The sequence below is a fragment of the Erythranthe guttata genome, chromosome 11, assembly GCF_056151865.1.
Source record: "Erythranthe guttata isolate IM_541 chromosome 11, IM_541, whole genome shotgun sequence".
Classification (NCBI taxonomy): domain Eukaryota; kingdom Viridiplantae; phylum Streptophyta; class Magnoliopsida; order Lamiales; family Phrymaceae; genus Erythranthe; species Erythranthe guttata.
In genome coordinates, this window is record NC_142543.1 from 8591315 (window position 1) to 8663403 (window position 72089).

General features: G+C 40.3%; 2 protein-coding genes across 2 annotated transcripts; both read left to right on the forward strand.

Moving 5' to 3' along the window:
- Nucleotides 1–24418: 24418 nt before the first annotated feature.
- Nucleotides 24419–28353, forward strand: LOC105965381 (DNA replication licensing factor MCM5). The gene is given in 10 exon segments (XM_088825867.1): nucleotides 24419–24557; nucleotides 26273–26382; nucleotides 26486–26581; nucleotides 26800–26891; nucleotides 26984–27074; nucleotides 27458–27567; nucleotides 27772–27836; nucleotides 27839–27900; nucleotides 27980–28081; nucleotides 28190–28353. Coding segments are annotated over 10 exon segments (951 nt in total). The 3' UTR covers nucleotides 28274–28353.
- A 27002-nt stretch (nucleotides 28354–55355) lies between these two features.
- LOC105965383 (uncharacterized) lies at nucleotides 55356–57397 on the forward strand. Its single transcript, XM_012989926.2, has 3 exons — nucleotides 55356–55701; nucleotides 56498–57165; nucleotides 57242–57397. Exons 1-3 carry the CDS (start codon nucleotides 55677–55679, stop codon nucleotides 57395–57397), a joined length of 849 nt encoding a protein of 282 aa, XP_012845380.1. The 5' UTR covers nucleotides 55356–55676.
- The last annotated feature ends 14692 nt before the right edge of the window (nucleotides 57398–72089 follow it).

The window sequence follows — 72089 nt, forward strand, 5'->3', positions numbered from 1 at the left end:
AAGCATAAGGCGTCCTTTTCATCTCCTCGATTTCACTAGGTGTTTGCGGACACATAGATTTCGAGAGACGAACCCCATGGGCCATTGGCAAGAATCCCTTCTTGGATTCTTCCATGCTAAACCGTTTCATAACGGTGTCTATGTACAGGCTTTGGGATAAGCCAAGCATCTTTCTTGCTCTATCTCTATAGATGCGTATTCCCAATATGTAAGATGCTTCTCCCAAATCCTTCATTGAGAAACGTGTGGACAACCATGCTTTCGTTTGTTGCAGCATTCCTACGTCATTCCCAATGAGTAGAATGTCATCAACGTAAAGCACTAAAAATACCAATGCCCTCCCACTAACCTTCTTGTATACACAAGGTTCGTCCGGATTCTTCTCAAAATCAAACTCTTTGATAGTTGAGTCGAACCTAATGTTCCAACTTCGGGATGCTTGTTTCAATCCATAAATGGATCGCTGGAGCTTGCAAACCTTTTGCTCACTTCCAGAAGATATGAAGCCTTCCGGCTGCGCCATGTAAATTTCTTCCTCAATATCTCCATTAAGGAAGGCGGTCTTCACATCCATTTGCCATATCTCGTAGTCGTACCACGCAGCTATGGCCAGCAAAATCCTAATGGACTTCAGCATCGCGACTGGCGAAAAGGTTTCCTCATAGTCAACGCCTTGGCTTTGAGTGTATCCTTTCGCTACCAATCTAGCTCCAATTTTCTTCTTATAGATCCACTTGCAGCCAATAGGAACAATTCCCTTAGGTGGATCTACCAAGGTCCACACCTTGTTGGAGTACATGGAGTCCATTTCGGATTTCATGGCAGTTAGCCAATGTCCCATGTCCGCATCCGATACGACCTCATTGTATGTTCTTGGATCTTGTCCAAGATCAACATGATCTTCATCATTTTCGAGGAGGAATAACCTATCCGGCATTTTCCGAACTCTTTCGGATCTACGTACCGTAGGTTCATGAGGTATATTAGTGGTTTGTTGTATTGGTTCGATTGCTTGTTCTTGCGTTTGAACTTCATTTTGTGGTTCTTGAACTACTTCAAGTTCTATCATGCTGCCCTTTCTATCGGATAGAAACTCCCTTTCCAAAAAGGTGGCATTTCTCGAAACAAACGTCTTTGCTTCTTTGACATAGTAGAACTCGTATCCCATCGAGTCTTCGGGATACCCCACAAAATAGCACAAGTCGGATTTACTATCCAACTTATCTCCCACTAATCGCTTCACATAAGCGGGACAACCCCATATCCTAATATGTTTGTAGTTGGGTTTCCGGGAATGCCAAAGTTCATAAGGTGTGGATTTAACTGCTTCGATGCTCAAGTATTCTCCACCACGATCGGATCGCAGCTTCTTAATACTTCGTCCGAGTTGCTTTTCCACTTCGTGTCTAAAATCTTTGAACCTTTCAAATGTTTCAGACTTGTACTTCATCAAGTACACATACCCATACCTAGAATAATCGTCGGTAAAGGTAGCAAAGTAGTTATATCCACCCTTCGCACTAACACTTAGTGGACCACACACGTCTGTATGGATCAAATTCAAAAGACCCTCGGCTCGTTCCATTTCCCCTTTGTAGGGTGACTTGGTCATTTTCCCTTTAAGGCAAGATTCACAAATTTGTAGTGATTTCACGTCCTCCAAAGAGAACAGTCCTTCACTAACAAAATCGTTCATCCTTCTTAAAGAGACATGGCCTAATCTAGCGTGCCAAAGTTGTGCGGGGTTTTGACCTATCTCCTTACGTTGTGTTGAATTTCGCCTTAGGGGCCCCCACTACCTTCACCCACTTCGAACTTGCTGTTTGGAAAGGGAACTCTTTCATTTTTCTTCTTTTAGGAAGAACTCTTCTTTCTAGAAGTAACAGCAATGAGAACAGACTTCTCTTTCTTAATGGTGGACTCGAAACTGACCAACATGTTCATTAACTAATCCAAGGGAGGATCTAGTTTGTTCATGTTGAAGTTCACTATGAACAATTCATAGGAACTAGGAAGAGACAACAGGATCAAATCCAACGAGAGCTCGGCCGGGAGGGTGACATCGAGATGCACTAGCTTTTCAAGGAGAGTGATCATTTTGAGACAGTGCTCGTGGACCGAAGTCCCTTCGCGCAGTCTCGCTGTGATCAACTCCTTTGTAGCAATGTACCTCGATGCCCTAATATTCTCACTATACATGCTATCGAGATGAGCCTTTATATCGAAAGCATGCATGTGAGACTCATATTTCCTCGCAAGCGCGGGCTCCATGGCGGCTATCATATAGCACCTAGCATGTGTGTCATCTTTCTTCCAAGCTTCATAAGTTTCCTTTTCAGCACCAGTCGCTGTGGCAGGTATAGTGGCGGGAAGTCTCTCGTTCAAAACATAGAGACGCCCCTCAACGGTTAGCACAAGCTTAAGACTACGCAACCAATCCAGGTAATTAGGGCCATTGAGTTTATTGTCGAGGATTGACATTATGGGATTCTTAGACATGATTATTTGAGAGGTATAGAGAAGAGGATTATTAGAGATTCGCGTTAAATGATTGTTACAATTAAATGTTTGGACTTATGTTATTTAATTGTTCTCCCACTAATTTTATCGAGTTCCACTTCCCTCTAGTAGACAAACGAGAAAACTGATTTTTCTTAATGGGCTTTAGGTCCAATAGACAAATATAACCCGTAGTTAATCTAGCCCGATTATATTTGCCCAAAGGTAGATCACAATCAATCATATCCACAATATGACCCTAAATTAATTTTCCTCACACTTGATAATGACCTAAGTTAATCTCGCGAATATCAAAATCGTCGTGTGTCAAGTCTAACCTACCAATCAAAGATGCTCATAGAACTTGATTATGCCAAACTAATGCAGTCCCTAGTTAATCTAGCCGACCACGTTAATCCAACATAACCCTTTTCTATGGCTACCTTCATCATTATGTCAATTGAATTACAGCTTACTCTACCATAGCACTCCCCGCTAACACGGCTTACTGCACTATAGTAAAGGGCTACACATAATCCAACCGTTGGCAGAAGGAAAGAAATAACTCAACAGATTGGGTTTTTCTTTATAGCTTGAAATGATTCTTAATTGAATTAAGAATGAGGGATTTTATTTAAAAGTTTTATCTCATCAGAAGGTTTTGGATTGGTCTATGTGATTCCTACATCTATGTTCTCTAAAGGTATATGGAAGCGCATATTGTCCTAAGAGGAACATACGACCTAATTTCATAATTAATTACATTAATTAATTATCGAGTTTTCAAAATAATTATAGAACCTCAACTAGCATAAATCATTCAAATAATGTTAAGGTACTACTAATTAAGTTGAATATATAATCAATATTATATATGTGTTCTATTAATTGAAATCAATTTAACAATTTAAATTAATTAATTAATCTAACACCTATTTACTAAAATAGATGATTGTTGATCCAATTATCTAATTGGGATTAATTGAAAATAATTTTCCAAAAATTAAAATCAATTTGTTTTAAGTTTAATTTTAGAAATCTGAAATAATTTTTTTATTTTTTTATTTTTTTTTTTATTTTCAGTGAACCGGTTCGGCCGACCGGTCTGACCGGTTCGGACCGAAGCGGTCCGGTTCTGCCCGGTCCGGTTGACCCAAATCAGTGGGTCGGATTAGTCGGACCGAGAACCGGTCTGACCGACCCGAATCCACGTGGATTCGGTCAACTAGATCGCACACAACCATCGAACCGGTCGGTTCGACCGGTTCGATCCAAACAACAAAAACCGACGTTTTAAAAACAATTTCATATCCGATTTTCCAATTTTAAACAATTTTAAAGATGGAAAAACTCTAAACAATATTTCAAAAATATTTTAAACTTACGAAAACTCCCAATTACATAATACAACAATCGCTACTTTAGTAAATCGAACATGCATAAAATCATAGCATATTAAACGACGCAATTAATTGCGCAACGAGCTCTGATACCACTGTTGGGTTTCGGGCACGCGTACGCAGCGGAAAACAAAAATTTTATGCGAATTAAACGAGTTTTAAATCACATAAGCACATGCCCAATAATAGATAACAATTAATTGCGTACCTTTGCGCTTCCAGCGAATTAAAAACAACATACATGCTTAATTACTTAATCGAAATTAAATCAATTAGCATGCTCGCGTTTAAATCAAATAATCATGCTCGCAATAATAAAACCAATTTCATGTAGTCACATAAAATCATACAAGTTTCTTATCAAAACGAACATGCATATATTAATTTAAACATAACCGAATCGAATGACAATAGATTCGAAACATTACCTCATGAAGCGTGAGGTAGGCGCACTAAGCAAAGCTAGATTGCCACGGAAACCAATCCGTGCAATCCGGGGCAGCAACGGCGATGATCCGAGCTACGGCGGCGCATGTGATTCACGCGCAGAGAAGATGGCTAGCTGCTCTTCCCACTCCTATTGATCCAACCTGTTTGCTGATCTGAAATTACAGCCTTGCTCCGACTTCAGTATCTCCAAGAGTATGTACTGGATGAACAATTCCTTTTGGACAATGGTATATTTATGAGTCGTGAAGCTGCTGTCAAAATTTCACGTCCATCGGATGACCGGTTGATTTATGGCGAATTTTCTCGCTGGGCAGCGCAGAAAATCCGAGAGCAGTTTTTCGGAATTGCCTTCTCGCATCTTCGATTCTTCGATCTTCCTCCTCTTGGATTTCACCTCGTATACTTCGATCTACTAAACACGTGGCACTAGACACGTAATAGTCAGAATAACGGAAGAAAAGAAAGAAGGAAAGGAATACCGAAAGAGATCGGCCAACGGATGGCCGATTCCGGCGATTTTCCGGCGACGATGGCGCGGTGGCCGAGGGGAGATGGCCGAGCGTGAGAGAGGGAGCGGCTAGGGTTTTGGACGTGTTGTGTTCTCTTAGTTGTGTGTGTGCAAGACCTATAAATCAAGTATTTATATGTCTTGCATAAAACCCTAACGGGCTTAAGTTGGACCGGGCCCAACAGCTTAAGTTCGTTAGTTCTTTTACTTGCTCATCTCTCTCAACTCGATGATCGGAAAACTGTAACGATTACATTTTCCGAATCATTATAATGTCCTCGTTATTACGAGTGCCAACTCTCGATTTTCAACTTTCCAAAAGTGGAAACCCTAATTCAGTGCACTTTCTAAATTTGGAAACTTCCCGATTTAGAAAGTTCACTAATACGTTCGCCTATTCTTTTCCTTTTCTTATTCTCATTCATAATTCCAAATTACGAATGTTGGACCCAATCATATTGACTTCCAATCATGCAAAGATAAACCATTTTATCTCTGACCGTTTATTCAAAGATCTCATGTGCACGAGCAGTGTGACCCTCGATGGTTCAGGTGTACGCTAGCCGTGGGCCCACAACCCTTTGTGGTCAAAACTCGTCCCCTTAGAGTTACGATTAAGATGAAACTCGTTTCACCTTAATCACCCAACGAATCAAGATTGGCGTCTAGCAACTACGCGTCATGATTCCCTAGATACAAATGAAGTGCCTGCAAGAACCTTCAGATATAGTTAACGTACAGTACGGTCCCTTCGATACATATGTCCCGATCGAACTAGAGGCATTGGTTCATCGAGACCTCTTTATATGTTCGATGACGGTGCGATCGTTCCAAGTGTTGTAATCGTCACGTGCATGACTTAGAGAATCGAATTCTCTAATCATCACTTAGTCAGCTCTGGCCAGAGACTTAGAATGATTACAAACTTTCAGAACACACAGGACATCCAAGACTATTCTAGCGATCGAATCCCCGACTACAATGCACAGACCTCCCACTAGATTTCGGACTGCACGAACACTGGCCCTTGGGATGGTCCTCGGTGGAACTCAGAGACAGGTCACGATACAGCTGGTCCTCTAGTGAAGTCACGGTGATGTCTAGGTCATAAGGACTAATGGTGTACAACTATACCATAGATATCTCTACTCGATTATTGGGAACCACTTAGAGATTTCTAGAGTGAGGGAGTTCAGTGAACTCGTCAACTTACGAGCACCCACTTATGCATGCCGATATCACAATACCGTTTACTGATGAGATGCAGTACACATACACTAAGTGCTAGTCTTCTAATGGGAAAGGCCGATATCCTCATTGGTGGCGTAACCCTTCGACTAGGAACACGTTTAACAGTTATAATACTTAAGTAAATATCTCACGATCCTAACGATCAATTACTAGTACTTGTAATAACTGTAAGGACTATATCTATGCTTGTGACAAAGGGACAAAGATATAGAATGCCAATGTGTTTTATCATTAATACGAATAAAGGTTCGTTTATTACCATAATAAATACGAAAGACCACAGCCAAAAGTTGGCTTGTTGGTCACCTACTCTAACAACTTCATGTAAAATTACTATATTACCATTACACAATTGGGGTTGTCTAGGGTCCGAGAGGGGTTGTACTTCTCGGACCATAATCAGCCAATAAAAATGCACCACATAAGATTAGTACGTACCCAGGACAAAATAGTACGATACCTACCTTATAAGTAAAATTACATAAAACCCCTTTTAATAAAAATGAAAATTTAATTAGGAAAATAGTAATTTAAAACTTAATTACAAATCAACAAATTTAAAATCATATTACATGGAAAAAAAAGGAATATCACGATCAAATCCAATTAGTTTTCTTAAACTTTAAACCTAATAACATCAGTCTCCATAATTCATAAACTATGGTTCCTCACACACAAAAAAGAAAAAAAACATCATCGATCTTTTCCTTCTTTCTGGCAAACTGCCTGTGATTCTTCTTGCCGTACGGCGTAGAGAAAGGTAAGACAAATCTGTTCATGTGTCCTGTAGGACTGGATGATAGCTGATCCATTTTATTTTCTTGACGGTTTTATCAACTGATGGTAACAGCGGTATTTTCTGTATCACAACTGATGATGCTAATATGTAGCTCACCTAGGGTAGTGTAGAAAATGAGCTGGGAGAGCAAAGCGGATCAGTAGCTTGACAACTTGATGATCCTGAGGTACCTGCGATCATAGAACACATGAACTAAGCCGGGGGTTGATCCGGCGGAAACCCCTCCGACGCTCAAGTCAGACATGCTGATCATAGAAATAGTCCAGAGAATACGTATTTTAGTATTGCTCAGTTAATAGGACGTACCTTATGGAATGAGTTCAAATGTGTATTTATAGCTTAGTTGAGATTTTCGGGCCCAAACCTTGCTTGAAGGTGATTGGGCCTCGGTGATAGTGGTCTTCGATATTGGGCTCGTGGCCCAGTAGGTAAATAATTTCTAGGCCCATTGGGTTGGGCTAATTAGGCATATCATTAATCCCCCACTCTCAGTCGATGTGGGGGCCATGTTGAAATGGGTGACATATCGTGTCGAGAGTAAAAATTGTAGTAGTCGATGGTGTGCGATAACGCGTTGGAGTGTGTGTCGGAGGGGCGTGAATGCGCGTTGGCGCATAGCGCGACCAAGTTGTCGCGATGTAAGATAATTGAGTCGTCGGTTTTGTCCCGCGACGATGTAGTAGCGAATTATCTCCTCGTGGGAGTTGTCTCGTCGCGGGGTAATAGTGTTGATCGAGTTATCTCCTCGTGGGAGTTGTCTCGCGATAATGTAGTAGCACGGATCAAGTAATCTCCTCGTGGGAGTTGTCTCTGGGGTAATAGAGTTGATCGAGTTATGTCCTCGTGGAAGTTGTCTCACGATAATGTAGTAGCACGGAGCTAGTATTCTCCTCGTGGGAGTTGTTATTTTTCTACATTGTCAATGTTTTGACGCGTTGCTTATATGTGTTTACATATAGCCTTGTGCGTGATGTACTTGAGGAGGGGATCAGACTCTCAAGATTTTTTTTTATGGGGGTCGTGCCCCTTGTTAGACCTCGTGGGTCTTAAGTATGTTTGGACCGTGGCCACGTTTTAATGAATGACCCATCGAAAACAAGTAGATAAATTTGAGTAATCAAGCTGGCCAGGCTATATAGATTCTCATAATACTCTAAGTGCTTCTAGGGTTGTAATCGTGCTAACTTGAGCTTGCGATTATATAGTGAATTTCGGGCGAGTTGTCTCCTCATGGGAGTTGTCTCGCGGTGAGTAATATTATCGAGCGAAGTGGTTGCACGTGGGAGTTGTCTTGCAACGAATTTGTAGTGTCGAGCGAGTTGGCTCCTCGTGGGAGTTGTCTCGTTGCGGGTTGTAGTATCGAGCGAGTTGGCTCCTCGTGGGAGTTGTCTCGCTGCGGGTTCGTAGTACCGAGCGAGTTGGCTCCTCGTGGGAGTTATCTCGCTGCGGGTTCGTAGTACCGAGCGAGTTGGCTCCTCATGGGAGTTGTCTCGTTGCGGGTTGTAGTACCGAGTGAGTGGTCTCCTCGTGGGAGTTATCTCGCTGTGGTTTCGTAGACCCGAGGGAGTTGGCTCCTCGTGGGAGTTGTCTTGCAACGAATTTGTAGTGTCGAGCGAGTTGGCTCCTCGTGGGAGTTGTCTCGTTGCGGGTTGTAGTATCGAGCGAGTTGGCTCCTCGTGGGAGTCGTTGTCTCGCTGCAGGTTCGTAGTACCGAGCGAGTTGGCTCCTCGTGGGAGTTATCTCGCTGCGGGTTCGTAGTACCGAGCCAGTTGGCTCCTCGTGGGAGTTGTCTCGCTGCGGGTTCGTAGTACCGAGCGAGTTGGCTCCTCGTGGGAGTTGTCTTGCTTCGGGTTGTAGTACCGAGCGAGTGGTCTCCTCGTGGGAGTTATCTCGAAACGGGTTGTATGGCCGAGCGAGTGGTCTCCTCGTGGGAGTTATCTCGAAACGGGTTGTATGGTCGATCGAGTTGGCTCCTCGTGGGAGTTGTCTCGTTGCGGGTTGTGTTACTGAGCGAGTTGGCTCCTCGTGGGAGTTGTCTCGCAAGGGAGTTGTAGGACGGAGCGAGTTTTCTCCGCGTGGGAGTTATCTCGCTGTGGGTAGTAGTTCCGAGGTAGTTGGCTCCTCGTGGTAGTTGTCTCGCTGCGGGTGGTAGTACTGAGCGAGTTGGCTCCTCGTGGGAGTTGTCTCGCAAGCCCCCCACTCTCGAGACGATGTGGGAGCCACGTCGAAAAGGGTACCGGATCGTGTTGAGAGTAGATCGGTGTTGTAGTGTTTTCTTTAATCGATGGCGTGGCGTGGAGAAATAATATTTTTTATTTATCCGTTTGATAGCGAGCACGATTTGGTAGGCGCGTTGAAGAGTTCGCGCAATTTGGTGGAGCGCGTTGAAATTCTCGCGCGATTTGGTGAAGCGAGGTGAAATCTACGCGCAATTTGGTGGAGAGTAGCAAAAGTTGTGCCCAATTAGGTGGGAGCGCGCGCTCCAAGGTGGCCTTGGGAGGTGCGCGCGCGTGTATGGGAAGGCGCGCGCGCGTGTGAGTTTTTTTTTTCTTTCCTGGCGCGCGTGCAGTGCACGCGCGCGCGTCTGGCGCGTGTTTGCCACGCGCGCCTCTCCTTCCTTTTTTTTTTTTTTTTTTTTTTTTTCTGGCGCGCGTGCTGTGCACGCGCGCCTGCTGTCCTTTTTTTTTTTTTTTTTTTTTTTGAAATGGAGCCGCGCGCGCGCGGCTTGGCTCGGCTCGCGCGCGCGGCTCGGCTGCATCTTCCCTTTTTCTTTTTATTTTTTCTTTCTTCTTCTGTTTTTCATCTTCTTCTTTCTTCTTTTGTTTCTTCTTGTTTTACTCTCTTTTTTCTTCTTCTTTTTTCTTCTTCTTTCTTCTTCTCTTTTTTCATCTACTTCTTTTTTCTTCTATCTTTTTTCTTCTTCTTTTTTCTTCTTCTCTTTTTTCATCTTCTTCTTTTTTCTTCTATTTTTTCATCTTCTTCTTTTTTTTCATTTTTTTTTGTGGTTGATATTCACCCCCTTGGGGATGTTCTATTTTTTGAGTAGGAAGATTATCCTCGTCTCTTGCGATGTGATGTGAACCCCCTTGGGGATGTTCTATCTTTTGAGTAAGAAGATTATCCTCGTTCCTTGAGATGGGATGTGCACCCCCTTGGGGATGTTCTATTTTTTGAGTAAGGAGATTATCCTCGTTCCTTGAGATGGGATGTGCGCCCCCTTGGGGGTGTTCTATTTTTTGAGTAGGGAGATTATCCTCGTTCATTGAGATGGGATGTGCGCCCCCTTGGGGATGTTTTATTTTTTGAGTAGGGAGATTATACTCGTCTCTTGAGATGTGATGTGAACCCACTTGGGGTTGAAAGGTAAGGGTGATGGCGATCACGAACCACTGGGGTGAGATGCCCAACCTTGGCGATATATGGTGCCACTGATTCAGTGGCAGCACGAGTTGAATCTTCGGTGATCATACGCTGAAGGTCTTCTTCGGTTATCTGAACCATTCGAGAAGTAAGTAGAAATTGATCATGTTGAGGACCCAGTGGGGCCTCACGAGGAGGAGCGTTGGCTCCTGCTATGACGATGTATGGTGCCACTGCTTCAGTGGTAGCACAAGTTGAAGCTTCCGCGATTATACGCTGAAGGTCCTTATCGGTTATCTGAACCGTTAGAGGAGCAAGTAGAAGTTGATCTTGTTGAAGGTTCGGCGATCATATGTTGAAGGTCCTCTTCGGTTATTTGAACCGTTCGAGGGGGGCGGAAGTAGACCCCCAGAGAGTCGATGACCCATGGCGAATGAAATGTTTTGGGGGCACTGTGAACCCCCAGGGAGTCGATAACTCTTGGCGAACGAAATATTTTGGGGGCAGATGTAAGCCCCCAGGGAGTCGATAACCCTTGGCGAGCGAAATATTTTTGGGGGCGATGTAAGCCCCCAGGGAGTCGATAACCCTCAGCGAAATAACTCCCACGAGGAGCCAACTCGCTCGACACTACAAATCCGTTGCAAGGCAACTCCCACGTGCAACCACCTCACTCGATAATAAGACTCGATGCGAGACAACTTCCACGAGGAGAGAAATCGCTCAGAGCGACATCAATCCGCACACTCGTCAGTCGCGCGTCATCCAATGATTCTATAACTTCGCTGCGAGACAACTCCCATGAGGAGACAACTCGCCCGAAACTCACTATGTAATCGCAAGCTCAAGTTAGCACGATTACTGTTGGGTTTCGGGCACGCATACGCAGCGGAAAACAAAAATTTTACGTGATTTAAACGACTTTAAAACACACAAGTACATGCCCGATGAATTAAATCAATTAATTGCGTACCTTTGCGCTTCCAGCGAAATTAAAAACAACATACATGCTAATAAACTTAACCGAATTTAAATCAATTAACATGCTCGCGTTTAAACTAAATAACATGCTTGCAACGATTTAATCGATTACACATAATCACATAAAATCATACAAACATAAGCATGAAATCATAGTTTAAATTAAACCACAAAACGAAACTAGGGTTTCGTGTATTTACCTCTTGACGCGTGAGGTAGGAGCGAACAATACGTCGTGATTACTACGGAAACCTATCCGTAGAATCGGGGCAGCAATGAAGCAGCAGCAGCGGCGGTTTGGCAGCTCACGGCGGCGCGTGTAGAACACGCGCGGTATTCCGGGGCGGCGCGTGGGGCAGCGTGCAGCTTCGGCTCGTGCGTTGCTCCTCGATTCTTCGATCTACGGTCTTCCTCCTCTCGGATTTCACCTCGTATACTTCGATCTACTAAATCGTGGCACTAGACACGAAATAGTTAGAATAAAACGGAAAGAATAATGAAGGAGAAAGAATACCGAACAAGAACGGCCGACGAACGGCCGTTTTCCGGCGACGGAGCGACGCCAACGGCGGAGGTGGCCGCGCGGGAGAAAGGGCGAGAGAGAGAGGGGGACGGCCGCTAGGGTTAGGGTTTTGTGTGTGTTGTGCTAGGGCTATAAATCATGTATTTATAGTCCCTTGCATAAAACCCTAGCGGGCTTAAGTTGGACTGGGCCCAACAGCTTAAGCTCGTTAGTTTCTTTACTCGCTCGTATCTCTCAGTTCAATGATCGAAAAATTGTAACGATTACATTTTCCGAGTCATTATAATTTTCTCGTCATTACGAGTGCCATCTCTCATTTTCCAACTTTCCAAAAGTGGAAACCCTAGTTCAGTGGACTTTCTAAATTTGGAAACTTCCCGATTTAGAAAGTTCACTAACGTGTTCGCTTATTCTTTCCCTTTTCTTATTCTCATTCATAATTCCAAATTACGAATGTTGGACTCAATCATATTGACTTCCAATTATGCAAAGATAAACTATTTTATCTCTGACCGTTTATTCAAAGATCTCATGTGCACGAGCAGTGTGACCCTCGATGGTTCAGGTGTAAGCTAGCCGTGGGCCCACAACTCTTTGTGGTCAAAACTCGTCCCTTAGAGTTACAATTAAGATGAAGCTCGTTTCATCTCAATCACCCAACGAATCAAGATTGGCGTCTAGCAACTACGCGTCATGATTCCCTAGATACAAATGAAGTGCCTGCAAGAACCTTCAGATATAGTTAACGTACAGTACGGTCCCTTCGATTCATATGTCCCGATTGAACTAGAGGCATTGGTTCATCGAGACCTCTTTATATGTTCAATAACGGTGCGATCGTTCTAAGTGTTGTAATCCTTTCGTGCATGACTTAGAGAATCGAATTCTCTAATCATCACTTAGTCAGCTCTGGCCAGAGACTTAGAATGATTACAAACTTTCAGAACACACAGGACATCCAAGACTATTCTAGCGATCGAATCCCCGACTACAATGCACAGACCTCCCACTAGATTTCGGACTGCACGAACACTGGCCCTTGGGATGGTCCTCGGTGGAACTCAGGGACAGGTCACGATACAGCTGGTCCTCTAGTGAAGTCACGGTGATGTCTAGGTCATAAGGACTAATGGTGTACAACTATACCATAGATATCTCTACTCGATTATTGGGAACCACTTAGAGATTTCTAGGGTGAGGGAGTTCAGTGAACTCGTCAACTTACGAGCACCCACTTATGCATGCCGATATCACAATACCGTTTACTGATGAGATGCAGTACACATACACTAAGTGCTAGTCTTAATGGGAAAGGCCGATATCCTCATTAGTGGCGTAACCCTTCGACTAGGAACAGGTTTAACAGTTATAATACTTAAGTAAATATCTCACGATCCTAACGATCAATTACTAGTACTTGTAATAACTGTAAGGACTATATCTATGCTTGTGACAAAGGGACAAAGATATAGAATGCCAAGGTGTTTTATCATTAATACGAATAAAGGTTCGTTTATTACAATAGTAAATACGAAAGACCACAGCCACAAGTTGGCTTGTTGGTCACCTACTCTAACAATCTCCCACTTGACCTAAAGCCAACTACCCATAAACCGCAATCCCATCGACTCTCGATGTTTCTCATGGACCGATCTTGGTAAAGGCTTCGTGAAGGGGTCTGCAACGTTCTCTTCCGAGGTGACTCGTTCTACCTTAACTTCACCTCTATCAATGATCTCTCGGATCACGTGATACTTCCTCAGAATATGCTTCGACTTCTGATGAGATCGCGGCTCCTTAACTTGCGCCACGGCTCCGGTGTTATCACAGTACAACGGTACTGGATCACTAGCATCAGGAATGACACCCAACTCTTGGATGAATTTCCTTATCCAAGTCCCTTCTTTTGCAGCTTCGGACGCTGCAATGTATTCCGCTTCGGTAGTGGAATCGGCCGTCGTGCTTTGCTTGGAACTCTTCCAACACACGGCACCACCATTAAGCGTGAATATAAATCCAGAATTCGACTTCGAGTCGTCCACATCCGATTGAAAACTAGAGTCAGTAAAACCCTCTAATTTCAACTCGGCACCCCCATAGACCAAAAATATATCCTTAGTTCTTCGCAAGTACTTGAGGATATCTTTCACGGCTTTCCAGTGAGCCAGGCCGGGGTTAGACTGATATCTGCTTGTGACACTCACAACATACGCAATATCGGGTCTCGTACATAGCATGCCATACATTATGCTTCCTATGGCAGAAGCATAGGGCGTCCTTTTCATCTCCTCGATTTCACTAGGTGTTTGGGGACACATAGATTTCGAGAGACGAACCCCATGGGACATTGGCAAGAATCCCTTCTTGGATTCTTCCATGCTAAACCGTTTCATAACGGTGTCTATGTACAGGCTTTGGGATAAGCCAAGCATCTTTCTTGCTCTATCTCTATAGATGCGTATTACTAATACATAAGATGCTTCTCCCAAATCTTTCATTGAGAAACGTGTGGACAACCATGCTTTCGTTTGCTGTAACATTCCTACGTCATTCCCAATGAGTAGAATGTCATCAACGTAAAGCACTAGAAATATTACTGCCCTCCCACTAACCTTCTTGTATACACAAGGTTCCTCCGGATTCTTCTCAAAATCAAACTCTTTGATAGTTGAGTCGAACCTAATGTTCCAACTACGGGATGCTTGTTTCAATCCATAAATGGATCGCTGGAGCTTGCAAACCTTTTGCTCATTTCCAGAAGATATGAAGCCTTCCGGCTGCGCCATGTAAATTTCTTCCTCAATATCTCCATTAAGGAAGGCGGTCTTCACATCCATTTGCCATATCTCGTAGTCGTACCACGCAGCTATGGCCAGCAAAATCCTAATGGACTTCAGCATCGCGACCGGCGAAAAGGTTTCCTCATAGTCAACACCTTGCCTTTGAGTGTATCCTTTTGCTACCAATCTAGCTTTATAGGTCGACACCTTTCCATCCACTCCAATTTTCTTCTTATAGATCCACTTGCAGCCTATAGGAACAATTCCTTTAGGTGGATCTACCAAGGTCCACACCTTGTTGGAGTACATGGAGTCCATTTCGGATTTCATGGCAGTTAGCCAATGTCCCATGTCCGCATCCGATACGGCCTCATTGTATGTTCTTGGATCTCGTCCAAGATCAACATGATCTTCATCATTTTCGAGGAGGAATAACCTATCCGGCATTTTCCGAACTCTTTCGGATCTACGTACCGTAGGCTCAGGAGGTATATTAGTGGTTTGTTGTATTGGTTCGATTTCTTGTTCTTGTGTTTGAACTTCACTTTGTGGTTCTTGAACTACTTCAAGTTCTATCATGCTGCCCTTTCTATCGGATAGAAACTCCCTTTCCAAAAAGGTGGCATTTCTCGAAACAAACGTCTTTGCTTCTTTTACATAGTAGAACTCGTATCCCATTGAGTCTTCGGGATACCCCACAAAATAGCACAAGTCGGATTTACTATCCAACTTATCTCCCACTAATCGCTTCACATAAGCGGGACAACCCCATATCCTAATATGTTTGTAATTGGGTTTCCGGGAATGCCAAAGTTCATAAGGTGTGGATTTAACTGCTTTGGTGTTAACTCTATTCAGCAAATACGCGGCAGTACGGAGTGCATGACCCCACAAGTACGCCGGTAAGTTTGTGAACCCCATCATTGATCGAACCATATCTAATAAAGTTCGATTCCGACGTTCGGATACTCCATTAAGTTGAGGAGTTCCCGGTGGAGTCCATTGGGATTGTATCCCATTTTCTTTCAGATAGTCAATGAACTCGATGCTCAAGTATTCTCCACCACGATCGGATCGCAGCTTCTTAATACTTCGTCCGAGTTGCTTTTCCACTTCGTGTCTAAAATCTTTGAACCTTTCAAATGTTTCAGACTTGTACTTCATCAAGTACACATACCCATACCTAGAATAATCGTCGGTAAAGGTAGCGAAGTAGTTATATCCACCCTTCGCACTAACACTTAGTGGACCACATACGTCTGTATGGATCAAATCCAAAAGACCCTCGGCTCGTTCCATTACCCCTTTGTAGGGTGACTTGGTCATTTTCCCTTTAAGGCAAGATTCACAAGTTTGTAGTGATTTCACGTCCTCCAAAGAGAACAATCCTTCACTAACAAAATCGTTCATCCTTCTTAAAGAGACATGACCTAATCTAGCGTGCCAAAGTTGTGCGGGGTTTTGATCTATCTCCTTACGTTTTGCTGATATAACATTAATAGGTATTTCATTTGGATCTAGTTCATACAAGTTGTTTAATAGTCGTCCTTTGCAAATTAAGTTCTCATTCTTTTGTATAATGCAAATCGAATTTCCAAAAACAAAAGTAAAACCTTCAATGTCTAATACAGGAATAGAAATAAGGTTTCTAATGAGCGACGGAACAAATAAACAATTGTTCAAAACAATAGGAAAACTAGAATCCAAAACATTTAAGTAAATAGTGCCAATGGCTTCAGCAGCAACTCTTGCTCCATTCCCCATCCTTAGGTAGGTCTCACCCGCTCTAAGTCTTCGACTTCTTGTCATTAGCTGCAAATCATTGCACAAATGTGAGCCACAACCCGTATCCAATACCCAAGAAGAAGAGTTGACAGATAAATTTACGTCAATGAAATACGTACCCTTTTCAGAACCTTTCTGCTTTAGGTAAGCCTTGCAGTTGCGGCGCCAATGTCCTTTCTTTCCACAGTGATGGCAAGCATCATCAACTTGTTTGCTAACCTTTGCTTTGGGGCCCCCACTGCCTTCACCCACTTCGAACTTGCTGTTAGGGAAAAGAACTCTTTCCTTTCTCTTCTTTTGGAAAGAACTCTTCTTTCCAGAAGTAGTAGCAACGAGAACAGACTTCTCTTTCTTAATGGTGGACTCGAAGCTGACCAACATGTTCATTAACTCATCCAAGGGAGGATCTAGTTTGTTCATGTTGAAGTTCACTATGAACGATTCATAGGAACTAGGAAGAGACAACAGGATCAAATCCAACGAGAGCTCGGCCGGGAGGGTGACATCAAGATTCACTAGCTTTTCAAGGAGAGTGATCATTTTGAGACAGTGCTCGTGGACCGAAGTCCCTTCGCGCAGTCTCGCTGTGATCAACTCCTTTGTAGCAGCGTACCTCGATGCCCTAATATTCTCACTATACATGCTATCGAGATGAGCCTTTATATCGAAAGCATGCAAGTGAGACTCATATTTCCTCGCAAGAGCGGGCTCCATGGCGGCTATCATATAGCACCTAGCATGAGTGTCATCTTTCTTCCAAACTTCATAAGTTTCCTTTTCAGCATCAGTCGCTGTGGCAGGTAAAGTGGCGGGAAGCCTCTCGTTCAAAACGTAGAGACGCCCCTCAACAGTTAGCACAAGCTTAAGACTACGCAACCAATCTAGGTAATTAGGGCCATTGAGTTTATTGTCGAGGATTGACATTATGGGATTCTTAGACATGATTATCTGAGACATATAGAGAAGAGGATTATTAGAGATTCGCGTTAAATGATTGTTACAATTAAATGTTTGGACTTGTGTTATTTAATTGTTCTCCCACTAATTTTATCGAATTCCACTTCCCTCTAGTAGACAAACGAGAAAACTGATTTTTCTTAATGGGCTTTAGGTCCAATAGACAAATATAACCCGTAGTTAATCTAGCCCGATTATATTTGCCCAAAGGTAGATCACAATCAATCATATCCACAATATGACCCTAAATTAATTTTCCTCACACTTGATAATGACCTAAGTTAATCTCGCGAATATCAAAATCGTCGTGTGTCAAGTCTAACCTACCAATCAAAGATGCTCATAGAACTCGATTATGCCAAACTAATGCAGTCCCTAGTTAATCTAGCCGACCACGTTAATTCAACATAACCCTTTTCTATGGCTACCTTCATCAATATGTCAATTGAATTACAGCTTACTCTACCATAGCACTCCCCGCTAACACGGCTTACTGCACTATAGTAAAGGGCTACACATAATCCAACCGTTGGCAGAAGGAAAGAAATAACTCAACAGATTGGGTTTTTCTTTATAGCTTGAAATGATTCTTAATTAAAAGAATGAGGGAATTTGATTAAGTGTTTTATCTCATCAGAAAGTTTTGGATTGGTCTATGTGATTCCTACATCTATGTTCTCTAAAGGTATATGGAAAACGCATATTGTCCTAAGAGGAACATACGACCCAATTTCATAATTAATTACATTAATTAATTATCGAGTTTTCAAAATAATTATAGAACCTCAACTAGCATAAATCATTCAAATAATGTTGAGGTACTACTAATTAAGTTGAATTTATAATCAATATTATATATGTGTTCTATTAATTGAAATCAATTTAACAATTTAAATTAATTAATTAATCTAACACCTATTTACTAAAATAGATGATTGTCGATCCAATTATCTAATTGGGATTAATTGAAAATAATTTTCCAAAAATTAAAATCAATTTGTTTTAAGTTTAATTTTAGAAATCTGAAATAATTTTTTTTTTTTTTTTTTTTTTTTTTTTTTTTTTTTTTATTTTTCAGTGGACCGGTTCGGCCCAACCGGTCTGACCGGTTCGGACCGAATCGGGCCGGTTCTGTCCGGTCCAGCTGACCCAAATCAGTGGGCCGGGTCAGTCGGACCGAGAACCGGTCTGACCGACCCGAATCCACTTGGATTCGGTCAACCAAAACGCACATAACCATCGAACCGGCCGGTTCGACCGGTTCGATCCGAACAAATTAAAAACCGATGTTTTAAAAACAATTTCAGATCCGATTTTCCAATTTTAAACAATTTTAAAGCTGGAAAAATTCTAAACAATATTTCAAAAATATCCGAACATGCATAAAATCATAGCATATAAACATGAACGCAATTAATTGCGCAACGAGCTCTGATACCACTGTTGGGTTTCGGGCACGCATACGCAGCGGAAAACAAAAATTTTACGTGATTTAAACGACTTTAAAACACACAAGTACATGCCCGATGAATTAAATCAATTAATTGCGTACCTTTGCGCTTCCAGCGAAATTAAAAACAACATACATGCTAATAAACTTAACCGAATTTAAATCAATTAACATGCTCGCGTTTAAACTAAATAACATGCTTGCAACGATTTAATCGATTACACATAATCACATAAAATCATACAAACATAAGCATGAAATCATAGTTTAAATTAAACCACAAAACGAAACTAGGGTTTCGTGTATTTACCTCTTGACGCGTGAGGTAGGAGCGAACAATACGTCGTGATTACTACGGAAACCTATCCGTAGAATCGGGGCAGCAATGAAGCAGCAGCAGCGGCGGTTTGGCAGCTCACGGCGGCGCGTGTAGAACACGCGCGGTATTCCGGGGCGGCGCGTGGGGCAGCGTGCAGCTTCGGCTCGTGCGTTGCTCCTCGATTCTTCGATCTACGGTCTTCCTCCTCTCGGATTTCACCTCGTATACTTCGATCTACTAAATCGTGGCACTAGACACGAAATAGTTAGAATAAAACGGAAAGAATAATGAAGGAGAAAGAATACCGAACAAGAACGGCCGACGAACGGCCGTTTTCCGGCGACGGAGCGACGCCAACGGCGGAGGTGGCCGCGCGGGAGAAAGGGCGAGAGAGAGAGGGGGACGGCCGCTAGGGTTAGGGTTTTGTGTGTGTTGTGCTAGGGCTATAAATCATGTATTTATAGTCCCTTGCATAAAACCCTAGCGGGCTTAAGTTGGACTGGGCCCAACAGCTTAAGCTCGTTAGTTTCTTTACTCGCTCGTATCTCTCAGTTCAATGATCGAAAAATTGTAACGATTACATTTTCCGAGTCATTATAATTTTCTCGTCATTACGAGTGCCATCTCTCATTTTCCAACTTTCCAAAAGTGGAAACCCTAGTTCAGTGGACTTTCTAAATTTGGAAACTTCCCGATTTAGAAAGTTCACTAACGTGTTCGCTTATTCTTTCCCTTTTCTTATTCTCATTCATAATTCCAAATTACGAATGTTGGACTCAATCATATTGACTTCCAATTATGCAAAGATAAACTATTTTATCTCTGACCGTTTATTCAAAGATCTCATGTGCACGAGCAGTGTGACCCTCGATGGTTCAGGTGTAAGCTAGCCGTGGGCCCACAACTCTTTGTGGTCAAAACTCGTCCCTTAGAGTTACAATTAAGATGAAGCTCGTTTCATCTCAATCACCCAACGAATCAAGATTGGCGTCTAGCAACTACGCGTCATGATTCCCTAGATACAAATGAAGTGCCTGCAAGAACCTTCAGATATAGTTAACGTACAGTACGGTCCCTTCGATTCATATGTCCCGATTGAACTAGAGGCATTGGTTCATCGAGACCTCTTTATATGTTCAATAACGGTGCGATCGTTCTAAGTGTTGTAATCCTTTCGTGCATGACTTAGAGAATCGAATTCTCTAATCATCACTTAGTCAGCTCTGGCCAGAGACTTAGAATGATTACAAACTTTCAGAACACACAGGACATCCAAGACTATTCTAGCGATCGAATCCCCGACTACAATGCACAGACCTCCCACTAGATTTCGGACTGCACGAACACTGGCCCTTGGGATGGTCCTCGGTGGAACTCAGGGACAGGTCACGATACAGCTGGTCCTCTAGTGAAGTCACGGTGATGTCTAGGTCATAAGGACTAATGGTGTACAACTATACCATAGATATCTCTACTCGATTATTGGGAACCACTTAGAGATTTCTAGGGTGAGGGAGTTCAGTGAACTCGTCAACTTACGAGCACCCACTTATGCATGCCGATATCACAATACCGTTTACTGATGAGATGCAGTACACATACACTAAGTGCTAGTCTTAATGGGAAAGGCCGATATCCTCATTAGTGGCGTAACCCTTCGACTAGGAACAGGTTTAACAGTTATAATACTTAAGTAAATATCTCACGATCCTAACGATCAATTACTAGTACTTGTAATAACTGTAAGGACTATATCTATGCTTGTGACAAAGGGACAAAGATATAGAATGCCAAGGTGTTTTATCATTAATACGAATAAAGGTTCGTTTATTACAATAGTAAATACGAAAGACCACAGCCACAAGTTGGCTTGTTGGTCACCTACTCTAACAATCTCCCACTTGACCTAAAGCCAACTACCCATAAACCGCAATCCCATCGACTCTCGATGTTTCTCATGGACCGATCTTGGTAAAGGCTTCGTGAAGGGGTCTGCAACGTTCTCTTCCGAGGTGACTCGTTCTACCTTAACTTCACCTCTATCAATGATCTCTCGGATCACGTGATACTTCCTCAGAATATGCTTCGACTTCTGATGAGATCGCGGCTCCTTAACTTGCGCCACGGCTCCGGTGTTATCACAGTACAACGGTACTGGATCACTAGCATCAGGAATGACACCCAACTCTTGGATGAATTTCCTTATCCAAGTCCCTTCTTTTGAATTCATTCCTTAAGGTAGGTCCTATTAACTGAGTAATACTATCAACTGTATTCTCTGGACTATTTTCACTATCAGCACGTCTGACTTGAGCGTCGGAGGGGTTTCCGCCGGATCAACCCCCGGCGTAGTTCACGTGTGCTCATTTCGCAGGTACCTCAGGATCATCAAATTGTCGAGCTACTGGTCCGCTTTGCTCTCCCAGTTCATTTTCCACCCTAGGTGAGCTACATATTAGCATCATCAAGTATGGTCACATTTTCCAGTGTAATCATTCCGATTGCACTCATCTTTTCGGATGCGAGGTGAATACTGACCTTGTCTTATTCCAGTAATAATTCCGATTACACTTATCATTTCGGTAGGCTTGGAAGAAACGCCTGTTTTCCACAAAAATGTATATATGCATATAGTTCATTATCAAAAGGGATGGGGTATATTCATCTCAAAAAAAAAAAAAAAAAAAAGGGATGGGGTATATCGTACCGAGACAAAAATAGAGGTACATTGCAATCGGCATATTGATAATATTTAGAGTGGCAGCAGAATTATCAATAGGGGTCCCACTACTATAATAGCAAAAAGGGCAGATTACATTAACAAGTCCCAAGTCAAACCACTGCACAGTTAAGTAAAATAATAATATAATAATAAGTCCCAAGTGTAAATATACCTCGTCTCAAGAACGATATAGCTCCTGATCAATGGAATAAGACGAGGTCAGGATTTCCCTAGCAAGGATTTACCTCGTATCCTAGAGAAGTTCAGAATTACTGGCATAAGACGAGGTCAGCATTGACCTCGAATCAGAGATGTAATCTGAACGCAATGGAATAAGACGAGGTCAGGATTGACCTCGCATGATACACTAAACTAAGACGAGGTCAGTATTGACCTCGCGTCCAGGAGATCAGAATCACTGGATTAAGGCAAGGGGGGAGGTTGGCATACCGACATATAAAGAATACGAGATTATATCAGCCTAACCACCAACAAACGAAATCGATACGAACGAAATAAAACATTCATATTATATATGAAATGTGGACAAACAGCAAACAAAAGCAGCACAGAAAAAAATCAAGGGGCCAGAGGGCAACCCTCGTCCTAAGCCTGATCTAGAGTAGCCTCGTTCTCTGCCTCCGCTCCGGCGGTCAGCGCGTCCGTCAGCTCCACAGGACCTGCCCCGGTATAGGGCCGAAGTGCCTCTTCCAGTGGGATGGTATACCAAGGTTGCCCATCACGTCGCACCTTCAATGGTTGCCAGGTCGCCGGCATCTCGTTCGCAGGCAATCTCCCCATTATGTTGAGCGGATCCAGCTCGACTGATGACACACCAGCCTTCGAAATGTCCCTTTGTGCGATCTTGATCGTATGCGACACTGCGAACTCCGTATACGGCATCAGATCTGTCAAAAAGTCCGGGGAGTTCCGGTACATTTGCCTTAGTTCGGCCGAGAACTTTTGAAGCACAGCTCGACCTTCGTCGGAAGGAAGGAAGGCACGATATCCCTCCTGCCAAGCGCGAGATTTCTCCTCCTCGAGGGCTGCTATTTCGCGGGCATGTTTGACCTTTCCTTGCTCAAGAGCAGCGGCTAGCTCTTGGGCTCGCTGCTCCGAGGTTAAAATCTGAGCCAGGCGAGCCCTCTCTTGTTCGGCAGCATCCGCCCTCGTTTTCTCAAGCTCCTCCCGCAGACGAGACAGCTCTTGTTGAGAGTGCGCCGACGGCAGACCCCTGTTGGCAAACAGGCCAACGAGGTGGCAAAGGGCGGCACAACCCTGCCGCTGCAGCTCGTCTTCCCCTAATTTGTCAAGCACCTTTTGATCATTGGGGGAGCGGAAGCTGCGGATGAAATCAACCATCTCGTCCGAGCCAGGCTTCGGAATAAGTAGCGAAGCAGGCACCGATATGGTTTTGGGTGCTGGACGCGCCAAGGCAATGGATGTGGGCAGCGACGTTTTGGGAGGGGGCGGCGGAGCATTTTTCTTCGAGCTCGAAGGATTTGCATCAGGGGCATCCTCGGCACCTCTTTTGCGACGTGTTGACTTGGCTGTATTTGTAGCATCGGTCGACACGTCGGGTGCGGTGTCTGCCTCGCTGGTCGCCCGTGGCATAGATAAAGCTTCGCCTTCGGCCACTGCAACGGCCTTTTTTGGTGTCGGGGTAGAACGGAGGTGAGCAAACATCGCTACTTCTGCAAAAACATGGGAAAAGGATTAGCAGATGTTTACAAAAGAAAATAATACGGATATAGACGAGATGATTACCGCGTTCGGCGGGAGTCATAACAGGCCCTTGTGGGCGGAGTAAACCGAAGGCAGCAAGAAGCCCCGGCGTCCGTATGGCATTTTCTACGTCTAAAAATTGATTATGGAAAAAACATTCTATATACGCGATATCGACAAGCATGTCCTCGGTTCGAGGGGGCGGGGTTTGGACTCTACCGGCGTGAGTAGTAAAAGGCCACGGTTCGTTACTCCGGACAAAGAAGTACCTTCGGTGCCAGTAGTTAATCTTATTCGGGATATTAGTGAAGATATTTCTATCTCGTCGATTAGACAGATAGTACATCGACCTAGAGCGGCGGGCATAGAAAAAATAATCGAATAGCCCGCCGCATATGTTTTGGATACCAAGAAGGGTGCACACCATATAGAAGCAATTTAGTATACTAAATGCATTAGGGGACAACCGACATAAAGGGATTCCGAAACGGTTCGCGACGTCTACTAAAAAGGGGTTTATAGGAAAGGAAAGACCGGCTTTCGCTTGATCCTCATACCAGGTCAAAAGCTCGTGATCGGAATAACCCGGAAGTTGGGATGGCTCGGGGTGTACGTACCGATATCCATGCCCAAACTCCACCGACTCTAGGACCCAAGTACTGTCCACTATTGAATAGGGCTTTTTGGAGCCCGAGGAAGGTACGGGGTTTAATGCTAGCCTGTCGGGATCTAAGGGGGCATCACCTACCTCGCCTACGTCGTCAAACGCGGCGTCGTCTAAGAGAAGGTACGAGGTGTAGGAATCACCTAGAAGTAATTCTGAACCACTACCCGAGGGAGGAGAATCGCTAGACATCCTACCAAAGGATAACTTTGATAAACAATGGAATGAGAAAATCACCTGCTAGAATGGCCTCTGGTGAAGCTAAGGGATACTCCGGGAAGGGACTTGGCGTGCCGTCGGGAAAGATGAAGCAGACGGAAAAAAAAAAATTTGCACGAGTCGGAAAGGGGCAGATGCAGAAAATTAGCAAGGGAGGAAGAAGAGGTTGCGAAAAAATTGGAGGCGGCCTTTTTGGAATGTATTTATAGTGAATTTCTATCCCTACCCAAACGAGGGGAATCCGGCCGTTCATTTCAAATTAAAGAACGGCCACGATTCCTCAACGTTCCACATACCCCAAAACCTCTGGCATATCAACAGTCGCCATACAGAGGCAGACACGTGGACTTACCACATTAAATTTTCTGCATTAATTCATATGCTTACGCGAATTCCGAGGACAGGGTCATGATTGCAAAGGCTTTTTCGGCAAAAGCAGGCGGCAAATGAAAAGACCGAGTAGACAGAAGCTTAACCTCCATCTCTCTCTGTACCTCTTTTCTCAAATATTTGATCATTTGAGGGTGTTTTTTTTTCATAGGTTTATTCTGTTGAAGATAAGGATGAACTGGAAAGATTCGTCACATCCCCCAAAGTAAATGTATATTATTATAGTTCAAACAAGAATGGGTGTTCTTCTCACATGATCTATACTACAAATCTTGAGGAAATAAAAAACCAGGTATTGTGTAAATTGAATGTTTTAGTAAATTTAATCCACATGAACTATCAATCGACGCCTTTGTGTTTAACAGTTTATGTTGGCGCTCCGGACGAATTCGGTTGATCAGATTAGTCTCAGAAACATCAAAAAGACTCTTCAGAGGCTGCATTGTAATATAATATTTTGTCTCGAAAACCTTGGATTGTGGGGGGCATTACAGGTAAGGATCACAAGATTTGGTTATTCTGTTTGGCCTCTATTGCTTTTAGATTTAATACATTGACTAGTGCTGCTTAATTGTGCCTCTATTTAACCGTTCTAAGATAGTAAACTGTAAAAGTGAAAAACAGTTTTTAACTCTTCCTGTCTCAAATGTTATTCTTATTGGTTATTTGCTCGTTCCTTTCCATGAGGTCTCTTAAGCTCTTGCCTTTTTAGTTTTGTGTGTGTGTGTGTGTGTGTTACCGCGCATGGCATGCCACATTTATATGGGGAATGGGGATAACACAACGTACTAGAATTATGAGTCCTTGGTGTCTTGGATCCACAAATCTGAATTGAAATGCATTGATATATACCTAAAAAATCTCAGACATGCTTCTAGGGAACAGTTTACATTATATTACGTCCAACCTCTATTTTGTTGAAGTATCATAACTCAAAGTTTTGTATACACAGAAGTCCAGTAAATGTCATTAACCGACAAAAAAATAATAAATTACTGCACAAAACCTCATCTCCTACGATCCTCATCTCCTACGATCCTGATCAAAACCTCCCCCAGTTTCTCCGCCAAAACCCCGCCGACTATCTCCCCCTCGTAACCACAATTTTCATTTACTCTCCTTCAAATTAAGAACACCAATCTGATCTGCTTTTACAATAATGCATTTATATTTTTTCTCATTGCATCTATATCACATCGTAATTTTGCCTCGCTAGGTCTTTTTCTGTCAGTTATTCAAGTTTCAATTAGACTGAAACAATTATCATTTAGTTGAAAGATATCTTATTCCAACTCCAGCGTTAAGAGATGAACACAAAAATCGCTTCTGACCCTTTCTCTTTTGTTGAGTAGTTTGGAAAATGAAGTGCATATGATAAAAGAGGAATGTAGAACTTCTGTCTACCTTACACATTCAATTATGTTAGAACTTTGTATCAGTTTACTGATATCTTTCTTTTACCTTCTCTTATTTTTGAAAAAAAAAATAAGAGAAGCAAACTATATCTATTGCTAAAGCAGGAATAACAACAGTTCTCAATTCCCGGACCTCTGTGCTTGCTGCAGCTAACCCTCCATCTGGGCGTTATGATGATCTCATGGTCTGTTAGTTTCTGTTAAATGACTGTTTATATTGTCACTATTTCAGTCGGTTTTAAGTCTTTTTACCATTGAGAAACTAACAGTCCTTATTTTCTTTTTCAGACCGCTCGAGACAACATTGATTTACAGACCACCATTCTTTCAAGATTTGATATAATATTTATTGTGAAAGATATCAAAATGTATGCGCAAGACAAGGTATGTAAACATTAATCACTTTGGATAGCATGTTACTCATACATAAGCGACCCCTCAGACTTTTGCTTTTGCGTCTCTCTAAAAGTACGGTCGTGGTAAAATCCAAATATCTCTATTGAACATGAGTATAGGTTGTTACTCAGAATGTTGTAATAGAGCTCCTTAAAAGCCAAGTGAAGAAAATTAGCTAAACCTAATCAGATGCTATTCATTTGCAGAGTATTGCCAGCCACATCATCAAAGTTCATGCATCAGCTGATGCAACTGCAACTGACTCGAAGACTACCAAAGAGGACAACTGGCTGAAAAGGTATGCAATTCTATTTAGATCCTTGTTTTTGTCGCAAGGGTTGCTTAAGCTTTGTTGGTTGGGTTGCTGATGTATTTAAATTTCGCGTGCAGATATATACACTATTGTCGAACTGAGTGTCACCCACGTCTCTCAGAGTCTGCCGCGTCTAGATTGCAGGAGAGTTATGTAAAAATTAGACAGGTATTTGTTATACTGTTTCTAAATAATACTGAATTGGATGCTACGATTAACCATTTGTAACCATCTTAGTCTAGCAATAGTTACTTTAATTAATGCTTCAAATATTCAATTCAATATTCTGGAAATGATTTGGACATGCTATTTAACTTCTTATTGGATAGAGTTTTTCAAGTGTTATTTTCCTTTCTAGCCAAAGTGTTGGTTACTGCTCCTAAATCTGCATAGAAACCTTATGTTGACGTTGTCTGAAGGAAAACATTTCCATGAAAAGTATCATGTTTCGTCTGATGCTTAGGATGCTTGTATTTTCCCTGTTTTTTATTGATGCATAATGGTATTACATGTTATCCATAAATTTCTCTTACGCTATTTGATTCTTGTAGGACATGAGACGGCAGTCAAATGAAATTGGTGAGACAGCCGTAATACCAATTACAGTGAGGCAGTTGGAAGCTGTTGTGAGATTAAGTGAATCACTTGCTAGAATGACACTGTAAGTTGATGTGTTCCGTGTTGTACCGTATGTGATTATTATACTTCCCATTGCCTAAATCGTATGTGGTTCTAAATTTGCAAATTTGATGTACGCTGAAAGCTCAAGAAGAGTAATAATTCTTAAAAATCTCCTAACATGAGAATTGTATTTTATCGTGTGAGAAGTTGCCGTTTACTGAGCCTTATTTTTTCTGACAATTAGGTCTCATGTTGCAAATGACAACCACGTTCTTGAAGCAATAAGGCTCTTTAACAACTCTACAATGGATAAGCACGTGCCGGAGTTAATCAACATCTACACCTTACTCCCGAGATGGCAAATGAGATAAAGGTGACCACTGTTTGGCTCTCAATTACCTTGTCTATTTTTACGTATTATAATAAATTATACCGATGCTAAATCTGTACAGCAAGAGGAAACCCAGATAAAGAGAAGAATGGGTATAGGAAGCCATATATCAGAGAGAAGGCTGATCGATGAGCTCACGAGGATGGGCATGAATGAATCTATTGTAAGAAAAAATCAATGTTTTGAATTTTAACCAGTAGTAGATAACATATATTAGAATTTTTAAATGTCTTTTTTCTATAACTGATCTATGTGTGTGTGTTTCTGACAGGTAAGAAGAGCTTTAGTAGTTATGCATCAAAGAGATGAAGTAGAATATAAGCGAGAAAGACGGGTAATTGTCCGTAAAGCTTGAAGCCCGATGCTCTTGCCTTTGTAATCTGCCATTTTTCTGCAGCAGTGTAGCCAATCCATCATTTTAGAAGAATTATTTGTTCTATGATGCGGTGAATGATGTGTTTGTTATTTAAGTCTGTTTGTAATCGAACGCTTAAAACATTTTGATTATAATATCTATCTTGTGAAACTAAGCTATTGCTCCGTGTATCTTGCACAGAAAACTGGCAAGGAAGCTTCGTGTTGGTTTAGAATAGCAACTACACTAAAGCTTCGTGTTGCGTGAATATGTATAAGTTTGAAAGTTGAGTATAATGGATTTTGAACTACGTAATTTGAGATATTAAACCTTATAATTTGAGACATTCAGCCTAATAAGTTGAGATAATAAACCACATAGTTATGGATTCATATGAATCTGATCCGGATCAATCCAAGTCCAATCCACTTTGATTTCATTCATATAGGTTGATTTTCAATCCGATCCAAATGAATCTGAATCAGATCCGGTCCAAGGTAAGTAAATAACCACCCCTACCTCATCTTAATATTAATTCCCATTTCACTCTTTTATGTTTGATTTGTTTCATTTTCATGATTCGATCTCTATAATCCATCTCATTACATCTTATTAACAAAAGAAAGGTTCCTGGAGAAACCCTAGAAAACCCTAAGGTCAATTTTTCCCGCTCATTTGGAGGATATCTTATAATGGAATTAAATTTAATTTTCTAATCCAATTTTTTTTTTTTCATATTATTAAATTTCGTATAATCTAATAATTAAACACCTAATTAAATATTATTTTCTACTAATTCTTTAACTAATCTCCTAAACATTGGCATAATTCTAAATTAATTTTCCGTATAATCTAATAATTAAACACATAATTAAATATTAATTTCTACTAATCATTTAACTAATCTTCTAAATATTTAATTTTTTAATCCAATTTTTTTCATATTATTAAATTTCGTATAATCTAATAATTAAACACGTAATTAAATATTAATTTCTACTAATTCTTTAACTAATCTCCTAAATATTGGCATAATTCTAAATTAATTATTAATTTTCCCTATAATCTAATAATTAAACACGTAGTTAAATAACACAAGTTTTGGTTTGTATAGGGATTCATGGGGCGTGCGATTTTGTGTGGATTTGGTAGGGAGGATGTTGATGAGATGTGTGGCCATATGAAAGGCTTCAACCCAATAGGTGGGGGGAAGGGAAGCTTGAAAGAGAAGTGAGCGGATCATGTTTGTGATGGTGCGGATCATGCGTTCGGCATGTCGGTTTTGAGGTGGAGAGTGGGGACATGAGAAACGGTGTAAGATACCGTGTTTGGCAAAGTATGTTTGAAAATCGGTGTTTTTGAATTCACGTCCATTATCGCATTGTAAAGCTTTAATGGGGTGCTGAAATTGGGTTTGTATAAGTTTGTGAAACTGTTGGAACAGTGAAAAAACATCAGATTTATAGTGTATTGGGAAAGTCCATGTATAGTGGGTGAAATCATCTATTAACACGAGGTAATATTTGAAACCAGAAATAGTAGAAATATGAGAGGTCCATAAATCAGCATGAATAATTTCAAAAGGTGCAACGGTAAATCAGCATGAATATGGGACGTTCTCCTTTCTGCTGGAAGCGGGGCTTATTTTGGAATTTTTGGTGCCGTGGCGCATCCACGAATTCTCCAAGGTGCCCTTTTTTAATTAGTCTCTCGATTTCTTGCTTTAGTTGAAAGCATTCGTCGGTAGTGTGTCCCCGATCTCGATGGTACTCGCAATATTTTTCCGATTTTTGCCTTTTCAGATTTCTTTCATCTGTCTCGGGGGCTGGACTAAACCTTTCTGCTCCGCTACCATCCAAACGTCCATGAGTTTCGCTTTTAGGGGAGTAAACTTTGGGTAGGTAGGGGCGTGGATCGAACGTCCTTCTTCCTTCTTTTTTGCCTCATGGCGCTCTTCTTCGCGCTTCCTTTTCACGGGAAGTCCCATCTCTACGACCTCTTCTATCCGGATAAACTTCTCCGCTAGATTCAGAAGCTCCTCCAGAGTTTGTGGGGGTCGTCCTGCTATGGATTCTTGGAAGCGAACGTGCCTCAAGTTATGTTGTAGTATATCGGCTAGTAGGTCGTGGTTAACATTGGGCACCTCGTGCACAGCTTTGACGAACCGTTGTACATAGTCTCTCAACGGTTCTCCTTCGCGTTGTTTGACTTTGAAGAGGTATGACCCGGTTTTGGCGTATCGATAATTGGCCCAGGCCGTCCAATGATCCTCCAGGCAAACCGTTGAACCAAGTGTGTGCTTGATCAGTTAAGGTAGTTTGGAAAATTTTGCAGTAAGCGGTATCACTGAGGCCGTAAAGGTCGATCTTAGCGAAGAAATTGTTAAGGTGAGTTTGAGGATCTCCGGTTCCATCGAACTAGGGCAGATTGGGGATCCTAAATCCGAGCGGTAAAACTTCCTCCATAATGGCCGGAATAAAGGGGCTTATTCGGGCGGGGAGTGCTCCAAATCGAGCGGCTGATCTTGAAATTTCTCGTCGTGGGCTTCTCGAATTACGTTTGTTACCATTTTCGCGGTGCCTTCTCGTTTCTTCAGTCTGAGAGTACCTACTCCCATGTTCGTCTTGTGGGAGTTGCCTCGGCGAAAGGATCGTCCGCGACGTCTATCGTCTCGAGGCCATTCTGATTAAACCGAATAAACATAAGCCCATGATGGCCTAACTCAATATTACGAGAGAAGCCGTTGGGTCGTATGCCTCCTCGGTTGAGAGGTTGGACCAAATTGGGGGGCCATCGCACAACACCTCTGCGAGTTGATCTCTTGTTACCGCGAGTTGCATTTGGTCCCAATTGAATGGTTCATGTCGGAGGTTATAAAAGGAATTGATAGCTTTGGCACACCAACCGACCCACTTTCCTCGAACCGTGCTCAACTTCCGATCCGTTGTAAGGAGGATACGGGTGTTGGCGTAGAACTAGCGAACCAAAGACAAATTGATCGACCCCTCCGGTTCCAATAATGCTTGCCACCCTCGTCGTATGAATTCTTGATGCAACGGGGCAAATTGTGGAAGGGTGATCTCATACGCGCGCTCCGTCACAAGCTTCTTCACTTTTTGTTTCTCAAAACGAGCCTTGGCGCCTTCGACACAAAAAGAATCGTCATCGGGGGTTGGAATTTGATCGGCCTTCTTGCCCTTCCCCTTGCATTTTGAAGTTCCTTCGCCTTGTGAGGTGCCCTCCCCGTCACGTCCTCGTTTCCCCGTGACTTGAGAATGCGTGTGGAAGGGATTTGAAGTGAATCGATGTTCGAAATTTCCCCCAAACTTGACTCGGGCAAATCGTCGAACACCTTGCGGGCGTTCTTGGTGGAATGGGTTTTTTGGAGAAATTTACCCTTCCTTGAAGCCTCCCTGCAAGAATCAACAACAAAACAACGTGTTTAAGTATTATGTGTGTGTAGTTGGTGGAATTTAGGCGAATTTGTTCAAAGAAAATCGAAAATTTTGAAAAGAGGGGATTAGGGTTCGAATGAGGAGAGAAAGAGGAATTAGAATTGTGAGAACTTTGGGTTGGAAAACCCCTCTTAATCTGCCCCGTTTTTTATCTCGGACGGCCGTGCGAGATTTAGGTGTAAAATCCGCACGGCTGCGCCGTTTCTCAAATTTGGGCAGTAGCCTTTTGTTTTCTCGGACGACCGTCCGAGATTTAAGTCACAAATTCGCACGGCCGTGCCGTTTCTCAGTTTGGGCAGTAGCTGCCTCTGATTCTCGGACAGCCGTGCGAGATTTAGGTATAAAATCCGCACGGCCGCGCCCTTTCTCGAATTTGGGCAGTAGCCTCTCCGAAATCTCACACGGCCGTGTGAGATTCCTGCCTTTTTCTTGCACGGCCGTGTGAATAATTGCAATTAGGCCCCTGAAAAATACAAACTTCTTATTAGTGCCCTTGAAACTTTTTTTTTTGGGTGCTAAATACCAACACGCAAGTGCACGTATCGCAAAAAAGTAGTAAAGTGGACTCGTGAGAGTCGGATGTCGATCCCACAGGGAATACGCAAATTACCTATATGACACGTACTCGCGTGTATTATGAGTCTACTATTCATAAACGATTCACTATATGTCTATGCAAACCTAGTATGAATAAAGCATTAAAATGACAAGTCTCGTAAACGGCTACCTAAGGTATTATCTGTATGTCTACGATAATACATGCAATTAACACATTCATCCGGTGAAAACTACTCGAAGGCTCTCCTATCCTTGTTCTAATTATTAAAACGATATGTCAATCAATTCTAACAATAACATATAGCAACATAAATTAGCTACTTTCATGCGCTAAATAAAATCAAATAGGAGAAATAATCGAAGAATTTAAACTTGCATAATATTAGAAAAATAGGTTCGAATCACCACATAGGGTTCCAACAAAATCCTAGAATAAAAACTTAGCTACTCATGTTCTTAACGAAAAGCATAATAAAAATACGAAAGTTCATAAAAAATCTAGAAATAAAAGTAAAGGAAGAACTATGATGAAGATTCATCAAGTCTTCGTCTTCGTTGCTCCGTTCTCTTGCTCCTAGATTGCGTGTGTAAAAGATAAAAGATGCATTCCTAATTGTGTGCTTTTTGGCCTTTTATAGGGTGTAAAAATATAAGCGGCTGGTTTCCTTGTGTAAATAAAGTTCCTTCACTGCGCCACTTCGTGAACCCGGACGGCCGTGTGAGAATTAGACTTGAAATCCGGACGGCCGTCCGGTCTTTAATTCTTTAGAGTTTTGATTTTCTTACTTTTGGCCCACTTTTTCTCCGAATTTGCAGTTTTTACCCCAAAAGTTTCCAATTCTTCAATTTGTACCTAAAATACAAATAATAACCATTTTAAGCACCAATTATCGTTAAAACACACCAAAAGCCCCAATTAAAAGGTGCAATTAAGTATAAAAATATACGCTTAACACCCCCCCCCAAACTTGAACTTTTGCTTGTCCTCAAGTAAAATCAATTTATAGCACAAAACTCAACTACACATCTCATTACATAGATCAATGGCTCAATTTCGCGTTTTCAGAACTTGTAATTATGATGACAATTCTTAGGCATTCGCAAGTTCAACATTCAACGGCACTTAGTCACTCACTATCACCAAAAACCACAAATCATACAATTGCTTCAAGTATCCAATATTTGCAAATTAAAGATAGAAAGAATTTATACTTACATGCATATATTTGACTCCAAATACTCACCAAATTATTCTACTCAACTAATATTGAACATTAAGCTATGAGGATCATTGGGACTTTGTGGCTTTCAATTGTAAGGCTCTTTGATCCGAGGTAGGTAATATGGGTATGTGTGGCTAATTTCTTGAATTGAGGTGATTACGCCAAAATTTTGAAAGAAAGGCGTTTGAAACAATGAATTCACCTCTAAGGACTTTAATAAACTCGATTCTTAAGAGTTCAAAAGTCTCCACTTTTGCTCTTAAGAGAATGGATCGAGCTTTCAAAACAATTCAACAACTAGTCCTTATTTCTCCCATCTAATCTCTTCTTCTTCTTTTCTCTCTCTTTTTTTTTTTTTAATCTTTTTTTCTTTTGAATATATATATATATATATATATATATATATATATATAAAGATGCACATATATATTTCTGTTTTTTTTTTTTTTTTTTCGAAGAAGAAGAAGACCTTATAAGAATTTTCGACCGAACTTCACGGGGTAATTATTCAAAAATCTCCACTTTTCTACCTTCTACATATTGGCTAAAAGAAAGAACACCTTTTCTCCGAGGCTCAAATCAAGGTTCTAAGGATAAATTCGATAAAAAGGTAGGCTTGAAAGGCTCAAACGGTTCTAAGAAGGCCCAAATCATATCCCAAATTACTTATTACCCAATACTTCGTATCATAAATGTCCTAAGGTGAGATTTAAAACCGAACAAAGCATGATTTAGCACAAATAAATTCCAAATTTAAAGTACAAAACATTCAACCAAAGCAATGCACAAGATGTGATTCCTAGCAATAATTCACTTCTACGTTCCGTTGAATCGAAAGCTAATCGACTATCTACTCCTTAACAACATAAAACAAGTAATCTCATCATCAAACATTGACCATCTCCCATCATCATAATTCATCGATGTGTCGATCCAAATTTTTTTTTTTTTTTTAATTTTTTAAAAAAAACAAATAATAAGACGATAACTAAAACAAAAACTAAAGCATGCAAACTAACAAACAAGTAAAACACAATTAAAACGCACATAAAAGAAAACAAGTAGTTAACCACCCCCAAACTTAAAATTCACATAATTGCCCTCAATGTGATTCGCCCGGAGTTTAAGGATAGAAAACACCTGTTTAAGCGTTGAGACCATCATCCGGTTGCTCACCAACTCCACCATGTGCATGAGCATCATCCTTCTCGTCATCCTCCAATAGCTCGGGTACCGGCTCAAGAACCGGTGCGGGAAAATCGTCGAACACCTTGTGGGCGTTCTTGGTGGAATGGGTTTTTAGAGAAAATTGCACCGTTCTTGAATCCTCCCTGCGCAAATCAACAACAAACTACATTGATTACGTATTATATGTTTGTAGTTGGTAAAATTTCGGTGAAATTTGTCAAAGAAAAGGGAAAATTTCGAAAAAGGAAGGCTAGGGTTCGAAGTGGGGGAGAGAGAGGATTTGAAATTATGGAAATTGTTTTTTTTTTTTTTTTTTTTTTTTTTGATTCGCACGGCCGTTCGAGATTTAGGTGAAAAATCCGCACGACCGTGCCCTTTCTCAGAATTGGGCAGTAGCATCTTCAAATTTCGGACGGCCGTGCGAGATTTAAGTGTAAAATCCGCACGGGCGTGCCCTTTTCCAATTTTGGGCAGTAGCACCATCGAAATCTCACACTGCCGTGTGAGATTCCTGCCTTCTCCTTGCACGGCCGTGTGAATAATATCAAAATTTGCAATTAAGCCCCTGAAAAATAAAAACTTCTTATTAGTGCCCCTGAATTTTTTTTATTTTTTAAATAAAGACAAAAACTAAAAAAAAAAATTAAAATAACATAAAATAAAAATAAGAAAAACGAAATCTCGGGTTGCCTCCCGAGAAGCGCTAAGTTTACAGTCTTCAGCCGGACTTTGTCTGCTTCTTTGATCAAGCTAACGTGACCGAAGTCATTAGGCGATTGAATTCCCCTCCACGATAATGCTCGTTTGATTCTTTAGGTGGCCACATCCTCCTTGCACGTTCATCACCGTTATCACCCCAACTCTTTTGACTATCTCTCGGAGGAATTGAAATTGAGTTCGCACAATAAACTTGCTCCTTCCGATTCCCTGTTCCGCCATCATCTCCTGCACTCAACGATGCTTTCCCATGGTCCAAACTCGAAACATCAAATTTTTCATAATTTGTAAAATCCATAAGATCAATAGTAAAGCATTCATTATTATTGCATGGATTTTTACTAAAAACATTAAATTTGATCTTTTGATCATGCACCGTCATTGTAAGATCACCACTAGCACAATCAATTAGAGTTTTCGACGTGGCTAAAAACGGTCTTCCTAAAATAAGAGGTATCTCCCTATCTTCATCTATATCAAGTATCACAAAATCAACCGGGAAGATAAATTTATTCACTTTCACTAGCACATTCTCTAAAATACCTTTTGGGTAAACTAAAGACCTATCGGCTAATTGGAGAGTTATAGCCGTCGGTTCAATCTCACCTAACCTAAGATTTTGATAAGTGGAATAAGGCATAAGATTAATGCTAGCACCTAAATCAATGAGTGATCTAAAATTTTTACCTCCTATAGTACAAGGAATAGTGAACTTACCTGGATCGCCGAGCTTTTGCGGAAGAGGCCGTGTAAGAATTGCATTGCATTGCTCTGTGAGTTGGATCATCTCGTTCCCTTGCAATTTCTTCCTCTTTGTCACGAGATCCTTGAGGAATTTCACCCACTTTGGCATCTTTTGAAGGGCTTCAATAAACGGGATATTTATGTGGATTTCATTCAACTTGTCCAAAAATCTTTGATAATCGGCATCGAGCTTCTTCTTTATAAGCTTCTGAGGATATGGAATTGGTGGGGCTCGTGATTTCACTGTGGATGATAGTGGTTCTTCGTGAGTTGCTTCTTTTTCCCCAATCACGCTCGGCTTCTCGATTACCGTGTTTTGCTTCTCTTTTCGTGGGGCTTCCTCCAATTGTCTCCCATTCCTCAAACTCACAGCGTTGCACTGCTCGACGTTGTTCTTCCGAGGATCTTCCGTATTCGACGGCAGTGCTCCCGATGGCCTCGCGGTTAGCTGGGTTGCAAGTTGAACCATTTGTGTTTCCAGATTTCGGATGGAGGCTTGGGTGGTTGTCATAAATTGTGCCAAGATATTTGCGAGATCACCACCTTGAGGTTGAGCTTGAGGTGGATTTTGAAATCCGGGAGTTGGTCGTGAATAATTAGGCGGTTGACCTTGAGGTGGTGCTTGCCTTTGTCCTTGCTGATTTCCTCCCCACCCAAAATTTGGGTGATCTTTCCATCCCGGATTATACGTGTTGGAGTGCGGGTTCCTCTGTTGTCGGTTGGTGTCATGCACATAATTTAGAGACTCCGTTTCGGCTACGACTTGGTCGGGAGCTTGGACTGCATGGACTTGTTGTGTCTGCAACGCCGCTACTTGCTTCGATAGCTTTTCTAACTGGGCCGTGATGGCAGTGACCCCGTCTAACTCCAAAATTCCTCCCGTCTTGACTGCTCCGCTATTCGACCGATCCGATGCTCGCATGTATTTATTTCTAGCGATTCGCTCCAAAAGCTCGTATGCTTCATCGTAAGTCAAACTCATGAACATTCCTCCTGCTACAGAGTCGAGCACGGTTCTCGAGTTGTCTTGTAGCCCATCGTAAAATATTTGCAGTTGGCGCCACTCTTGAAGTCCGTGATTCGGGCACCTCCTTACTAACTGTTTGAACCGCTCCCACGTCTCGAATAATGCTTCACCGGCTTCTTGTATGAAATTTTGAATTTCTCTCCGGATTCTCTCAGTTTTTGTTGGGGAGTTGTATGTGTTCATGAAAAGTTGTGCTAGCTGGGCCCAAGACGAGATGGAGCGCGGTGCGCGAGTTTGTAACCATTCTCGGGCTGCGCCTTGTAAGGAGTGCTTGAACAGGCGGAGTTGCAGTGCTTCGGGTGTTACTCCGTTCATCTTATGCGAATCACACGTTTCGAGAAAGTTGACCAAGTGGAGATGTGGGTCTTCGTGAGCCAATCCGCTGAATAATCCATTGTTTTGTAGCATAGATAGTGAGGAGTCCCGCTCGAATTTTGAAATTGTTGGCTTCAATGGGGGGCTGCTGGATGCTTGATTGAAACCCATTGAGTGTCGGAACGGTGTACTCATGCAATGCTCGTTGACGAGGTGGTGGATTAATTAGCTGGCGTTGCTCTTGCTCGTTGACAATTTCTCCCGCCGCATTCGGTGGGCGCCTTTGGTCACCTCCCCCACGGTTAATCTCTTCTTCCATTGTTGCGGGAGCGTTTTGAGCTAACCTTTGATTTCTCATGGCTTGCCTAAACATTCGCTCAATTTCGGGGTCGAGAGGTAGCAAGCTCGTGTCGTGTCCTCTTCGCATAAAAGGGACCTAAAACAAAATAATAAAAAATAAAATAATTAAATAAAATAAATAAAATGGCTGAAGTAAGAAAAATTGCTCAAATTTAATATTAGGATAAATAAATAATTTAGCCGTATTCCCCGGCAACGGCGCCAAAAACTTGTTGGGTGCTAAATACCAACACGCAAGTGCACGTGTCGCAAACAAGTAGTAAAGTGGACTCGTGAGAGTCGGATGTCGATCCCACAGGAATACGCAAATTACCTAATCCTAAGTACCAAATTCTAACAATTATGATTTTTATCCAGCTTACGCAAGTTTGTCAATAAATCAATTAAATAATTAAACTAATTAAGAAAGCAATAATCACGAGGAAATATCAATATAAAACGGATCTAGGATTTTATCTTCCCCCTATGCGATAATTCGTCACCAATTAAAAATTGGTCTAATATCTTGCTTTGTGCTGACATTTGTATGGCTGCCATGTCTGTCTATTCCATGGCTCCTTTTGATGGTAAGGGTGATTTTTCTATTTGGAAACAGAAAATGAAAGGTGTGTTAATTCAACAAAGATGCTATGTGGCTATTGATGAATCTTATGCTGCTGAAACTACTGCTTCTAAGAAAATAGAACTCGATGAACTTGCTTACTCTGCCATTATATTGAATCTTTCTGACTCTGTGATTAGAAAGGTAGGTACGCATGATTCTGCCAAAGGTCTGTGGGAAAAGTTAGATGAGTTGTACACTGAAACTTCTCTGCCCTCAAAATTGTTTCTACTCGAAAAGTTTTTTCGATTCAAATTGGATCTAACCAAAGATATTGATGAGAACATAGATCAGTTTACCAGATTAGTTCAGGATATTAAACTGACGGGAGACAAAAGTATTGATAACTATACTCCCATTGTTTTGTTAAACGCAATCCCTGATTCTTACAACGATTTGAAATCTGCTATTAAGTATGGCAGGGATAATATTTCTCTTGACACTGTCATAAACGGTTTAAAGAGTAAAGAACTGGATTTGAGAGTTAACAAAAACAATAAGAGTTTTGGTGAGGTAAACTTTGTGAGAGGAAGGCAGCAAAACCGATTTTCAAATAAGCCTTCCTCCAGTAACCAAAATGTTTTTCAAAATAGTTCTCATCAAAACAATTTTCAAAAGAAAAAGGGCAGGGGCAGGAGTAAGTCAAAAACTCGTGTTAGTAACCGTAAGTGCTATAACTGTGGTGAACCTGGTCATTATGCTCAAAACTGTGCTAAGCCTAATAAGCACTCTAATGATCAGCATGCTAATCATGTTTCTGATAATAATCTTGGTGATGTGTTTATGGTTGGTGAACATGCTTGTGTGAATTCTGTGCTATCATCTCTTGGTGAAAATGATTGGCTTTTAGATTTTGCATGCTCACATCATATTACTCCTATGAAACATGTTTTCTCCCACTATGAATCATTGAATAATTGCAATGTGACTATGGCTGATGGCACAAAACGCCAAGTTCATGGAATTGGAACTGTTTGCTTAAAGTTTGAAACTGGTTATGTGTTAACTTTGCAAAATGTGCGGCATGTTCCTAATTTGAGTGAAAATCTGATTTCATGTGCTATCTTAGAGGATGATGGGTTTCATGGTGGTTGGGGTAATGGTTGCATGAAAATTATGAGGGGTAATCTGCTATGTTTTAAGGCCATGAGAATTCAAAATATGTATGTATGTCATTCTGAATCATCTGCTTCTGTGAATGCTGTCCAAAGTGATCACTCTATTCTGTGGCATAATAGACTAGGTCATATTAGTAATAAAGGCCTCAGCATTCTGCATAATAATCACTATTTTGGCGATGATAAAGTGTCTGAGGTTACTATGTGTGACTCTTGCATCGTTGGAAAGCAAACTCGTGTTTCTTTTCAACCAACCCCTTCCCCCAATCCCTCTAAATGTTCTGATATTCTTGAGTATGTGCATGCTGATGTGTGGGGTCCTGCCAGTGTTCCTACACATGGTGGGAACCGTTACTTTCTGTCCATAATTGATGATTTTTCTCGTAAGGTGTTTGTCTTCCCGTTGAAACAAAAATCTGATGTTATTGATAAGTTCAAAACATGGAAAGTTTATATTGAGAACCAAACAGGAAAACGGATAAAAACCCTTAGGACAGATAACGGTACAGAATTTTGTAATCAAGAAATGGATGCTATGTGCTCTGAATCTGGTATTAAAAGGCACAAAACTGTTCCTTACTCCCCTCAGCAAAACGGGGTGGTTGAACGTATGAATCGAACTCTTTTAGAGAGGGTTCGAGCCATGCTCGCCACTTCGGGTTTACCAACTATGTTTTGGGGTGAGGCTGTTTTGACTGCCACCTATTTGATTAATAGATCTCCCTCTGTGCCTTTAAATGGTGATTTGCCTGAATGTGTTTGGTCGGGTAAAAAGGTTGATTTGTCCAACTTACGTGTTTTTGGTTGTGCTGCATTCATGCATCATAAAAGTGATAAGCTTGAACCTCGTTCTGTGAAATGTGTTTTCTTGGGTTATCCCGAAGGGGTTAAAGGTTATAGACTTTGGGTTAAAGGGGAACATGGCTATAAACTGCTATTAGTCGTGATGTGATTTTTAATGAATCTGTTTTTCCTTGCCTAATGTGGATGACTTGTCTCATTATCAACTTGCTAGAGATCGACCTAGACGTGAAAATGCTAGGCCTCCACAACGTTTTGATAGCTTTCATCTTGCTTCTCATGTTTTCAATGTGTTTGAATCTATAGATAGCAATGAACCTAAAACTGTTAGGGATGCTCTCAAATCTGATAAATCAGCTGAATGGTTAAATGCTATGAAAGAAGAAATGAACTCTTTGCATGTTAATCAAACCTGGACTCTTGTTCCTAAACCTGCTAATTGCTCTTTGGTAGACTGCAAATGATTGTTTAAGGTTAAGGATGAGGTAGACTCCATTAGGTATAAGGCTCGTCTTGTTGCTAAAGGTTTCACGCAAAAGGAAGGTATAGACTATACTGAAATTTTTGCTCCCGTTGTTAAATTTACCACTGTTCGTATTATGCTTGCATTAGTTGCGCATTTTAATTGGGAATTGAAACAAATGGATGTAAAAACTGCTTTCTTGCATGGTGAATTAGATGAGCATATTTACATGAAACAGCCCGAGGGCTTCGTAGATGCTAAAAGGCCTGAATATGTGTGTTTGCTGAAAAAATCTTTATATGGCTTGAAACAATCACCTAGGCAATGGAATAAGAAATTCGATTCTTGCATGCTTTCATTGAAGTTTAAGAAAAGTGATTATGACCCTTGTCTTTACTTCAAAGATACTCGCTCTGTGCCTATTTTCTTGTTGATCTATGTTGATGATATGCTCATAATCAGCCCTTGTGTGAAATCTGTTGATCATGTGAAAATGTGTCTAAGTGAACAATTTGACATGAAATACTTAGGGGATGCTAAGAAAATATTGGGCATGAACATTGATCGCAATCGAGATAATAATTTGCTATTCTTGAATCAAATTTCTTATGTGAGTAAGATCTTAGAAAAATTTGCCATGTCTAATGCTAAACCTGCAAACGTGCCTTTAGCTGCCCATTTTCAATTAAGTAAGGATCAGTCCCCCAAGACTGAAACTGAAATTGACTCTATGCAAACTGTTCCTTATGCCAATGCGATAGGTTCTGTGATGTACTTGATGGTAAGCACTCGTCCTGGTATAGCTTATGCGGTAAGTTGTTTGAGTCACTATATGTCGAACCCAGGTATGCCGCATTGGGAAGCTTTGAAATGGCTTCTTCGTTATTTGAAACATTCTTTGCATATTGGCCTAAATTTTTCTAAATCTAAAACTGAAATTGAATTAATTGGCTATGTTGACTCCAACTTTGCGAATGATAGAGATAGTAGGAAATCATCCACTTCTTACGTTTTCACTTTGTGTGGATCATGCATTAGTTGGAAATCGCAACTGCAGAATATTGTAGCCCTATCTACAACCGAGGCTGAATACATCGCTGCCACCGAGGCAATGAAAGAAGCCATATGGCTTAAAGGCATTCTGCGCGAAATTGGTTTTCTTAAAAAGGATGTCACCGTTTTCTCGGATAGCCAATCAGGAATTCAATTATGTAAAAACCCGGTTTTCCACGATCGTACTAAACACATTGAGATTAAGTATCACTTTATTCGTAATATTGTGGAACAGGGTATTATCAAGCTGGAAAAAATTCCATCACAATTTAATCCAGCAGATATGGGTACTAAGTGTCTACCGCTCGAGAAGTTTCGCTCTTGCTTGAAAAGCTTGAGCCTAATCTCTCAATCCTAATTATTGTGTGTAATTAAAGGGTTGTCTTCGTGACTGCCCCTACTTTTTAATCTGTGTGATTAATCTTTTAATGTACGGTGCTGACTTTGTGTGTTGTTGTGCAGGTACATTTAAAACGGCAATGATGACCTCATATCCCAATTTTGTCCCGATAGTCCATTTGGGCCCAGGTGGAGATTGTTAGATAAAAGGGGCCCAAATGTTTATTTGGCCCAAAACTGCTAACCCACCTTGTGCAGCCCACTCCCTTGGTGTCGTCCCAGCAGCTCACTTAAAGCCCAAGCAGAGTCAATCTGGACCGTTGACTGATAAGTCTCGATCTCAGCCATCCATGCCACATATATATATCTTCTCTCTCTCACAAAGCCTCCAAACCCTAACCTAGCAGCTGCACCTCTCTCTTCTCTCTTCTTCTCAACGGCCGAATCTTTCGCCGGTTTCCATGGCGGTCGGAGATTCGGTCGATTCCCTTTCCTTTCTTGCTACAGCTGCACGAGTATATATACATCTCTTCTTGACGATGAAGAATATAACGAAAACAACGAAATCTTCCCATCTTCTACCTTCTTGTCTTAAACCTCTCTGTGGTGAGTGGTTTCGTGACCTCTGTGAGTGAGGGTACCAGATCTGGGGAAACACTGTGTGTGTGAGTTCGATTCGTTGGGGTTTTGGGTTGGGTTGAGACTACAGTCGGAGTGAGGCTGAGATCTGAGCACTCGGATGATGTTTCGACTGCTGGGCGTGGATCTGTGAGCTTGACACCGGGAGTGTGTTGGCTGCCGCCGATTGGACTCCGGACGTGGACACGGGAAACGACGACTGAGCCGTCGCTGTGTCATCTTCTTCACCGGAGCCGAAAACGGGCAGATTTTCGATCTGCCCCAGATTCGTTCTTATGATTATTTATTTCTGTAATTTATTTGTTAAGTCTTAATCCCCTTCCCCTTAGGCTTATTAATCTGTGTAATTCATTTGATTAAAGGTCTGTAATATTAATTCTATTTGAACGGCCACCCAACAGTGGTACCAGAGCATCGTCAAGTTGGGGGTGCTCGTTCAAATAGGGCGTACGGAAATCCAACCGGATTCCGCTCAGGTATTGTACCCTAAACCCCCTATGGTTGGGATTTAGTTTTCTGCTGTGATTGGTACTGCCTTATTGTTAGATTCTGTGGTCTGTGAGCCACTGTGTGTGATTCGTGGTCTGTGAGCCACTCTGTGTGTTCTGTTGTGGTCTGTGTGCCACTCTTGCTTCTGTGTGAACATTATTCTTCCGCTGCATATATATATAAACTGCTCACTTATATATATAAATATTAAAGGGTGGTATAACTTGGATTCTCGACCTCACTTGACCGGACCGCAAGTGCCCTGGAATCCTGTGAGGGAGGGTCTCCAAGATTGCCTATCCTTGTTGCATATGCACCTGTCCCAATTTTGGCCTATTGTGAAAAATTGGTCTAATATCTTGCTTTGTGCTGAAATTTGTATGGCTGCCATGTCTGTCTATTCCATGGCTCCTTTTGATGGTAAGGGTGATTTTTCTATTTGGAAACAGAAAATGAAAGGTGTGTTAATTCAACAAAGATGCTATGTGGCTATTGATGAATCTTATGCTGCTGAAACTACTGCTTCTAAGAAAATAGAACTCGATGAACTTGCTTACTCTGCCATTATATTGAATCTTTCTGACTCTGTGATTAGAAAGGTAGGTACGCATGATTCTGCCAAAGGTCTGTGGGAAAAGTTAGATGAGTTGTACACTGAAACTTCTATGCCCTCAAAATTGTTTCTACTCGAAAAGTTTTTTCGATTCAAATTGGATCTAACCAAAGATATTGATGAGAACATAGATCAGTTTACCAGATTAGTTCAGGATATTAAACTGACGGGAGACAAAAGTATTGATAACTATACTCCCATTGTTTTGTTAAACGCAATCCCTGATTCTTACAACGATTTGAAATCTGCTATTAAGTATGGCAGGGATAATATTTCTCTTGACACTGTCATAAACGGTTTAAAGAGTAAAGAACTGGATTTGAGAGTTAACAAAAACAATAAGAGTTTTGGTGAGGTAAACTTTGTGAGAGGAAGGCAGCAAAACCGATTTTCAAATAAGCCTTCCTCCAGTAACCAAAATGTTTTTCAAAATAGTTCTCATCAAAACAATTTTCAAAATAAAAAGGGCAGGGGCAGGAGTAAGTCAAAAACTCGTGTTAGTAACCGTAAGTGCTATAACTGTGGTGAACCTGGTCATTATGCTCAAAACTGTGCTAAGCCTAATAAGCACTCTAATGATCAGCATGCTAATCATGTTTCTGATAATAATCTTGGTGATGTGTTTATGGTTGGTGAACATGCTTGTGTGAATTCTGTGCTATCATCTCTTGGTGAAAATGATTGGCTTTTAGATTCTGCATGCTCACATCATATGACTCCTATGAAACACGTTTTCTCCCACTATGAATCATTGAATAATTGCAATGTGACTATGGCTGATGGCACAAAACGCCAAGTTCATGGAATTGGAACTGTTTGCTTAATGTTTGAAACTGGTTATGTGTTAACTTTGCAAAATGTGCGGCATGTTCCTAATTTGAGTGAAAATCTGATTTCATGTGCTATCTTAGAGGATGATGGGTTTCATGGTGGTTGGGGTAATGGTTGCATGAAAATTATGAGGGGTAATCTGCTATGTTTTAAGGCCATGAGAATTCAAAATATGTATGTATGTCATTCTGAATCATCTGCTTCTGTGAATGCTGTCCAAAGTGATCACTCTATTCTGTGGCATAATAGACTAGGTCATATTAGTAATAAAGGCCTCAGCATTCTGCATAATAATCACTATTTTGGCGATGATAAAGTGTCTGAGGTTACTATGTGTGACTCTTGCATCGTTGGAAAGCAAACTCGTGTTTCTTTTCAACCAACCCCTTCCCCCAATCCCTCTAAATGTTCTGATATTCTTGAGTATGTGCATGCTGATGTGTGGGGTCCTGCCAGTGTTCCTACACATGGTGGGAACCGTTACTTTCTGTCCATAATTGATGATTTTTCTCGTAAGGTGTTTGTCTTCCCGTTGAAACAAAAATCTGATGTTATTGATAAGTTCAAAACATGGAAAGTTTATATTGAGAACCAAACAGGAAAACGGATAAAAACCCTTAGGACAGATAACGGTACAGAATTTTGTAATCAAGAAATGGATGCTATGTGCTCTGAATCTGGTATTAAAAGGCACAAAACTGTTCCTTACTCCCCTCAGCAAAACGGGGTGGTTGAACGTATGAATCGAACTCTTTTAGAGAGGGTTCGAGCCATGCTCGCCACTTCGGGTTTACCAACTATGTTTTGGGGTGAGGCTGTTTTGACTGCCACCTATTTGATTAATAGATCTCCCTCTGTGCCTTTAAATGGTGATTTGCCTGAATGTGTTTGGTCGGGTAAAAAGGTTGATTTGTCCAACTTACGTGTTTTTGGTTGTGCTGCATTCATGCATCATAAAAGTGATAAGCTTGAACCTCGTTCTGTGAAATGTGTTTTCTTGGGTTATCCCGAAGGGGTTAAAGGTTATAGACTTTGGGTTAAAGGGGAACATGGCTATAAACTGCTATTAGTCGTGATGTGATTTTTAATGAATCTGTTTTTCCTTGCCTTGTTGTGCATAATGCTGTGAATTCAGAGGCTGCTCCAAATGAGGTGGAGCTGCCTACTGTTAAATCTGAAAATGTGCCTGATATTGAATCTGAAATACTTGAAAGTTTGCATTACCAAAATGTTCAACATGACTTGCCTAATTTGGATGACTTGTCTGATTATCAACTTGCTAGAGATCGACATAGACGTGAAAATGCTAGGCCTCCACAACGTTTTGATAGCTTTCATCTTGCTTCTCATGTTTTCAATGTGTTTGAATCTATAGATAGCAATGAACCTAAAACTGTTAGGGATGCTCTCAAATCTGATAAATCAGCTGAATGGTTAAATGCTATGAAAGAAGAAATGAACTCTTTGCATGTTAATCAAACCTGGACTCTTGTTCCTAAACCTGCTAATTGCTCTTTGGTAGACTGCAAATGATTGTTTAAGGTTAAGGATGAGGTAGACTCCATTAGGTATAAGGCTCGTCTTGTTGCTAAAGGTTTCACGCAAAAAGAAGGTATAGACTATACTGAAATTTTTGCTCCCGTTGTTAAATTTACCACTGTTCGTATTATGCTTGCATTAGTTGCGCATTTTAATTGGGAATTGAAACAAATGGATGTAAAAACTGCTTTCTTGCATGGTGAATTAGATGAGCATATTTACATGAAACAGCCCGAGGGCTTCGTAGATGCTAAAAGGCCTGAATATGTGTGTTTGCTGAAAAAATCTTTATATGGCTTGAAACAATCACCTAGGCAATGGAATAAGAAATTCGATTCTTGCATGCTTTCATTGAAGTTTAAGAAAAGTGATTATGACCCTTGTCTTTACTTCAAAGATACTCGCTCTGTGCCTATTTTCTTGTTGATCTATGTTGATGATATGCTCATAATCAGCCCTTGTGTGAAATCTGTTGATCATGTGAAAATGTGTCTAAGTGAACAATTTGACATGAAATACTTAGGGGATGCTAAGAAAATATTGGGCATGAACATTGATCGCAATCGAGATAATAATTTGCTATTCTTGAATCAAATTTCTTATGTGAGTAAGATCTTAGAAAAATTTGCCATGTCTAATGCTAAACCTGCAAACGTGCCTTTAGCTGCCCATTTTCAATTAAGTAAGGATCAGTCCCCCAAGACTGAAACTGAAATTGACTCTATGCAAACTGTTCCTTATGCCAATGCGATAGGTTCTGTGATGTACTTGATGGTAAGCACTCGTCCTGATATAGCTTATGCGGTAAGTTGTTTGAGTCGCTATATGTCGAACCCAGGTATGCCGCATTGGGAAGCTTTGAAATGGCTTCTTCGTTATTTGAAACATTCTTTGCATATTGGCCTAAATTTTTCTAAATCTGAAACTGAAATTGAATTAATTGGCTATGTTGACTCCAACTTTGCGAATGATAGAGATAGTAGGAAATCATCCACTTCTTACGTTTTCACTTTGTGTGGATCATGCATTAGTTGGAAATCGCAACTGCAGAATATTGTAGCCCTATCTACAACCGAGGCTGAATACATCGCTGCCACCGAGGCAATGAAAGAAGCCATATGGCTTAAAGGCATTCTGCGCGAAATTGGTTTTCTTAAAAAGGATGTCACCGTTTTCTCGGATAGCCAATCAGGAATTCAATTATGTAAAAACCCGGTTTTCCACGATCGTACTAAACACATTGAGATTAAGTATCACTTTATTCGTAATATTGTGGAACAGGGTATTATCAAGCTGGAAAAAATTCCATCACAATTTAATCCAGCAGATATGGGTACTAAGTGTCTACCGCTCGAGAAGTTTCGCTCTTGCTTGAAAAGCTTGAGCCTAATCTCTCAATCCTAATTATTGTGTGTAATTAAAGGGTTGTCTTCGTGACTGCCCCTACTTTTTAATCTGTGTGATTAATCTTTTAATGTACGGTGCTGACTTTGTGTGTTGTTGTGCAGGTACATTTAAAACGGCAATGATGACCTCATATCCCAATTTTGTCCCGATAGTCCATTTGGGCCCAGGTGGAGATTGTTAGATAAAAGGGGCCCAAATGTTTATTTGGCCCAAAACTGCTAACCCACCTTGTGCAGCCCACTCCCTTGGTGTCGTCCCAGCAGCTCACTTAAAGCCCAAGCAGAGTCAATCTGGACCGTTGACTGATAAGTCTCGATCTCAGCCATCCATGCCACATATATATATCTTCTCTCTCTCACAAAGCCTCCAAACCCTAACCTAGCAGCTGCACCTCTCTCTTCTCTCTTCTTCTCAACGGCCGAATCTTTCGCCGGTTTCCATGGCGGTCGGAGATTCGGTCGATTCCATTTCCTTTCTTGCTACAGCTGCACGAGTATATATACATCTCTTCTTGACGATGAAGAATATAACGAAAACAACGAAATCTTCCCATCTTCTACCTTCTTGTCTTAAACCTCTCTGTGGTGAGTGGTTTCGTGACCTCTGTGAGTGAGGGTACCAGATCTGGGGAAACACTGTGTGTGTGAGTTCGATTCGTTGGGGTTTTGGGTTGGGTTGAGACTACAGTCGGAGTGAGGCTGAGATCTGAGCACTCGGATGATGTTTCGACTGCTGGGCGTGGATCTGTGAGCTTGACACCGGGAGTGTGTTGGCTGCCGCCGATTGGACTCCGGACGTGGACACGGGAAACGACGACTGAGCCGTCGCTGTGTCATCTTCTTCACCGGAGCCGAAAACGGGCAGATTTTCGATCTGCCCCAGATTCGTTCTTATGATCATTTATTTCTGTAATTTATTTGTTAAGTCTTAATCCCCTTCCCCTTAGGCTTATTAATCTGTGTAATTCATTTGATTAAAGGTCTGTAATATTAATTCTATTTGAACGGCCACCCAACAGTGGTACCAGAGCATCGTCAAGTTGGGGGTGCTCGTTCAAATAGGGCGTACGGAAATCCAACCGGATTCCGCTCAGGTATTGTACCCTAAACCCCCTATGGTTGGGATTTAGTTTTCTGCTGTGATTGGTACTGCCTTATTGTTAGATTCTGTGGTCTGTGAGCCACTGTGTGTGATTCGTGGTCTGTGAGCCACTCTGTGTGTTCTGTTGTGGTCTGTGTGCCACTCTTGCTTCTGTGTGAACATTATTCTTCCGCTGCATATATATATATAAACTGCTCACTTATATATATAAATATTAAAGGGTGGTATAACTTGGATTCTCGACCTCACTTGACCGGACCGCAAGTGCCCTGGAATCCTGTGAGGGAGGGTCTCCAAGATTGCCTATCCTTGTTGCATATGCACCTGTCCCAATTTTGGCCTATTGTGAAAAATTGGTCTAATATCTTGCTTTGTGCTGAAATTTGTATGGTTGCCATGTCTGTCTATTCCATGGCTCCTTTTGATGGTAAGGGTGATTTTTCTATTTGGAAACAGAAAATGAAAGGTGTGTTAATTCAACAAAGATGCTATGTGGCTATTGATGAATCTTATGCTGCTGAAACTACTGCTTCTAAGAAAATAGAACTCGATGAACTTGCTTACTCTGCCATTATATTGAATCTTTCTGACTCTGTGATTAGAAAGGTAGGTACGCATGATTCTGCCAAAGGTCTGTGGGAAAAGTTAGATGAGTTGTACACTGAAACTTCTATGCCCTCAAAATTGTTTCTACTCGAAAAGTTTTTTCGATTCAAATTGGATCTAACCAAAGATATTGATGAGAACATAGATCAGTTTACCAGATTAGTTCAGGATATTAAACTGACGGGAGACAAAAGTATTGATAACTATACTCCCATTGTTTTGTTAAACGCAATCCCTGATTCTTACAACGATTTGAAATCTGCTATTAAGTATGGCAGGGATAATATTTCTCTTGACACTGTCATAAACGGTTTAAAGAGTAAAGAACTGGATTTGAGAGTTAACAAAAACAATAAGAGTTTTGGTGAGGTAAACTTTGTGAGAGGAAGGCAGCAAAACCGATTTTCAAATAAGCCTTCCTCCAGTAACCAAAATGTTTTTCAAAATAGTTCTCATCAAAACAATTTTCAAAATAAAAAGGGCAGGGGCAGGAGTAAGTCAAAAACTCGTGTTAGTAACCGTAAGTGCTATAACTGTGGTGAACCTGGTCATTATGCTCAAAACTGTGCTAAGCCTAATAAGCACTCTAATGATCAGCATGCTAATCATGTTTCTGATAATAATCTTGGTGATGTGTTTATGGTTGGTGAACATGCTTGTGTGAATTCTGTGCTATCATCTCTTGGTGAAAATGATTGGCTTTTAGATTCTGCATGCTCACATCATATGACTCCTATGAAACACGTTTTCTCCCACTATGAATCATTGAATAATTGCAATGTGACTATGGCTGATGGCACAAAACGCCAAGTTCATGGAATTGGAACTGTTTGCTTAATGTTTGAAACTGGTTATGTGTTAACTTTGCAAAATGTGCGGCATGTTCCTAATTTGAGTGAAAATCTGATTTCATGTGCTATCTTAGAGGATGATGGGTTTCATGGTGGTTGGGGTAATGGTTGCATGAAAATTATGAGGGGTAATCTGCTATGTTTTAAGGCCATGAGAATTCAAAATATGTATGTATGTCATTCTGAATCATCTGCTTCTGTGAATGCTGTCCAAAGTGATCACTCTATTCTGTGGCATAATAGACTAGGTCATATTAGTAATAAAGGCCTCAGCATTCTGCATAATAATCACTATTTTGGCGATGATAAAGTGTCTGAGGTTACTATGTGTGACTCTTGCATCGTTGGAAAGCAAACTCGTGTTTCTTTTCAACCAACCCCTTCCCCCAATCCCTCTAAATGTTCTGATATTCTTGAGTATGTGCATGCTGATGTGTGGGGTCCTGCCAGTGTTCCTACACATGGTGGGAACCGTTACTTTCTGTCCATAATTGATGATTTTTCTCGTAAGGTGTTTGTCTTCCCGTTGAAACAAAAATCTGATGTTATTGATAAGTTCAAAACATGGAAAGTTTATATTGAGAACCAAACAGGAAAACGGATAAAAACCCTTAGGACAGATAACGGTACAGAATTTTGTAATCAAGAAATGGATGCTATGTGCTCTGAATCTGGTATTAAAAGGCACAAAACTGTTCCTTACTCCCCTCAGCAAAACGGGGTGGTTGAACGTATGAATCGAACTCTTTTAGAGAGGGTTCGAGCCATGCTCGCCACTTCGGGTTTACCAACTATGTTTTGGGGTGAGGCTGTTTTGACTGCCACCTATTTGATTAATAGATCTCCCTCTGTGCCTTTAAATGGTGATTTGCCTGAATGTGTTTGGTCGGGTAAAAAGGTTGATTTGTCCAACTTACGTGTTTTTGGTTGTGCTGCATTCATGCATCATAAAAGTGATAAGCTTGAACCTCGTTCTGTGAAATGTGTTTTCTTGGGTTATCCCGAAGGGGTTAAAGGTTATAGACTTTGGGTTAAAGGGGAACATGGCTATAAACTGCTATTAGTCGTGATGTGATTTTTAATGAATCTGTTTTTCCTTGCCTTGTTGTGCATAATGCTGTGAATTCAGAGGCTGCTCCAAATGAGGTGGAGCTGCCTACTGTTAAATCTGAAAATGTGCCTGATATTGAATCTGAAATACTTGAAAGTTTGCATTACCAAAATGTTCAACATGACTTGCCTAATTTGGATGACTTGTCTGATTATCAACTTGCTAGAGATCGACCTAGACGTGAAAATGCTAGGCCTCCACAACGTTTTGATAGCTTTCATCTTGCTTCTCATGTTTTCAATGTGTTTGAATCTATAGATAGCAATGAACCTAAAACTGTTAGGGATGCTCTCAAATCTGATAAATCAGCTGAATTGTTAAATGCTATGAAAGAAGAAATGAACTCTTTGCATGTTAATCAAACCTGGACTCTTGTTCCTAAACCTGCTAATTGCTCTTTGGTAGACTGCAAATGATTGTTTAAGGTTAAGGATGAGGTAGACTCCATTAGGTATAAGGCTCGTCTTGTTGCTAAAGGTTTCACGCAAAAGGAAGGTATAGACTATACTGAAATTTTTGCTCCCGTTGTTAAATTTACCACTGTTCGTATTATGCTTGCATTAGTTGCGCATTTTAATTGGGAATTGAAACAAATGGATGTAAAAACTGCTTTCTTGCATGGTGAATTAGATGAGCATATTTACATGAAACAGCCCGAGGGCTTCGTAGATGCTAAAAGGCCTGAATATGTGTGTTTGCTGAAAAAATCTTTATATGGCTTGAAACAATCACCTAGGCAATGGAATAAGAAATTCGATTCTTGCATGCTTTCATTGAAGTTTAAGAAAAGTGATTATGACCCTTGTCTTTACTTCAAAGATACTCGCTCTGTGCCTATTTTCTTGTTGATCTATGTTGATGATATGCTCATAATCAGCCCTTGTGTGAAATCTGTTGATCATGTGAAAATGTGTCTAAGTGAACAATTTGACATGAAATACTTAGGGGATGCTAAGAAAATATTGGGCATGAACATTGATCGCAATCGAGATAATAATTTGCTATTCTTGAATCAAATTTCTTATGTGAGTAAGATCTTAGAAAAATTTGCCATGTCTAATGCTAAACCTGCAAACGTGCCTTTAGCTGCCCATTTTCAATTAAGTAAGGATCAGTCCCCCAAGACTGAAACTGAAATTGACTCTATGCAAACTGTTCCTTATGCCAATGCGATAGGTTCTGTGATGTACTTGATGGTAAGCACTCGTCCTGATATAGCTTATGCGGTAAGTTGTTTGAGTCGCTATATGTCGAACCCAGGTATGCCGCATTGGGAAGCTTTGAAATGGCTTCTTCGTTATTTGAAACATTCTTTGCATATTGGCCTAAATTTTTCTAAATCTGAAACTGAAATTGAATTAATTGGCTATGTTGACTCCAACTTTGCGAATGATAGAGATAGTAGGAAATCATCCACTTCTTACGTTTTCACTTTGTGTGGATCATGCATTAGTTGGAAATCGCAACTGCAGAATATTGTAGCCCTATCTACAACCGAGGCTGAATACATCGCTGCCACCGAGGCAATGAAAGAAGCCATATGGCTTAAAGGCATTCTGCGCGAAATTGGTTTTCTTAAAAAGGATGTCACCGTTTTCTCGGATAGCCAATCAGGAATTCAATTATGTAAAAACCCGGTTTTCCACGATCGTACTAAACACATTGAGATTAAGTATCACTTTATTCGTAATATTGTGGAACAGGGTATTATCAAGCTGGAAAAAATTCCATCACAATTTAATCCAGCAGATATGGGTACTAAGTGTCTACCGCTCGAGAAGTTTCGCTCTTGCTTGAAAAGCTTGAGCCTAATCTCTCAATCCTAATTATTGTGTGTAATTAAAGGGTTGTCTTCGTGACTGCCCCTACTTTTTAATCTGTGTGATTAATCTTTTAATGTACGGTGCTGACTTTGTGTGTTGTTGTGCAGGTACATTTAAAACGGCAATGATGACCTCATATCCCAATTTTGTCCCGATAGTCCATTTGGGCCCAGGTGGAGATTGTTAGATAAAAGGGGCCCAAATGTTTATTTGGCCCAAAACTGCTAACCCACCTTGTGCAGCCCACTCCCTTGGTGTCGTCCCAGCAGCTCACTTAAAGCCCAAGCAGAGTCAATCTGGACCGTTGACTGATAAGTCTCGATCTCAGCCATCCATGCCACATATATATATCTTCTCTCTCTCACAAAGCCTCCAAACCCTAACCTAGCAGCTGCACCTCTCTCTTCTCTCTTCTTCTCAACGGCCGAATCTTTCGCCGGTTTCCATGGCGGTCGGAGATTCGGTCGATTCCCTTTCCTTTCTTGCTACAGCTGCACGAGTATATATACATCTCTTCTTGACGATGAAGAATATAACGAAAACAACGAAATCTTCCCATCTTCTACCTTCTTGTCTTAAACCTCTCTGTGGTGAGTGGTTTCGTGACCTCTGTGAGTGAGGGTACCAGATCTGGGGAAACACTGTGTGTGTGAGTTCGATTCGTTGGGGTTTTGGGTTGGGTTGAGACTACAGTCGGAGTGAGGCTGAGATCTGAGCACTCGGATGATGTTTCGACTGCTGGGCGTGGATCTGTGAGCTTGACACCGGGAGTGTGCTGGCTGCCGCCGATTGGACTCCGGACGTGGACACGGGAAACGACGACTGAGCCGTCGCTGTGTCATCTTCTTCACCGGAGCCGAAAACGGGCAGATTTTCGATCTGCCCCAGATTCGTTCTTATGATTATTTATTTCTGTAATTTATTTGTTAAGTCTTAATCCCCTTCCCCTTAGGCTTATTAATCTGTGTAATTCATTTGATTAAAGGTCTGTAATATTAATGCTATTTGAACGGCCACCCAACAGTAAGGCTCTTTTGTCCGAGGTAGGTAATATGGGTATGTGTGGCTAATTTCTTGAATTGCGGTGATTACGCCAAAATTTTGAAAGAAATGCGTTTGAAACAATGAATTCGCCTCTAAGGACTTTAATAAACTCGATTCTTAAGAGTTCAAAAGTCTCCACTTTTGCTCTTAAGAGAATGGATCGAGCTTTCAAAACAATTCAACAACTAGTTCTTATTTCTCCCATCTAATCTCTTCTTCTTCTTTTCTCTCTCTCTTTTTTTTTTTTTTTAATCTTTTTTCTTTCGAATATATATATATATATATATATATATATATATATATATATATATATATATATAAAGATGCACATACATATTTCTGTTTTTTTTTTTTTTTTTTTTTTCGAAGAAGAAGACCTTATAAGAATTTTCGACCGAACTTCACGGGGTAATTATTCAAAAATCTCCACTTTTCTACCTTCTACATATTGGCTAAAAGAAAGAACACCTTTTCTCCGAGGCTCAAATCAAGGTTCTAAGGATAAATTCGATAAAAAGGTAGGAATTATGCAAGTTCAAGTTCTGTGTGTATATGTAGAGAGAAATTATGCAAGTTCAAGTTGTGTGTGTATATGTAGACAAATTCAGCACGTGGCTTGCACGTGCTGAGTTTTTTGCATTTTAAAAAAACTCAAATTATTATATATATATATATGATTAATGTATTTGCTTAATTAGAATAAATTTAGAAAAATAAATTATTATTATTATTATTATTATTATTATCTGGTAGCAAGCAAAGCCAAAGCAAGAGAGAGAGAGAGTGTGTGTGAGTCACTTTCATACCCTAGGCTATAGGCTCTGTGGTGGTGTTCTTTTTGTAAGGTTAATTGGACACTTTCTAACAGCCTTTGTGCACTGTACTGCAGTTTTGGTCCCCTATTAACTAATTAATGGAACAAATTAAAATACTATCTCTAATTTTTATTTGGGGAAACTACAGATAAATCCCTAATCCAAAACTTAAAACACAGATCAGTCCCTAGGTAGTTTCCTCTAGCATTTAAGTCCCTACTCACGCGCCTAACATGCAGATGAGTCCCTAATAAAATGTGCAAATACTAAAATACCCTTTACTTTATACTAATTTTACATAACTTCTTTTCAACTTCCAACGCGCCGTTTGTATTACACGCTCTTTGCCCGTTACATTTCAAAAATCAAACAACAAAAAAGAAGCTAAAAAGGCGCAGAAAAAACCACAGTTCAGTTATACCCATTTTCAGACCAAGAAGAAACGCAACAGAGAAACGAAGAAGAAACGAAGAAGAAACGCAACAGAGAAACAACAAAGAAGGAAGAAATTACGAAGCACGAAGAATCAACAAACCGCAGAAAAATAGTATAAACAAACCCATTTATAAACAATGGTGAAGCAGGGTAAACAACAAGGTTTGATTTTTTATTTTTTTTTTTCATTTTCTTGGAAACAGACCCATTTGGGTGTTGCTTAAGCAGGGCAAAAAGGTTTATTTGTTATAGAATTGCATGATTTTGAACATATCCACTCATGGGTATTATGCCTCGACTTTATTCGGTGTTTCCCCTAATCATTAAATCGGTTCCAATATTTGTTGTTCTGTTGTTTGGGTTTGCAAAGATCATTTATTTGTTGTCGAATTTCATGATTTTGTAACAGTTTTCTCATGGGTATTATTCTTCGGTGACATTAGCATGTCCCCAAAGCATTTTGAGTCCTAACAAGGGTTTCATATAGGATATGGGAAAGAGGCTTATTGTAATTTTCGTTGGGTTCTATAGTAAGTGTCATGCGCAGTAATGGTATTAATAGTGCATTTAGATGGTATAATCTTTGATGGTTCTGTAGCATGTGTCATATGCCACAATAGTATTACTAGTGACTTTGAATGGTATTACTTGTGACTTCGGATCGTATTGACATGTGGTACTAGAAGTATAATGTTGATGGTCCTGTAGTATAAGTCATATGCCATAATAGTATTACTAGTGCCTTTGAATGGTATTACTTGTGACTTCGGATGGTATTGACATGTGGTACTAGAAGTATAATGTTTGATGGTCCTGTAGTATAAGTCATGTGCCATAATAGTATTACTAGTGCCTTTGAATGGTATTACTAGTGACTTCGGATGGTATTGACATGTGGAACTTTATAGTACGTTGTATTTGTTATAATTGTATTTGTTTTATGTGTATGTAATTGCAGGAATTGTTGTAAAAGAAGAAGGCAGCAAGCTATCAATAGGCTGCAGGTGCTCACCGTGGGCCTTTCAAACAACTATGGAAGGTGTGAAAAAAGTGATGAAGAAACAACATCATGAAGTACTGAAGAAAAATCCCTTCTATCACTACATGGACATGCCTAAAATAAACCACAGCTTCCATAGGGTTGTGTCTCTCATGCAAGCGTACAATCCAGAAGATCGGGCCTTCTGGTTTGGGGGAAATACTATACGCTTGGAATTCACTCCGCAGCAATTATCTATCGTATTAGGGCTGCAGTACGAAGGCGTACCGGTGGATGTGAATATGGATGGTAGAGACACTGATTTCATCACACGTATTTTTTATGGTAAGTTATCTTTAGTGACGAGGCCATATATTGGTTATAAACTGGAGGCCTATGCAGTTATGACCGATCAACAATCTGTTGAAGATTTCAGCAGATTGTACACTATTTATCTGTTTAATACTATTCTACTGCCAAAGGGGAACAAAACGTTAGAAAGGTGGGTTTATCCGCATGTAGAAGATTTGGAGGTTTTAGGGTCTTTTGCATGGGGAAAGTTGGTGTATGATATTCTTGTTGAGAATATGGAGGGGTATCTGAAGGGGGGGTTGAAGTATTTTGATGGATGCACTATCGGCTTATTGGTAAGTGATATCTAATAGTGAATATATATTATGTTATATTGAATATACCAATTAATATTGATTCCAAAATACGCAGGCATGGGTGCATGAAAGGATCACGTTACTAGGGGTTAGCACCAGTGTTTACAAATTTCCCCGGTTCTTCCGGTGGCAAGACAGCAAAATCCCGATCGATGAAGAAGCAGCTAGGTTGCTTTTTGATCAGATAAAACAAGTGCAGGTAACACTTTGAGTTACAAAATATATAATGTAGGGCTCTTAAGATATAGGTCCCTGGTGACAAAACTAATTAGAACTAAATGACAAGCTCAACTAAACATTTGCTTCACATCATTTATTAAATTCATTCCAAAAATGCCCTTTCACTTATCTTAATTTTTTCAATTTTCACTCTAGATTTTTTACGTTATTATATATAAACAATTTTTTTTCCTTATTTATAACATTTTTTTGAAACTTACGTTTTTTTTTTCTTCTTTTTTGTTAAATAATTCAGCAAATTTTAAAAATACTATGGTATACTATGGTGTACTATGTTGTACTGTGGTGTACTATCGTTTTTACACTATTATTAAAAAAAAATCTACAATATTATTGAAAATTACAAAACAAAACTCGTTTTTCGTTTTTGTTAATTCAATATATATATATATATATATATATATATATATATATATATATATATATATATATATATATATATATATATATATATATATATATATATTTGTGTAATATTATAGTAGACTGTGGTATACTACGGTCCACTATGGTCTACTACGGTGTACTACGAAACCCTAGCAGCCAACAAACACACAATCCTCGCCAACCCTAGCCGTCAAACCCTAGCCGCCGCCAACGTCTGCAACCATAGTCACCTACGAATTCTGGAAAACCAGGTTTACGATTTTGAACCCAAATCAAAAAAAAATCTCTTGAAAATCAAGATCAAATCTCCACCATAATTAACCACATCCCGCCGCCACAACCACAACAACCCCCCGCCGCCATCTCGACCACCAGAGCCCGCCGGCTTGACCACCACAGCCCGCCACCGCCGCCTCCTCCTCCACAGCCCCGCCGCCATCCCGACCACCACAGCCCGCCGCCTACACCACCACAAATCACCGATGCTGACTCAACCACCATAGAGCCCTCGTCGCCGCCTCGACTACCACAACCCCTCGCCGCCATCTCAACCACCACAGCCCGCCGCCGCCGCCTCCTCCTCCTGCAATGTCTCCATGCATCAATTGAATTTCCAAGCGGATTACCCTCGATTTCCATCGATTGATCGCCGCTTTTGGTTTCAAAAAAATTTTAAAAATGGATTACAATAGAGTGGAATCCAAATAACAATGTACATGAAAATATCATAACAATGCACTGGTTCCATACTATCTTATCCATTATATAATACTAAGTTTTCCCACAAATAGTACCAAGTTTACCTATCACCCATACTATTCAGATGAAGGTTACGTACTATCTTCCCCATTATATGATACTATGTTTTCCCATTAACAGTACCAAATTTACCTATCACCCATACTATTCAGATGAAGGTAACGTACTATCTTCCTCATTATATGATACTATGTTTTCCCACCAGAAGTACAAAATTTACCTATCACCCATACTACTCAGATCAAGGTTACATACTGTAAGTATCATACGTCCATACCATATTTATATTAGCATGATACTATTATGTGCCATATTTTATACTATGTATCACACAATAATTAACAACCATAAAAAAATGCATTTCAGCAGTACAGAAAAAGATGGAGACCTACCAGCCATCGGTGCGAACCCTCTTTCCACGCGAATTAGCTTCATCTTTGCAGGTCACGACAATGTCGACCACACTCATCTTCATTATCAGATGCAATGCAACCATATTCTCCACATCTTCATCACTGCCCAATGTCACATACAATCTTTCCCGAGGAGCCAAGTATTGGAGGATCAGTGCATCTGGATGGATATGATTCCATTTGTTGATAATAGCACCATATATCTCCATTAAGGTCGAATTACTTTTTATTGAAATAATGTGAAGTTGATTTTTGTATCGACAACTTCCAAGAATCACACTGGGTACATCGTTAGATACATCATTTGTAGCCATTGTGGGGTGGGTGGGTTTTACAGTGATTTTTTCGCCGGAAAAAAGGGGAAACCAGAGGAGAGAAATGGAGAAGAAATAGAGAAGAAAGAAAGCAGATAGAAATGAAGAGAGAGAAGAAAGAAAGAGAAGATGAAGAGAGAGAAAAGCAGGAGAGAGAAAAGGGTGAGAGTGAGAAGAAAATATAATAAAATATATAAAATTCACATTAGGGACTGATCTGCATGTCAGACGCGTGAATATGGACTTAAATGCTAGGGGAAACTACCTAGGGACTGATCTGTTTTCAAGTTTTGGATTAGGGATTTATCTGTAGTTTCCCCTTTTTATTTTATTGGACTTTATAAATATAATATGTCCACATCATGGATTTTCTCGTACAAGTAACGGAAAAACATATATAGGACCACCGAACATGAAGAATTTTCAATTTTGACTTTTAATTGCATGTTTTTTGTTCGTTACATGTCTTGGTTAGGACCAAACAATCAATCAACTTCGGGATTTCAAAAGTTCTTCTTGTCTCTCTATACATGAAACTGAATCATGTAATAATTGCAATAATTGTGGCCTCTCTTTTAAATACAACAAATATTTTATATTTTATATTTTATATTTATACATGATATTTAAGGCCTTAACTCATAAAACTAACTAGGGTGGCTAAAATCACATCATCAATACTTGGGTAAAATACATATCTGAATCCTTTTACACCTAATAACCATCATCTGCTATGCTATGGGATGAAACGGCGTCGTTTTGTCATATAATGCAATCTTTTGTGCTGCCTGATTTTCTTTTATTTGTGTCGATTAACATTGGACGATGATCGCTCGTGATTGATAATAGTAAGTCATTTGCCGATTTTAGGGCTTGTGTCATTGTAGGCCCTTCTTTGGGCTCTTCCACTACACATTTAAGAGCAAATTGTCCCATTTCTAGCATTATTTCCATGTTCCACCCTTGTACTAGAAGATTCGTATCAATTATGTCTTCAACCCTTCCTTTCTCAATGCTAGCTAGGACTTGCCCGCAAATTATCACATGTAATGAATTTACGTACATCCTTCTCACAATATATATATATATATATATATATATATATATATATATATATATATATATGTGTGTGTGTGTGTGTTTAAATGAGTCTAATTTGAGCTGAACTAGTTCATTTGGAGTTATAAAGCTTAAATACTTTCCATCAAATTCAAGCTCAATGAACTCTTAATCTCACTAATTACAATATGACACGTGTCTAATTTTCACCTCTACCTGAAAACAAGTAGTAGTCTGTCTTACCAAATACATTTTTTTTAAGGGAATCATACCAAATAATTTACATATATAATAAATACAAAATACGAAAATACTATGTATAATAATCATGAATTTAAGGTCAATATTGACAGATACAAAGGTAATGTTTCGCATTATTTATTTATTTAATTGTGAATAATAAAGAGAAAAAAGCATTTCACATTCATATGATAAGTACTCTTCGTTTTCGCTTGTTTTCGCAATTTAAAATAGGGTAAATTACACCCACACCCCTGAGGTATGCTTAAATAACTTTAAGGTCCATGTGGTATCGATAATTAATTACACTCACCCCCTTGAGGTATGCTTAAATAACTTTAAGGTCCATGTGGTATCGATAATTAATTACACTCACCCCCTTGAAATGTAGAGTTATAAACTCTAATGGGACAATGCATTGGATACGTTATTACGATAGAGTTCTAACGCTCTAATGGTTTTAGGAAGTGGTGGAGACAACAAAAAGTTATGGGTGATTTAAGACATATTTGGAAAGTCATGTCACCACATAACTCCCCATAACTCTATGTTATCTCCACTACTAGCTAAAAGTAATAGTTCATTAGAACCCTATCGGAATAATGTATCCAATGCATTATCCCGTTAGAGTTTATAACTACGTTTCAGGAGGGTGAGTGTAATTATCAATACCGTAGGGACCTTACACTTATTTAAGTATACCTCAGGGGTGTGGGTGTAATTTACCCTTTAAAATAAATAAATATAAATAAATAATAATATTAAAAAAAATGATAGTACACAGACCTCTCACCTTTCAGCCGTCTTTACACACACAAACACACAGCCCTCCATTTTTAATTATCGCCATTTTTCTTCACCTTCGTTCCTCAACCATTGCATACACAAAGGGTTCGATATACATACGTACATATATATATAATATATGTACAGATAGCAATCCCTATTTCTTCTCTGCTCGGAGAAGAGAAAAGGAGGGGAATAATCATCATATAATGGGCTCGGGCATCAGCCGGACGACGGTCTCCGACCCTTCTCGTCAACGCCGCCTCCCCACGATCAGGCGGAGTATCTCTACTTTGTCTCGGTACAGTATACCTCGCCTCTTTTGATAATGAAGTATATGAACTTGTGCATTTTTGTTAAAAACATCTCCCAAGATTAACTGAGTATTTACTCGAAAAAAAAAAAAAAAAAGACTTAACGGAGTATCACACACCGCGATATAATAAGTGAGTTAAGCATTGACTCGACCGAGATTATAAGTGTAATCGGAATTATAGCACGAATAAGACGAGGTACGCATTGACCTCGCTTACGACATAATAAGTGTAATCGGAATGATTGCACTGGGGTAAGACGAGGTCAGCATTGACCTCGTGACCGAGGTAATAAGTATTGGAATGATTGCACTGGAATGACTCAGGCCAGTACTGACCTCGAATACGAGATAAATGTAATCGGAATGGTTGCACTGGAGTAAGACGACTGTCGGTACTGACATTTATAGTAGGTTGATTTTGCCAATTTTTTTTTTTTTGAACATTTTACTTTTCTAAAAAGCTGAGCTGCTCTTTATGCGAGGCTAATATTGACGTTTGATTAATTTACACAACTTTTTATAACTTTTTTTATAAATGTTTCGGTACAAAAAAAAAATAAAAACAGAAAATATAATATTCGCCGACATAAGGGAAATTTAATATTAGCCGGGATAATAAGTTTAAATCCGAAGTTACACGAATAATTCAAGGTCAGTATCAACCTCGCACTTGGTATAATGATTGTTATCAGAATTACTGCGGGAACATTAATAATAACAAAATGGAAATATAATATTAGCCGACATAAGAGGCCTTAGTCTTGGGGATCTTCATCCGGGGTCGCCACATTATCAGCCTCGGCATCTTCCTCACTGGCAGCAACCTTATCCACCAGCTCCACAGGGCCTGCCCCGGTATATGGCCGAAGTGCCTCGTCAAACGGGACTGTATGCCACGGTTGCCCGTCACGGCGAACCTTTAACGGTTGCCAAGTCGCTGGCATCTCGTTGGCAGGCAGTCTTCGCATTACGTCGATGGGATCTAGGTGGAACGAGGCGCCAGCTTCCGTCATATCCATCTGGGCTATATTGATGGTATGCGAGACGGAGAACTCCGTAAACGGCATTAAGTCGGTTAAAAAATCCGGAGAATTCGGGTACATAGACCTAAGTTCTGCCGAGAACTTCTGCAGCATTGCCCTACCCTCGTCGGAAGGAAGGTAGGCACGGTAGCCTTCTCGCCAAGCCCGAGCTTTTTCTACCTCAAAGGCTGCTCTCTCGCGAGCAAAGGCAGCCCTCTCTTGTTCAAGAGCAGTCGCTTGCTCTGCGGCATGCTTCTCCAAGATCACGATCTGATCCCGAAAAGCCCTCTCTTGCTCCAGCGCGGCGACCTTCGCTTTCTCGAGCTCATCTCGCAGACGAGATATCTTCTGCTGTGAATGGACCGAGGGAAGGCCCCTGTTGGCAAATAGACCAACAAGGTGGCCAAGGGCTGCACAGCCCTGCCTTTGCAGCTCGTCTTCACCCAGTTTCTCCAGCACATTCTGGTCGTTGGAAGACCGGAAACTGCGGATAAAATCCACCATCTCGTCAGAACCCGGCTTCGGAATAAGCAGCGAGGCCGGAACTGAAATCGTTTTCGGGGAGGGACGAGCAACAGCAATCTCCGAGGTTGACGCTGCTTTAGCAGGTAGCGGAGTATTCTTCGAGCTCGACGGGTTGGTGGCTGACGATTTCTCTGTCAAGGGAACAAGAGCATTTTCGGCGGCCCGTTTACGACGTGAGGACTTCGGGCAGTTAGCCACATCGCCCGTCGAGCTGGACAGCGCGTTGGCTTCATTGGCAGGAGCCGGCTCAGCGTTGATAGCAGTTTTCTTCGAAACCGGAGTAGAGCGCAGGTGGGCAAACATCGCTGCCTCTGCAGTATGGGAAAATAATTAATACGAGTGAAGAAAAAAAATAGTTCGCATAGAAGCGAGATGATTACCGCGTTCGGCGGGAGTCATAGCAGGCCCCTGTGTACGGAGTAAACCAAAGGCAGCAAGCAGCCCTGGTGTCCTTATAGCATTCTCTACGTCTAAGAATTGTTCATGGAAGAAAGACTCGATACAAGCAATGTCAACAAGCATGTCCTCAGTATGAGGAGGTGGGGGTTGAATACTACCAGCTCGAGTATTAAAGGGCCAAGGTTCAGTACTTCGCACGAAGAAGAACCTCCGATGCCAATAATAAAATTCGTTCGGAATATTGGTGAAAATACTCTTATATCGCCGACTGGAAAGATAATACATCGAACCAGAACGGCGAGCATAGAAAAAATAATCCAATAGCCCGCCGAATATATTTTGGATATGTAGGAGGGTGCATATCATAAAAAAACAATTCATTATACTAAAGGAACTAGCGGAGAAACGACATAAAGGTACCCCGAAACGGTTGGCGACATCCACTAAAAAGGGGTTAAGGGGAAAGGAAAGGCCGGCTTTTGCTTGGTCCTCGTACCAAGTCAAAAGCTCGTCGTCATCAAAACAGCCCGGAAGTTGGGTCGGCTCGGGGTGTACATACCGATAACCAGGCCCGAACTCCACAGACTCCAAGACCCAACTACAGTCCACTTCGGTGTAGGGATGTTCCGAACTCGAAAGAGGAATAGGGTTTTGAACTATTCTATGAGGATCTATCAAAGCGACGTCCAATATCTCGTCTAGACCCTCAAACATGGCGTCATCTAAAAGGAGATGGGAGGAATCTGAATCACCTAATAGCAATTCTAGAGAGCTACCTAGGGGGGATGATTCGCTAGACATCCTACAAAAGGGTAAAATAGTTGAAACAAAGGAATGAGGAATCACCTGAAAGAATGGCTTCCGGTGAAGCTAAGGGATATTCCGGGAAAGGGCGTGTGCGTGCCGTCGGGAAAGATGAAGCAAACGGCGAAGGTTTGCACAAATCAAATATGGGTAGTTGCAGGGATAAGCAGTGTGGGGAAGAAGAGGTTTGCACAACTCAAATATGGGTAGTTGCAGTGATAAGCACTGTAGTTGCAGAGATAAGCAATGTGGGGATGTGGGGAAGAAGAGGTTGCAAAAGAGTGACAAGATGCCTATTTAGAATGTATATATAGAGCAATATTCTCTCTCTTCTCAAACAAGGGGAATCTGACCGTTCATTTCAAATTAAAGAACGGCCACGATTCCTCAACGGTTCACATACCCCGAAATCTCAGGCATATCAACAGTCGCCATACAGAGGCAGACACGTGGACTTACCACATTAAATTTTCTGCCATCAATTCACATGCCTAAGGACAGTCGCCATACAGAGGCAGACACTCTTCTCAAACAATGGGAATCTGACCGTTCATTTCAAATTAAAGAACGGCCACGATTCCTCAACGGTTCACATATCGCCGAAATCTCGGGCATATCAACAGTCGCCATACAGAGGCAGACACGTGGACTTACCACATTAAATTTTCTGCCATCAATTCACATGCCTACGCGCATTCCGAAAAAGGGGTAAACGGGTAATGATTAAAAGGGGTTTTTCGGCAAATGCTGACGGCAAATGAATAGACTGATGCTTGACTCTCATCAACGCTACATTCGACACCACTAAATTCTTGTCGTAATGACGAACTGGGGGGAGTAGAGTGAAGATGCAAAAGATTTTTTCAAAAACCAGTATTATACCTAGTTTTAGATACCTCGTCAAAAGGGAGGAACAGGGAGGCCCAATACCACAACTATCGTAAGAAATCATACGAGGAAATACTGAGGTATAAAACCTACGAGATAGTCTATCGGGGTAATTTTTTCTTCTTACGAGGTAAGTTAAGGCCTGTCGAGAGAATCGTTACGTCGGGCTCTCGAAGGCCGTGCAGGGGACAACTGAAAAAGATGGGGTGTCAGGCCTGAACTGACCGAAGAACAGTAAAAAGAAACAATAGGAACACGCCACGTGGCAGAGTAGACAATGACGGCTTCTTCACCTAGGAAATGTAAACAGGCCCAGAGAGGCCATATTGTAGTAGTATATATACTAGGTCATATGTAGTGAAGAGGACATGTTTTTCTTATGCAATATATTGGGCCACTTACATTATCTTATGCACATCTAAATTAATTATACCACATATATTGTCTAACAAATCTCTCTTAGTTACATTATCTTATGCACATCTAAATTAATTATACCACTTATACTGTCTAACAAATCTCTCTTAGTTACATTATCTTATGCACATCTATATTAATTATACCACTTTTTGCGAATCCACTTTTGCGTGAGTACTTTTGTGCATGCATTTGTATTTTTACTTACGTGCGTATCTCTTATAGTGAGTGTTTTTGTGCACGTTTCTTGATGCGCATTCATGTCCTCGAACTATAGTACGTATTTTCACGATTGCTTTTGGAATCCAATTTTGACCATGTTCGAGTCCGAAATTGGAATTTTGCCGTTAGACATGAATTGTAGCCAACTGAAATAGCTTTCCAATGCCGCCAAAACAACTTGATTTGGAGTCCGGATGACAAAGTTATGCTCGACTTCGTGGACACTACCAAAGATGTTCGGGGATTCTCTCTTCTAATTTGATTTTATTTTCCTAATTGCAACTATTTTCTTACTCGTTGATCATTTTTGCTTCATGGACACCTAATTTTCCATTTGTACCTATTAGATACCAAATCCACCAATTAGTAAAGAAATATAAATTAATCCGAAAAAAAATCCACGTAAACGTAAACGTAGAGTTTTATTTCTACACTCCATTGTAGGGCTGGGCAAAAATTACCAAATACCGATTACCACGGTATACCTACCAACAATTACCAAATAAATACCGAACTATCGGTTACCACTACATTTGGACGGTATCGGTACCGTACCATTATCTTGCGGTACGGTAGCGGTATTGTATCTTCAATACCATGGTAATACCGTACCGTACCGTAACTTTGTATTTTAAAAATTAGTTAATATATTTTACCCTTTATATTGTAAATATAAAAAATATAGTCAACAAATATTATAAAATAAAAATAAAAAACAAGAATAAAGATATGATACATCCTATATATATTATATATACATAATTCTATTTTTTTTATTATTTTCATATATTTATGCAAACTCAATATTTAATTTGGTTCTCGTTAAAGTTGTTTATTTCACATACTTCTTTAGTTTCAAAGTCCAACTAATCTCTTATTGGTGGAATATTTTTTGCCATAATTTTCTTCTCCCTTTCTTTCCCCCATAAGTTCTCACCATTTTGTTTCATTTGCATTATTACAACATAATTTTTTTTATTTATCTTACTTAAACCATGAAACTTTTTGCTCATTAGTTTCTACAATTTTTCTATACATATCTTAGTAATCATTAGTTAATTGAAGCAACATACGCTATTACGGTCGTATAATGTATATTCATATAAATTGTTTGATTACCATATTCATTTGCTTAATTTGTTGTATTTATGCATTTAATTAGTATTCATCTTAATTATTATATCATCCGAGTTCATCAACAAAATGACGTACGGTAGATTACCACGTACCGATCATACCGTACCGAAACTAACGGTATACCGAATAACGGTATACCGCAATTGTTGGTACGGTAACGGTATAGAATTTTTCAATACCGAAAGATACGGTAGGTACACGGTATTGAACAAAATGTTCGGTAACCGTACCGAAACCACCCCTACTCCATTGTATGTTTTTTATCTAGTGTTTTTGTTGTTGTTTGTTGATGCGTATTAATGTCCTAGTATGTCAGGCCTGCAGCAGCACCACCCAACTCACACCCCCACCCCACCCCACACACATAGCCGTTGGTGCGTCTTCCATGGTTTTGTGTGTGATGTTTTTTTTCCTGATGCGTAAATGGTTTCGTGTGTGATTTGTCAAAATGGAAAGAGTCAACGAAGGAGAAAAGAAATATGAATTTTGGGTGAATAAGTTTAGAGAGAGAAACATTTTTAATTATGTGTGTGATTCAATAATTTTAGTGTGGAATTTAGCATTTCATATATATATATATATATATATATATATATATATATATATATATATATATATATATATATATATATATATATATATATATATATATATATATATATATATATAGGGTAAATTCCACTTTACCCCCTCGTACTCTCAATTTTATCGGTTTACCCCCTTGTACTTGTACAATTTCCCAATTCAGCCCTTTCCTTCAAATTTTGTCAATTTTGACTCTAACGCCATTTGGTCAACTCTGTAAATTACAAAATTGCCACCGCCTATAACGCGTCGTTTCTCCTCCGTCAATATTGTCATTTCTTCTTCTCCCACCACTTCCCCTTCCAAGATATCGCCAAACTGAACCCCTAACTTAGTAAAATCAAGACCCAAAAATTGACCGATTCTACCCAGTGCAAAGAAAAAAAATATATGAATGTGTGAAACTTTCTCTTTTCTAATCTCGAGAGTCAAAATCGAAAAAATTCAATATTTACGTCAATATTTTGACTCTTGACCAAATGGCGTCAGAGTCAAAATCGAAAAAAGTTGACGAAGAGGGTTGTATTGGGAAATTGTACAAGTACAACGGGGTAAATCGACGAAATTAAGAGTACGAGGGGGTAAAGTGGTTCTTGGGCAGAGTACAAGGGGGTAAAGTGGAATTTACCCATATATATATATATATATATATATATATATATATATATATATATATATATATATATATATATATATAGGGTCACTCCCGCGTATTCGGGGGCCCAGGGCGAGAATATAATTTTTCGGTAGCCTGGGAGCGACGTCCGGCATCTTAAGCTTAATAAAATAATATAATTAAATTATTTGTTAACGTAAACCTCATAAAAAGGACAAATAAGAGCGCACCACGTGGCAGAGTAGACAGAATGACGGCTTCTTTACCTAGGAAATGTAAATAAGCCCAGAGAGACCATATTGTGGTAGTATAAATACTAGGTCATAAGTAATGAAGAGGCAAATTTTTTCTTATGCAATATATGGTGCTACTTACATATATTGTCTGATACATTGTCTAAACAAACTCTCTTAGTTGCATTATTAGTGATCTCATACAACTTGCAAGGTATGAATATTTAAACCCATGGCCAAATCTAATAATTTGTTGAATAGAATAAAAAGGGGAAACTCATATTATTGTATGTGACTAAATCTGACACATCAATTTGTTTCCCCCAATTTTGTGATGGTAACTGAAAGATGAGCTGTTACTAGGTGATGATGCTAGTGTGTAGCTCACCGGAGTAGTATAGAAAATGAGCTGGGAGAGCAAAGTTGATCAGTAGCTAGTCAACTCGAAGATCCTGAGGTATAAAACCTACGAGATAGTCTATCGGGGTAATTTTTTCTTCTTACGAGGTAAGTTAAGGCCTGTCGAGAGAATCGTTACGTCGGGCTCTCGAAGGCCGTGCAGGGGACAACTGAAAAAGATGGGGTGTCAGGCCTGAACTGACCGAAGAACAGTAAAAAGAAACAATAGGAACACGCCACGTGGCAGAGTAGACAATGACGGCTTCTTCACCTAGGAAATGTAAACAGGCCCAGAGAGGCCATATTGTAGTAGTATATATACTAGGTCATATGTAGTGAAGAGGACATGTTTTTCTTATGCAATATATTGGGCCACTTACATTATCTTATGCACATCTAAATTAATTATACCACTTATATTGTCTAACAAATCTCTCTTAGTTACATTATCTTATGCACATCTAAATTAATTATACCACTTATACTGTCTAACAAATCTCTCTTAGTTACATTATCTTATGCACATCTAAATTAATTATACCACTTATATTGTCTAACAAATCTCTCTTAGTTACATTATCTTATGCACATCTAAATTAATTATACCACTTATATTGTCTAACAAATCTCTCTTAGTTACTATATTGTCTAACAAATCTCTCTTAGTTAGAGCAACTCCAATGGGGTTATCAAATAGAGTATTCAAACATTTAACTCCCATTTAACATTTAACGCCTCTTCAAGCGGGATCGTGTGCCACGGGCCCACGGTTGCCCATCACGGCGAACCTTTGTTGGTTGCCACGTTACCGGCATCTCGTTCGCGGGAAGTCTTCCCATTACGTCGAGTGGATCCAGGTTGACTGAGGCGCCAGCCTTCGAGATGTCAATCTGCGCAATTTTAATGGTGTGGAGACAGAGAACTCGTTGAATGGCATTAGGTCGGTCAGGAAATCCGGAGAGTTCCGGTACATTGGTTTATTTGTTTATAACATCAGATTTTAGGGTGCTGGGTAGTACATTAAAATATATTTCGTAGTATTTTTTAATTTAGCGTATGGATTTTGCATTTTAAGTTTATTGTTGATCATATTAATATATTTTTTAGTATTCTCCATTTTTAATTTTGTTTCATGATTTTAGGTTTTTTCGATGGCGAATTTCGTAGGATTTTGTTGAGGTTTGGTGGGTTGGTTGCTATAAAGAGGTGTTTACGATGTAATGGCTCGGTAACTTCGATTAAGTGTTAAACCGTTGTAATACAGTAGTATACTATTATGAATACCGTATGATACTACCATTATCATTTTATTATACTATTATGAGATTATTAATGTACTAGAGTTTTTTAACTCGACATATTGGTTTGATTGTGTTATGATGTGTTTTATGTATTTTATCAAAACCCTACATTGAAATTATGAGATTATTAATGTACTATTTTATTGGTTATGTTGGAATACTTTACGTTGGTGTTGTTCTCAATGTTCTTGTCATTTCAGTGGTATATTGTTTGTAACACAATTTCATATCACTACTATAACCATAATATACTATCATAGCAGATTAATATAATATACTATATTGAAATTATTAATATACTATGTGGTTGAATAATACGGGATCCATAGTCGATTAACGAGATCCATAGTCGAATTAGATCAATAAGATAGTCTATTACATGATATAAGGAAAATTACCCTAATTGATTAGTATTTCAAACAAACATATTATTCAGTTTCCATATATATTATTATTTTTTCATATATATTATTATTTACCCTAATCGTTTTCATATAATAAGGAAAATTACCCTAATTGATTATTATTTCAAACAAACATATTATTCAGTTTCCATATATATTATTATTTTTCCAATAGTCAATTAACTAAACCCATAGTCGAATTAGATACATGGGATAGTCTATTAAAAGATATGAGATAGTCTATTAATTTTAAAACCAAATCCGAACCGTCACTTCTCAAATCTAGGGTTTTGATGATTTTTCGGCCCATGGTCGATTAACGAGATCCACAGTAAAATTATACCAGTGGGATAGTCTATTAAATGATATGGGATAGTATATTAATACAGATCTAATTCGACTATGCAACTCGTTAATTAACTATGGGCCGAAGAATTATCAAAACCCTAGATTTGAGTAATCCTAGATTTGAGTAACCCTAGATTGGAGCAGTGACGGCGACGGCGACGGCGGCCAACGACGATATCACTTCTGGCGGATGTCCTGCCCATCAATTGTTGCAATATCACTGATTTAGTGCTCGAATTCGGTATGCGATTATAACAGATCTGCAATTACACAAACGTGATAGTCTTAGCCAAAAAATATCAGCAAATCGATGGATGATAGCGATTCAGCGAGTGGCGACGACGTACCTACGGAGGCTTGGTCGGAGTGCAGAAAAATCGCCGATCCACGACCGTGCAAATTTCTGGTTTTGGGAGGTTTTGCGGTTTTTTTGATAGTGGGTTTGTGGTGATAGTGTTTTAACGAGAAAATAGGGAGAGATTTGATATTATTTCAAAACGTAAAGTAACGGGATTTGTGGGATTTGATTGAGGGTAATTATGTAATTTAGAAAAGTTTGGGTTTTAATCAAAATGGCAAATTTAAGTTTGGATCTAACCCTTATTTGAATGTTTAATTAAGGGGGTTATATCCAATGTTTTGAAACCCGGACCGGCCGGTCGAACCGGTTTAACCGGGAACCGGACGGTAGTCCGGTCCGGTTGAACACATAAACCCGTAAGTATCAAAAAATCGGGTCACTGTCTAAGAACCGGAAAAAATTACGGTCGGACCGGGTAAACCGTTTAAGGACCGGTTCTTACAAACCAAGAAAAAATAAGAAAATCTAGGCAGTGGGTGAGGAATCTTGATGGAGATGATCGGAAATGGGAGAAAATAAAAGAATAAGAATGACAAAAAGAGGGGCTGTGATTTCGGAGGTGGCCGGATATAGGGCTGGGATGAATCTTGGACTGTAGCTATCGGAAGAAATGAAGAAGAAACAAGTTGCAGTGGAACTGGGTGGTTGTGGTTGTAATTAGGAAGAAGAAGAGATGGGTGTTACTATTTGCAGCGGGACTTTTACTGAAATTGGCTTATTTGCAGCGG

Bases quoted from the DNA above. Each gene is read 5' to 3' on its own strand.
- LOC105965383 (XM_012989926.2), top strand. From the start codon at position 55,677: ATGGTGAAGCAGGGTAAACAACAAG. The intron at 55,702-56,497 runs GTTTGATTTTTT...ATGTAATTGCAG, and splicing joins GAAGCAGGGTAAACAACAAG to GAATTGTTGTAAAAGAAGAA. The intron at 57,166-57,241 runs GTAAGTGATATC...CAAAATACGCAG, and splicing joins GATGCACTATCGGCTTATTG to GCATGGGTGCATGAAAGGAT.